Source organism: Hemiscyllium ocellatum, chromosome 26 (assembly GCF_020745735.1).
Source record: "Hemiscyllium ocellatum isolate sHemOce1 chromosome 26, sHemOce1.pat.X.cur, whole genome shotgun sequence".
NCBI classification, from domain to species: Eukaryota; Metazoa; Chordata; class Chondrichthyes; order Orectolobiformes; family Hemiscylliidae; genus Hemiscyllium; species Hemiscyllium ocellatum.
Genome location: NC_083426.1, coordinates 51,490,966 through 51,563,054, shown reverse-complemented (window position 1 = coordinate 51,563,054; position 72,089 = coordinate 51,490,966). Strand labels below are relative to the sequence as shown.

At 43.0% G+C, this 72,089-nt stretch overlaps 1 protein-coding gene across 1 annotated transcript; it reads left to right on the top strand.

Moving 5' to 3' along the window:
* Positions 1 to 15,959: 15,959 nt before the first annotated feature.
* LOC132828470 (ankyrin repeat and BTB/POZ domain-containing protein 3-like) lies at positions 15,960 to 59,574 on the top strand. Its single transcript, XM_060845630.1, has 17 exons — positions 15,960 to 16,936; positions 33,868 to 34,017; positions 38,476 to 38,680; positions 39,828 to 39,980; positions 41,132 to 41,297; positions 42,504 to 42,593; positions 43,216 to 43,317; positions 44,894 to 44,981; positions 48,187 to 48,322; positions 48,767 to 48,987; positions 49,331 to 49,506; positions 50,478 to 50,583; positions 51,661 to 51,763; positions 56,120 to 56,210; positions 56,540 to 56,608; positions 57,132 to 57,245; positions 58,094 to 59,574. Exons 1-17 carry the CDS (start codon positions 16,096 to 16,098, stop codon positions 58,295 to 58,297), a joined length of 3,015 nt encoding a protein of 1,004 aa, XP_060701613.1. The 5' UTR covers positions 15,960 to 16,095; the 3' UTR covers positions 58,298 to 59,574.
* Positions 59,575 to 72,089: the final 12,515 nt, after the last annotated feature.

Here is a 72,089-nt window from a genome sequence, read left to right as displayed (position 1 = left end):
AAGGCAAGTGGTGAAGATGACACAAAGAGTCTGAAGAGGGATATAGACAGTTTAAGCAAATGGGCAAAATCTTGGCAAATGAAATATAATGTAGATTATTGTAAGGTTATGCTCTTTAGCAGTAAAAAAAGAGGATCAGAATATTCTTTAAATGGAGTAAGACCGCAGAAAGCTACAGCACGGAGGGATTTGGGAATCCTTGTGCATAAATCTCAGAAGGAATCATAGAATCCCATCCAATGAAAATAGACCATTTGGCCCACCAAGTCCACACCAACCCTCAAAACAGCATCCCACACAGACCCACGCAACCTATTTCATTTCCAATGGAAAATCTAACTGGCCTCCACATTCCTGGACACTATGATCAATTTAGCATGGCCTGTGGGAGGAAACAGAAGCAGCTGGAAGAAACCCATCTAGACACAGGGAGAACATTCAAATTCTACACAGACATTCGCCTGAGGCTGGAATTGAACCGCGGTCCATGGTGCTGTGAAGCAGTAGTTCTAACAACACAAGCAGGTAATATGGAAGGCAAATGAAATGTTGACTTTTATGTCAAAGGGAATGGAGTGTACTAAAACCACATAAGGCACTAGCAGATCATACTTTTGGGACCCTTATCTAAAGAAAGATATACCAGCATTGGAAGCAGCCTAGAGGAGGTTACGAGGTTCATCCAAGGTATGGATGGACTCTCTTAAATGGCCTTGTACTCATTGGAGTTCAGAAGAATGAGAGGTGACCATTGGGGATTTGACAGGTTATATTTGGATAGGTTGTTTCTGCTCGAGGGAGAGTCTAGGACTAGAGGGCATAATCTCAGAATAAGGGGTCACTTTTTTCATAGAGTCCATAAAGGATGGAAGCAGGCCATTTCACCCATCCAGTCCATACCTCACCTCCAAAACGCATCCTTTCCAGACCCACTCTATACTTGTAACTCTGCATTTCCCACGAAAAATCTTCCTAATCTACATACTATGGGCAATTTAGCATAGTTAATTCACCTAACCTATACATAGTTGGATTGTGGGAAGAAACTGGAACACCCAGAGAAAACCTATGCAGACCCCCCGGGAGATTGTACAAACTCCATGCAGACATTGACCCAAGGCTCGTTTTGAATCTGGGTCCCTGGTGCTGTGAGGGAGCAGTGCTAATCACTGAGCCACTATGTCACCCCAAAGAGATGTGTCTCATCGACTGATATGATGAAACATTATCGTGCACACACAATGTAAATTTTGTAATCACATATTTCTTTGCTTCACTGTGCCATAATTCAATAAACAATCTTTACATTTTTCCAAAGCTGATAATATAAAAGCACAGCTTCAATATATTTGTATATACTCAAAACCACATTTATTGTGTCAATCCAATTTTTAAACAAACTTTTTCCCTCTGTGTTAAATTCAAGTAAAAGGCTGCAACTTTTTTTGAAACATAATGTTTGCATTAATATTCCAACACGCTGGACAGACAAAATACCAGTTTGTGGAATAAGATATGCTTCAATCTCTTTTCACAGATTTGAACAAGATCTTGGAACACAATATCAATTTGATTTTTTCATTTAACAGGCCAGTAAAAAATGTGAGCACTCATTATATAGATTAATGGAGATAAACTGTCAGTTCAAGAATGAAATTCAGTCTGACTCCTTGGGTCACAAAAATAATCTAGTTGTGGCACACTAAGCTTAGAAAGCTAAAACAGAGAAAAGGAGGATTTTTTTCTCTCCTAGTGTAGTGAATTTGGGGAATCCTTAACAGCAGAGGGCTGTTGAAGCTGGGTCATTAAGCATATTCAAGGCTGGGATAGAGAGATTTTAAATCAGCGAGATTAATGATTCTGCAAGGCTTACCCAGCACAATCATGAAAATCATTCCCTTACGTGCAAAAGTAGAGGCAGAAATCAGGAGGCTAGAAAGCGAAGGAATCATCAAACCAGTCCAGTTTGTGGAATGGGCAGCACTGGTCTACTGATTGTGAAACCTGATGGGCTAGTTCCCTCACATAGAGGACTGATTAATACTCACAAGGGTTTAATATACTATACTACCATTTATACTACACTACCGTTTGGGGTATCATCAGCCTATGTCATTTTCCAGCGAACGATGGAGGACATTTTACAAGATGTACCCCAGGTCGCCATTTATTAGGATGGCATACTGACAACAAGGAAGACCAATAAAGAACACTTAGAGAACTTGGACAAAGTCCATAAATGTTTCTCCAAGATGGGTGTACACCTTAGAAAGGAATAATGTGTATTCCAGGTACCCCCAAGTGACCTACTTGGGCTGCAGAATTGACAAGACTGGGTTACACCTGCTGGAAGATGAATTGAGGGCGATGAATGGTTCCCCCAACTCCTATGTCTCTACTGGACCTTAGGTCTTTCCTTGGATTGGTGAATTATTACAGAAAGTTCATTCATAACCAGGCTTCCATCCTGGCACCCTTACAACTGCTTTGAAAAAGGATTAGCCTTGGAAATGGTCTCGTAGCCAAGACGTAGCCTTTAAGGAAGTGAAGAAGTAGCTATCATCATCAAAAATGCTGGCATATCATGATCCCAAGTGAGGTCTGGAGCTGACATGTGATGCCTCCCCATACGGTATCAAGGTAGTGTTGAATGACAGATAGCCCAATGGAGAGGAACACCCAGGAGCATAATATGCCCAAATAAAGAAGGAAGGTTTAGTGGTCATCTTTGGTGTGAGAAAGTTCTACCAATACCTTTACAGATGTAAATTTTTATCAATAATAGACCACAAACCCTTGCTAGGGCTGCTCAAAAAGGACAAGGCTGTGCCACACATAACTTCAGATTGAAGTCAGCACTCATTTTAAGTGTGTACAATTACAAATTGGAACACAGTCCAGGAGGCCAAATAGGAAATGTGGATGCTTGAGCCACCACCCACTGACAGATACACTTCTGGTGATGCCACCACTGGAAGAATCCTTTCTGGTTTTAAACTTTCTGGACAAACTTCCTGTGACTGCTGACATTATCAGACCGTTGATGCAAAATATCACATCCTGGGAAAACTAAAACAGCTGTTGGTGATGGGAAACAAATTTTGGAGACCAGATCACATTAGAGGACAGCATTTTATTTTGGGAAGCAATAATGATTGACCAGAGTAAGGTTCGCCACCAAATACTGGCTGAACTCACCAGGGTCATCTAGGAGTGTCCAAAATGAAGATGTTGACTAGAGTTTATGTCTGGTGGCCAGGACTGGATGCATATAGCCACATTGATGGGACAGGGCCAAGAGTACCAACAAGAACAGAAATTATTGCCAGCAGCTACCCCACTTTCATGGCACTGACTGGGTACACCTTGGCCTCGGTTACGCGTTTATGATGCAGGTCCTTTCATGGGCTCCATGTCTTTAATGACTGCGGATGCCCATTCAAAGTGGCTGGGTGTGCATAGAGATCATTTGTCAATCATGGGGATGACAAAAGAAAAACTGCGAGCATCTTTTGCAACACACAGCCTCCTGGAATTGTTGGTCACAGATGTTGGGCCATCATTTGTCAGAAGAGAAGTTGAGTATTCCCTAAAGTCAAATGAAACTTCGCATATAAGGACTGCTGCATTCTGTCCATCATCTAATGGTCTGGTGGAAAGAGCAGTCCAAACTTTGAAGGCAGGCTCAAAGAAATGGCCTGATACCAACTGCCTTGGTTCCTATTTGCTTATCGGGCCACCCCTCATTCAACTACAGGCATAGCTCCAGCAGAGTTGCCAATGAGGAGAAGACACTACACAGGTTAAATCTGATCTTCCTGGACCTGTGGGTGGAGGGTGAAACGGCATCAGGGACAGACTTATGTAAGCAAGAGAGACAGTTTAGTTCAGGGGATGAAGTTTGGTACCAAAACCACGGAAATGGCCCTGCATGGTCAATGCGAGGTCAAGTAAAGTACAAAGTTGGGTAGGTGAGGCGGTCCTGAATAAGCATGTAGTCCACATGAAAGGTGTAAACTTGCAAACAAAGCAGGAGCAAAACACACCTGGCCCCTCAGAACAGCCAGAAAGGCTTTTGGAACCCATGGGTTCTCCTATTCTATCAAGCGTCCACCTTAAGTTAAGCTCGTCAATAGCCATCTCTTCCCCCAATGGGAGAACAGCCTATTGTTCTTGGGGACTATGACAAATTTCACACATACACATTGAATTTATATCGTGTTGTTAACAACATAAACATTATCAATGTGTGTTATAGAAGCATCATCAGCAAAATCTGTAACTGAGCTACAAAAGGAGATACTTGGGCAGATATCCAAAAGCTTGGCCATGGAGGCTTTTAAGAACATTTCAAAAGTTGTAGAGAGATAGCCATGTTTATGGGATGATTTCAGAACTAAGTGTATAAGGAGCTGATGAAACGGCACCAATGGTGGAGAATTCGAGGTCTGAATTAGAGGACACCTGGGCATCTCAGAAGGACTATTCTGGTGAAGAAAGTGACAGAGATAGAATGGGCTGGGGCCATGAAAGTAAATAGAAATAAGAATTTTAAAATTGGGGTGTTAACAAGTCTGTGATGTAAATTGTTGACCATGGCAATGTGTTTACAGAGGTGAGGCAGAGGTGAGTTTTGACAGCACACATGAGGAACTTCAAGTTATGCTTTTGGTTGATGCCATTAAGGAGTAGCATGCAGATGAGAGGTGAAAGGGGTTCAAGGCATATCTTTGGGTACTCAATAAATAATAGCATGGGAGTGAGAAGAAAGGCAAATGAATTAGGAAGGCAAGCAACATGTTGGCTTGTTACAAAGGCAAATGGCATGTTGACCTTTTTGCAAGTGGACTGGCTTGCAAAAATGAGGAAGCTTTTTACAATTGCTCTGGGATTTGGTGAGACCACAACTGGAAATTGTGGAATTAAATCATGGTCTTCAAATTTGAGAAAATATTACGCTTGCATTAGAGGCAGTAAAGGAAGCTTACCAAATTGGTCCCTGGGTAGAGTGGTTTTTCTTATAGTAAAAGGCTCAGTAAATTGGGCCTATATGCTCTCAGATTTAACAGAATGAGACTTGAACTCATGGAATTATACAAAAATTTGAAGAAAATTGGCAGGGTAGAAATAGAGAAGTTGTTTTCCATAGCTAGGGAATCTAGAACATTGACACAGTCGCAGGCAAAAGACTGATCAATAAGAACTGAGAGGAATAGAAAATTCCTCTCTCATAGGGTTGCGAATTTTTGGAATTTTCAGAGGGCTATGGATGCGACATCATTGAATGAATATTTAAGGCTTAGATATTGCAGGTTTTTGGGATTTCCAGAAAACAATGGATATGGGGAGTGGACTGGAAAGTGAAATTAAAACCCCAAAGATTAGGCAAATTGAATGATGGAGCAAATTTGACAGGCCTTAGTGTCTAATCTAGCTCCTGTTGCTTATATTCTTCTGCCTGTGATTGGCTAGGTAAGAATAGAATCAGGCAAGGCAGTCCAACATAGTCTGCAGAGGAGGAATGGTTTATATGGAAGACGGGTTCCCTCAGTGTGAAATGTTGGAGTTGCGTTGGGAGCAGGGACCTGTAAGAACAAAAATGGGACAATACCTGTTCAAGGAAGGGGTATAACTAGAAAGGGATACAAGGAGATTGGCTTGTTGTTTAAAAGTACGAAAGGCCTACCATTTTTACTGCTGTAGAAATCAGGCCTTGAGGTGTAGCTGTTACCTTGCAACCTTGAACCTATAACCTTGGCACTACTTTAGGAAGCCCTGATTTAGGGTGTAATTTGTGACTTTGTTAAAGGTCATTTTCAACATTGTTGTAGTGGTGGAAACCTGAGTGAAGATTTCAAACATAGAATTGAAAAATATGGATCTGGGAGAAGATTTTGGGAAGCAAAGGGAGGTGGAGAATGAGCCAGTAGTTGTCAAGAATAGAGAGATTTAAAGGGGGAGGTCAGTGACTGAATAAAGAGAATCATTAACAGTATCAGTTAATATCTTTAGGAGGACTCATACAGACAAATAAACTAACTTATGAATTATGAGCAGGAGTAGGCCCACTCTGGCTTAGTGGTCTGGGGAAAGAGGTGGAAGTGACACTGACAACTTAATTGACCTCCTCAATCCTAGCAACAAAGACATTTTACATTTATTGGACAAGGTAGTTCATAAGAAGACTGATTTATAGTAGAGAAGAGAAGCTGGGTATAACCTTTGCAACTTCATATGAACCTGAAACATTGAACCATTTTGGTAGAAGACAGCAAGATCCAATTATACTTTATGTATTTTAAACCAGATTTGACAATCAATAACTAACCAATACTCCTTTGTAAACATTTAAATCTGTGCTCCTTGGACTCATACTACATTGACATATGCAGAGAAATATATATGCATACACTGACTCACACACAGACACAGATTGTCACAGTTGAGGGATACACATTGCAAATACATTGTCAGTTACAGAGATATAGGAATAGGCATAGACACATATTGACACTTGTACAGAAACGTACAAATACTGACATGGATTAACACAATTAAAAACATACATACAGATTTGCACTTACTCTTGTACAGGAGACCTGCAAAGAAACACTGTGAAACAAGTATCGTGAAATACTTACAATACAGACCATTACAGAGACACACGAGCAGAATTTACCAACATACACTGACAAGTTCAAAGAGACATTAACACAACACATATACTAACACAAAAACAGGTATACCTCAGATTGTCTTACACATTTCTTGCATACAAATACACACTAACACAGAGACACACACTTACAGAAGCTGACACAAATACATTCACTGATCCATCCAGAATCTGATGCCTGCCCACATATAGTTTTGTGTAGATGTACACATTAACTTGCAAACATACACTGACACTAGTAGATGCAATGACAGGTGAACTGAGATACATAACTAACAGACATAGAGATATACATACTGGTCTGTATAGATGTGGAAGTGCCAGTGATGGGCTGGGGTGAACAAAGTTAAAAATCACACAACATCAAGTTATAGTCCACTGTAGATAAACCTGCTGGATTGTAATCTGGTGTGTCATTTTACCTTGGTTCATACAGAATCACTCATCCATTGACAGATTTACCTTAACGTAGCCAAATAATGATACTAATTGGACAATAAATGTCAGTACAAAGATATAGTGATGTTCATCTGCAAACACATTAAATTAATGGTATCACTAAAATATAAACAACTTGATACATTCTTAACTAGCAAAATACTTAAAAGTGAACTTGCATGACCTGAAACTGATTCTGAGTTAAACTGTTGGAAAAATATTGAGTCACTTTAAAATATAGACGCTGAATGACGCACATAAACACCTGATGAAACGTTAAGATAGACCTGTCCAGACAAACGCACTTGAAGATATATAGTCATCATCGTCATTGAGAGCGAGCTTTATAACCATGAAGGATGAGACAGACTATGATTTAATAAAACAAATAATTGGTGTTTTATTTTCAGAGTGAGAAGTGATAGTTCACATCCACTTGTTAACAAATAGTACATCCTTGCTATCTGATACTTCCTTAGAATAATATTGTGAGATTGGTTGGTCTTACAAATATTGTTGTTGTGGTCCTGTAACATGAGTGTTTGGGTGAATGCCAAGGCTTTTGGCTCATGTTGGATTGTAAGTATGTGAGGTTTCATCATTTCATACTCAATAAATTGTTAGAATGTAGAATTATCACAAAAAGGTGTGGAGGTGAATTATTTAGATGGATTTAAGAAAAATCAATAAGTACGTGAAATAATAGTATTTGTTCATAGGGTAAGGTGAAGGGAGATGTGAGAAAATAAATTTACTGTAAACTCCACCTGCTCTGCCCTGTGCTCCACTATTGGTCATAAGCATATCAGTCCTCTTGGCTACGTTAGCTAGAACACTCACAAATGTCTACACTCCAGAAACAACTCTATCCATTGTACTATTTTAGTGGGCATGTGCCAGAGCTGCATTGAAACCAGTCAAACGTGTTCATTTGTTCTGAGTCCAACCCAAATGGAACTGGAGAAGACAATGGCTTTTTAAAATTTCTGCTGGGTTGCTTGCAGCAGAAGCCAGGAGCGGTAATCTTTAATTTGACTAAGTCCAGGACAATCCTGGAAGAATTGTCGAGGCCTCTGCCAAAAATGTCCAAGGAATGTGCTAACTCAGCTCTGTGTTTAGACATGGAACTGTTGTCGGAAAATTCAGTAAAACTGATGAATGAAACGTACCCTCTCATCTCATCTTGTATATTTCAAAGTGGAGGTCCAGTCTGACAAGTGCAAACATTAATGATATTTTACTGATTGTTTCCTCGACAGACTGAGAAATCTCAAGTTTTTTTTATTTCTCAAGGCTGCCAACTTCCTCCTGTTCTGTATAGGCAAACACGGACTGGGACACCCTGAATACGTTTCGAACGGGGTTATTTGGTAGGAGTGCTGACGTGGGTAATTGTACTTAAAACCTGAAATAGGAAACAAAAAAAATACTGGAAATACTCATCAGGTCAGGCTGTTTCTGTGCAGAGGAACCAATGAACAGTTTCAACTCAATTACCCTTCATCAGAACTGAAGAACAATTGAAATCTGATGGGTTTTGAGCAAATGAAAAGAGGGAAGGGACAGGAAGATAAAAGTGGAAGACAGAAATCACTGGAGGAACTCGGGTTTGGCAGACTCTGTGGGACGAAAACAGAGTTAACATTTTGAGTCCAGTGACCCCTCACCTGACTGTTAGTAGCTAGGAAAAAGTGATATTTATGCTGAATCTGAAGGGAGTGGGCAGGAGTGGGTGGGAATGGAAGCAGTGAGTGGATTGGTGAAGACAGAACTTTGAGAGAGAAAGATATGAAAGGGATAAGTAAACAAGGAGATAATGGATAGCAGGCCAGGACAGATGAAAAGCTGAATAAATGGTAATAAGATTTCAAGACTAAGGGTTATATGTTTAAGGTGAGAGGAGTGAGATTTTAAAAAAGACATGAGATGCAAAGTTTTTTACACAGGGGGTGGTTCACGAGTGGAATGAACTTCCTGAGGAAGTGGTGGAGGTGGGCATAGTTACAACATTTAAAAGACATAGGTAAGTGCATGAATAGGAATGGTTTGGAGGGATATGGACCAGGAGCAGGCAGTTGGCACTAGTTTAGTTGGGGATTATGTTTGGTATGGACTAGTTGGACAAAGCGTCTGTTTCCGTGCTGTATGACTCTGTGACTCTCGGACTCTATAAGAGCTAATAGTGAGATAATGTAATGTAATAATGAGCTGAGGATTATGTGGGAATGCTAATAGATATAGGTCTCTAGATTATCCCTATAAGTGGAAACAGAGATGTTCAAGAAGGAAAGAGTTGGAGATGGACCTGGTGAAGGTGAGGGCCAGGAGGAAATTGGAAGTAAAATTAATCAGTTTTTCCAATTCTGAACAAGAGAGGGGAGCAGCATTGATGATGTCATCGATGTGCTGGAGAAAGATTTATGGGGAGGGACCCAAGTGGGATTGGAACAAGGAATGTTCTACATACCCCACAAAGTGACTGGAAACTCTTGGACCCTTGTCCACATCTTTAACCTGAGGAAAATGAGATGGGTTAAAGGAGACGCTGCTCAAAGTGAAGACGAGCTTGGTCAGGCGAAGGAGGGTGGTCGTGGATGGGGACGGTTCAGGCCTTCTTTCCCGGAAGAGGGGCCGAGGAGTAGTAGATGGAGTTAAATTAAACGAATATGAATTGCTGCATTTTGGAAGGGCAAATCAGGGCAGGACTTATACTCTTAGTGGTAGGGTCTAGGGAGTGTTGCTGAACAATGAGACTTTGGAGTGCAGGTTCATAGCTCTTTGAAAGTGGAGTCACAGGTAGATAGGATAGTGAAGAAAGTGTTTGTTATGCATTCCTTTATTGTTCAGAGCATTGAGTATAGGAGTTAGGAGGTCATGTTGCGGCTATACAGGACATTGGTTAGGCCACTTTTGGAATATTTAGTGCAATTCTGGTCTCCCTCCTATAGGAGGATGTTGTGAAACTTGAAAAGGTTCAGAAAAGATTTACAAGGATGTTGCCAGGGTTGGAGGATTTGAGCTATAGGGAGAGGCTGAATAGGCTGGGGTTGTTTTCCCTGGAGCGTTGACGCTGAAGGGTGAGGGGTTTATAAAATTATGAGGGTCATAGATGGCGTAAATAGACAAGGTCTTTCTCCTGTGCTGAGTGAATCCAGAACGAGAGGACATAGGTCTAGGTGTGAGGGGAAAGATTTAAAAGGGACCTAAGGGGCAGCTTTTTCATGCAAAGGGTGGTTGCATGTATGGAATGAGCTGCCAGAGGAAGTGGTGGAGGATGGTACAATTACAGCATTTAAAAGGCATCTGGATGGCTATATGTATAGGAAGGGTTTAGAGGGATATGGGCCAAATGTTGGCAAATGGGACTAGATTAGTTTAGGATACCTAGTTGGCATGGACGAGTTGGACTGAAGCATGGACGAGTCTGTTTCTGTGCTGTACATCTCTATGACTCTGTGACTCTAAATGGAGGGCCCTGAGACCAGTCTGATGGGGGATAGATGTGTAAAGGGATTACACATCTGTGTTGATGAGGGAGTGCTACTGTCCATGAACTAGAAACTTCATAACTGATGTAAAGTGTCAGAAGAATTGCAGATGTAAGTGGGGAGGGACTGGACAAGTTGATGTGGAAAGAAATAAGTTCTGTGAGACAGAAATAAATGGTTTGCCTGTGCATTCCTGTTGCGGATCTTGAGGAGAAGGTAAAAGCAAGCTTATGGGGTTGGTGGATATGGCCTGGGAGGCTGTTGTGGGGAGATCCCCAGATGAGATGAGGTTGGTGACAGTCATGGACAAAATGCTAAATTGTGGGCTCATGTTACAGGGCAGGACAGGAGGAGGTGTCTTAAAACTGGCTCTCAGCCTCTACGGTGTCGATGTCAGTACACCAGACAACAAGCAATAGCACCACCCTTGGTGGCAGGTTAATGACAGTCAGCATTGGATCTGGGAATGTGGCGTTCAGAGGGAAATAATTTCTCTGCTGCCCTCACCTATTTGAACCTAAGGAAACTTACGTCATGTCGAAAATTCTCAATGAACAGGTCGAGTGCAGGTTAAAAGCCAGAGGAGGTACCCAGATAGAGTGAGTGTTGGAGGCAGATGAAGAGGTTTATGGGATGGGGAGAGGACTCTCGTCCAAAGAAACAGGCAGGGAGGTGAAGTCAGCAGAAGAAGAATTCAACGTTGTGTTGTACCTTAAATTCATTAAGGTGGTGGTGCAGAAGGATTAAACTGAAAGCTTTGCCGACTATGGAATGTTCAGCATCAGAGAGTGGAAAGTCAGAAGAGATAGTAAATACCCACGAGGTGATGGGATCAGAAGTAACAATGGAGGTAGAGGGTAGGGGAGAGGAGCAATGTTCTGGAGAGGTGTGGGTATCTCTGAGTTGTTGCAGCTTGTATTCCTTAATGCCTGAAAGGAAGAGAAAGAATTTTGTGTTAGAACATCAAACGAGCTGGAGAATAAAACGAACTGGGGAGGCAGAGTAGCTCTGAGCCAGTGTGAGGTGGTGCTGAAGGAGGGAGTGTATGCATATGGCAGTGAATAGCACTGAGTGTGGATCTCAGGATGTGGTGAGAATAGCTGTCCTGAGAGCCACACTCAGTGCTATCCACTGCCACATTTTCCTAACTACTAACAGTCCGATGAAGAGTCACTAGACTTGAAATGTTATCTCTACTTTCTCCCCACTGATGGTGCCACATCATTGTTGAGTTTCTCCAGCAAATTCTGTTTTTGTTTCAGATCTCCAGCATTCACAGTTCTCTGTTTCATAACAAAAAAAGGAGGACCTTGATAGGATGGAGGATGGGAGAAATTAAATGTCAAAAGGTTTCATGGTAGAAAGGCCAAGGGGAGTTGTAACTGATAACAATAGAAACAAAAGATGTGTCTTGATGAGGTGTAAGCAGCTGGATAGCAGCCATCCAAAAATGCAGGTTAATGGAATAAAAAAACCGAGAAGTAAAACTCAAAATAGCAAGCAATTAAACAAAATAAATGGAGAAGTCATGATCTAGAATTGGGGGACACAATGAAGGCTTCTGCAACAAGTCTGCTGTCGACAAAAGAGTAAAAATAAAAGACTATATGTGCTGTGAATATCTTAGAACCCCTGCAGTGTGGAAACAGGTCATTTAGCCCAACAAGTTTACACCAACCTTCTGAAAAGTATCCCACCCAGACCCCTACCTTATTACTTTACATTTCTCCTGACTAATGTACCTAACCCACATATCTCTGAATGCTATGGGCAATTTAGCATGGCTAATTTATCTAATCTAAACATCTTTGGATTGTGGGAGGAAACCAGAGCATCCGTAGGAAATGGGGAGAACGTGCAAACTCTACACAGACATTCACCTGAGGCTGGAATCGAACCTGGGTCCTTGGTACTGTGAGGCAGCAGTGCTAATCACTGAACAACCATGCCAATATGCAGAAACATAGCACATAGATGAGTTGCAATTATGTGTATGCGTATGAATGTGTGTACAGGTGCAGGCATGCATGCAAGTGTACACACCAAGGTGAGGGCTCTTGTGACAAAGTGGCAGTGGCCTCACATCTGGACCAGAAGACCAGGTTCAAGTTCCACTTGCTCCAGAGGTGTTTATAATGTGTCTGCACAGGTTAAATGAATATATCTGTGCACCCCCAAAGTGTTTGCATGTCATAAGTGTGTATGTTTGTCAGCGTGCATGTGTCCACAAGTGATTGTTGTGAGTATATGTTTGTGTTGGAATATGCATGTGTATGTTCCCACGCATATCTATATGTACATATAAGAGCTTTTTTTATGTGTATGTGTTAATAGCTGTTTGTAAGGATGTGGAGTATAAAGTGACTTAAACTATATGATATACATGCTAGAGTCCTGTCCCAAACCCTGCCAGGTATTTACCATCTCCTCCAGACCTCCCCCTCATTGAAGACAAACAGTCAATCCTCAGGAAAGGACTGACCTTCACTCCACTACGCCCACAAATCAATGAATTTCGTACACGTCCAGATGTTGAACACTTTTTCTGCCACCTCCACCCCTGTGCTTACTTCTTTGAACGTGAATCCCATCCACCTTCATAGACCTCTTCATCTCCAGTTGCCATTGCGACATCGACTGCCTGAATCTCTCCACCACTCTCACAGTGCAAACCCACAGAGCGGTTTAGGGAATATCTATGATCTGTTCACTCCAATTAATCTCACCTTCCTGTTACCATCCATTTCAACTCCCTCTCCCCAGTCCCCTGCTGATATGTCCTTGCTGCGTCTCCTCCACCATCAACACAAGGCCACATGCAAACTGGAGGAAGAACACCTCACTACCTGCCATATCTCACCACCCCCCACCTTATCCCAGGTACAGCCCTCCCGGTCCACCCAGTCCCCTTAACCCAACACTACCTGTCCATCTTCCTTCCCATCTATCTGCTCCACCCTTCCCATTGACCAATCATAATCATTTCCTATCTGCATCTACCTATCGCCATCCCACCCACCTTTCCCCCAGCCCCAACCCCCCCCATTTATTTCGCAGCCACCTTCCCCCTCTCACTCCTGATGAAAGGTTCCGACCTGAAACGTGACTCCGCTCTTTCTCTGATGCCGCTCGACTTGCTGTGCTTTTTCCAGCTCCATTCTCTATCCACTCAGACTCTCCAGCATCTGAAATTCTTACTACTTCCATACATGTTGCATCCGACATGCTGTAAACTCAGATTTGGCAGAAAGACAGTCTGATGAATTAAATGATTAATTGCTGAGGAGGTGGATCCAGTTTCCATTGAAGTGTTCTGAGTTATGTAGAAAGTAAACATAACATCTATTATATTTAGACAATATGCCACTTATTATATTTAGACAATACTTGTGTTGTAACACATCCTCTAGCAGTATTAAGTCATGAGATTAAAAAGATGCTTAGTTGTTCATCTATGAGTATATGAGTATAGGTACTCATAGGTAGCTGTAATGACATTACAGATAAATTAAAGGGAAATTTCAAACAGGAACCATTATGATTACTCATAACTGAGTATGAAATTAGACCATAAGATCGTTGAATCACAAAGTTGAGTTTATTTCTTCGTAAGTGTTCTGTTAAGAGATTTTAGCTGTGAGACCGTGTAAAAACCAGAATGTGACTTTAATTCCCAGCTTTGAGATAAATGAAACTTTTTGAGAATCGTATTCTTGATCAGGGTTCCAACACTCCCATAGATTGTTAATGTAAACACTAATCGATTGGAGAAGATGCTGAGTTGGTCCATCTTGGAGACAGGTTCTGTCGATCCAGAATCTCTATTCCAAGGCTCAAACACAGTCCTTCTCTGAATCTTCCACACTCTCTCTATCTTTGATTCTCTCACATTCTGTACATCTCTGATTCCCTGAACATTTTGTCCATCTCTGAGTCTCTAATTTTGTCTGTCCATCTCTGATTCTTTCGCACTCTGCCCATTCCATGTCTCTCACATTCTGTCCATCCCTGATTCTCTCACACTCTGTTTCTGATTTTTGAATATGGAGAATTACTGGAGGATTGAAAAATTGCTAATGTGACACCTCTATTCAAAAATGGAGGGGGCCAAAAAGCAGGTAACTATAAGACCGATTAGCCTAACATCTACTGCTGGAAAAGGTTTGGAATCAACTATTAAGGAAGTAATAGCAGAATATTCAGAAAATCATAATCTGCTAGGCAGAGAGAGCAGAGCTTCATGAAAGGGAAATCATGTTTAACTAATTTGTTTTTCAAGAAAATCCCAACCAGAGTGGACAAAGGGAATGTGTTCAGGAATGATAAAGAGCTTATGCCTGAGATGTCGACTTTCCTGCTCCCCAGATGCTGTCTGACCTGCTGTGCTTTTCCAGCACCATACTTTTTGGCCCAGGATCCTTAAAGGGCTTTTCAGAATAGATGTTGAGAAGATATTTCCCCTCATGGGAGATTCTAGGATCAGAGGACATAGTTTCAAAATGAAGGGGCACCAAATTAAGACTGAGATGAGGAGGAATTTCATCTCTTTGAGAGTTGTGAGTCATTGGAACTTCTTTTGATAGAGAGCTGTGGGGCTAGAGTCATTATATTTATTTAAGGCACAGAAAGGCTCTTGATCATTAGAGGAATCAAGTATTATGGGGAAAGGACAGGAAAGTGAATATGAGGATCAGCCATGATTCTACTGAATGGCTGAGCAGGCTCAAGGGACCAGATGGCCTACTCCTTTTTTCCTATGTTCTTATAGACGGTCCATCTCTGAGTATCTATCCATCTCTGTCCACACTCTGTCCATCTCTGAGTCTCTCACACTCAGTCACACTCTGTCCATCTCTAAGTCTGTCACACTTTGTCCATCTCTGAGTCTCTATCAGTTTGTCCATATCTGAGCATGTCATACTCTGCTCTTCCCTCTGTCTCTTGCATGGTCAATCCCAGACTTTCTCATAATCTGTCCATCCTTACGTCTCTCACACTCTGTCCACCCTTGATTCCCTCACATTCTGTTCACTTCTGTGTCTCACAGTCTGATTTTCCCTATGTCTCTCACACTCTGTCCATCCCTAAGTATCTCACACTCTGTCCATTTCTGAAGGTCTCACGCTTTCCTTGTTTATCTCTGATTCCTTCGTACTTTGTTCATCACAGATTCTCTCGCTCTGTACATCTCCGGCACTCAAAGCTTGTAATGGCTGTTGGTGACTGAAATTCTCTGCTTGCTGTTGGGACGAGGAGGTGTGTCGAGGGAGAGGGGCGGGGAGCGAGAGGGGCGGACCCGGAGTTGCTGGATGATAAAACTGCCAGTTTCGCTCAGTCAGTTAATCATTTGCCAGAGAAGAGAGTACGGGGGAAGCGAAGTCTCAGTCTGTGGTGAGGCTGCAGTGTTATTACTGGAGGGGACTCGCCGCCAGGAAAAACCCAAATTGTGCGGCTGGGTATCTCCCCAAAGTTCGGGGGTCCTGTTTCTTGGTCATGTCCGGATTTTGTAAACCAACAGCCAAGAACTTCGAGAGCTTGACCTTGGACTCTGGCTATGGAGGAACTGGCGGCTCGTGTGGATGGTCCAGTCTGTCGCTGTCTCATTCAGGAGGGACCTGGGGCTCGTTGTCCGGTTCAGCTGGGGAGAGATACATGGACAGTTGTGACAGCCTGGACACTGAGCTGCCTGAGAGCTCAGGATTAGAGCTCCTGGACTGCTGGCCCAAACTGCCCGTTTTGGAGGATGTCCCATGGACCGAGGAAGAGTTGCAGGAGGTTCTGAGAAGGCGCCAGCCTGGGGAGTGCAGGCAGCCTATTCCGGCTGACTTCCTTCAGAAACTCTCCAGGTACCTGAGCAGGGCGTTGGTCCGCATCGCCAGAGAGGCGCAGAGGCTCAGCCTCCTCATCGCCAAATGCAGCAAACACGAAATCCAAACTGCGGCCAAGCTGGTGCTGTCCTGGTCCCTCTCTGAAAGCTGCATGGCTGCGGCGGTCCAGGCGCTGTCCGTGTACAACCTGAACTGCGGCGACCAACTCACCAGCAGCAAGAGTTCCCAGTGCAACCTGGTGTTCTCGGTTGGCCGCTTCTTTCGCTGGATGGTGGACAGCAGACTGTCCAGCCGCATCCATGAGCACGCAGCCATCTATCTGACCGCCTGCATGCAGAATCTCCTGGAGGAGCTGCACATGAAGCTGCCGGACAGCTTCCTATCCCGAGGGAAGGAGTCACCTGAGGCAATGGACAAGGCCCTGGAACAAATGATCAGCAACGACGCAGATTTCTGGGGTTTGTTCCAATCCTGCGAACACCTCATCTGCGGCAGAAATGCTTACGGTAAGCTGGCTGGTAGAGGAAGAACTTACACGTTTCGCCAGAATTTCTCCATCCTTCAGGGCGGGAGTCCAAAAGATCCCACAAAGAGCAACATGATAATCGTCAGAGAATGTTTTAAGTATTGGCTAAAGGATAATTATTAGTCGACCCACCAAATCTCTCGGCAGTCCTACAGTGGAGTGTCAACTTAGATTAAGGCCTTACATTTCCAGAATGGGTTTGAACCTGTAAGTTTCACTCCGAGAATAGCCACAACTGGGAGAACACTGACACCAAACAACTCCCGGCCGTGTATTAGGGCCTGTTTTTGTTCCAAAATCTTTCAATTAAATTGAATGTGTCAGGTCAACATTCAGGGAAAATACTCTGCAATTGTTAACTGATGAAGTTAATAGATCTTTAACTAATTTCATTTACTAGAAAGATTAGGAATAACACTGGCTTTACTGGCATAGCCTTACCTTGAGTCTTAGATACAATGCTATGAGAGAGACATCAGGTTGTGATTAATAAAGCTTGTTACCAGGAAAGGTAATAACTGTTATTCACACGCAGAAAGTCAAAGTGATCTGACAAGCAACTGAAACTCTAAAGTGGCTGTGTTGAAATTTCTCAGACCTGCCCCTGACATTGCCAGTTAAGTGTCATCTTAAGCTGAATTTGGGATGGTTTTGTCCTATTGGAATCTACAACCATGAACAGGTTAAGTATTCAGTTCCCATTAACCCTCTCCAGTCAAAAGAGAGAAAAAGACAGGAGGACAGATATATAGAGACAGACATAAGGAGAGAGAAAAGGAGACAAAAAAATCAGGGACAGACAACAGAGAGAGTTGGAAAAATACAAGGCAGAAAATAGTGATGGAGAATGGAGGGCTCTCTTCCATAATGAGTCCAGAATCAAATCCAGATCCAATCAATTTGGACCGTTTCCACTTTAATTTCAGGTTTTTTTTTCAATATTTTAGTGTTTACATAATTTTGCTTCAGGACAGTTTCTAACTCACTGAACCTGTCTTTGCTTGTTACGCAAATTCAATGACATATTTATGGCTCTCTGCTTTTTCCCACGTTAATCCCTGACACTCCTTATAGGAGAGTCTTGTTAATTTTTAATGGAGGAAGGTAAGTTATGTAGAGGAAGTACCTCCACAGAACTGACTTTGGTTTCTTTAAATTCTGCAATTTTGTGCATTTTATGTTGAACCTTGTACTACATTAGAAGTAGGGGAGAGATGGAGGAGTGTTTAGTTTCAAAAAACAATTTAATTTCTCTTCAACTTCTTTCTCTTTCTGGTTCATATCTTTCACGGGAGTATGGAGTGATTATCCTCAACCTTAAATTCTAGCCCTTCAATTATCTTCAATGATGATTCAGAGTCCTACTGATTCCTATGGTTAAGGGGAGTATTTGATCTGTTCTCACTTCCTGCACAGCGTTAGGATCAGCAGTTCAGGGAAATCCAAATAGTTCTGTTTTGTTTTGGTTAGTTTCACTTTAAATGTATTTATCAGGTGGTTCAAAATGAAATATCAATCAAGTGTCAGCTCATTGCACTATTACTTCTGAGTCAGAAACTTTAATGCATTATCAAGCCTGGCTCTCCAATATAACACTTGAGGAATGTTTCACTGTCAGAGGTACTGCCTTTCATTGAGCCATTAAACCCAAGCCATTTCTGCCATTAAGAAGTTTATGAAAAATTCCATGGTGTGATTTTTGAAGGAGAGCAATGGAGTTCCACCTGGATGCCCTGAAAGTACTTAGCCCTTTATACAACATTCTTAACATAGACTATCTAATCATTATTTCATTGCTGGTTATGGGTGATTGTTGCATATAATACCTATACACATGCAAATATTTCTTTTCAATTTATTATAAATTTTTGACTGTACTTAACCTGGCAACCTGCATTTCCTTGAACTGACTATTCACATCCAATGGGTTGAATGTGTAGTTACTGTTATGCATGCAATCACAATAATTGGCGCGTGCATAGCAAGATACCAAAACTACAAGTAAACAGTTATTTTTGCTTTGCTGGTATTGGCTGTTGCTAGTATCAGGTAGAACATATTTGCTAAACTTTAAAATTAGCTTAGCAATACTATAATTAGAGGAAACTATTATTTTATCTTGGTAAATAAGCTTAGCTCTTTACTTATAACTTCCAATCTCAAATACTTTTTTGAGAAGGAAATTAAATAATATTTTTCATACAGAATGTGGGGTTAATTATTTCTTTATCCTTCATATCCTACTCCTTATCCAAGGCAGTTAACATAGTTTAGGATATTTCTAGAATGGAGCTGGTACAGATATGGGCTAAATGGCTTCCATTTATGCTGTAAAACCATGGATCTCAATTAATATTATTTTGAATGTGTTTGCACGTAACCTCAGTTTAACATATCACTGGAATCATAGATCCTCTGACAATGCTGCACTCTCAGTGCTTAAATGTTAGTCTGAGTTGTTTTCATTATTGTTTTGGTTGTTCAGGACTTGAAGTATGTCCATTTTCAATAAATAATTATTCAGTCCATGTTAGACATACATAATTTAAAACTGCAATAGCGTGTTCACTGCACCCTTACTCCAAACCAGCTGAGTTTGAAAGGTGCAAGCTACTTCTAGACAATTGTGGGTTATTTAAAAATGGAAAGAATGATGGATGCTGTAACTCAGAAACAAAACTAGAAACTGTTGGGGAAGTTCAGCAGATGTGGCAGTATCTGTGCTGCCAGGCCTGCTGAGCTTTTCCAGAAACTTCTATTTTTGTTGTAGATTATTTATATTGTTCAGAAAACTGAGGGTACATGCATGACATGAACTAATTGCATATAAGGATATTGGATGATCCAGTGTTAGCTTTTCAAAAGTCAGAAGAAAGTTCTTTGTACTGGGTTCTCAGCTGTGAAATTGACTTTGAGAATTTATATTCAATGCAGAAACTTTCAACATTTAAGACTTCGATTGGATAAGACTCTGAAAAGAAAGATAAATGGGACAGACGGGTTAGGTATGATTAGGACTTTTGCTGTTGTGAAGATAAATGTTGACAGGCACTATTTAGATTGAATGGTCTTTTTATCAATGCAGTTTTGATCATTTCTTTATAAACCATTTACTTCTAAATCCCTTGTGCTTGCATGCTGCAACTTACTTGTGACACTTTTGATTCAGGCTACATGCTTATACTGCATGTTTTGCATGAATAGGTCTCACAAAATTGTTTGTCTCTGCATGGGCTTCTGCTCTGGCTTCAGAGTGATCCAGCAGCCAGGCACTGAGTTCACCTTGATCCACCTTCTTTTTCACCCAATTTTCCAGGAAGCTGATGATTTCATTGCTCCTGCTGGAATGCTGCAAATATTGTGAGAAAAATCAAACTTCCCTTCTCCAACTGGAACATGTTACCACACCACAAAGTTCTGAGAAATGTAGCATTGTTGCTGATTTGAAAGATTTTATAATAGCAGTTTCTCTGATTGTTCCCCATTTGCCTTGTTGTATCTTTGTGCTACTCCAGGTTAATTATTGCATTGAAGTCACGTTAGTGGAACTTGTTTAATAGGCATAGGAATGAAGTACTTTGGCCAATAGTCTGTTTTGCCATTTAGTATAATTTATATCTGAACACCATTTACTCACATTTGCTCGATATATTCTGATGCTCTTATACTGTGAATCGTGTTTAATTAACTGAACTTTTTGATGAGATGGCAGAGACGGTTGATATGGTATATATGAACCCCCAAAACATATTTAGTAAAGAACTGTCTACAGGCCTCTTAGCAAAGTTCAAGCCTGTAGAATAAAATAAGTGGCAGCATGGATATGATTTTGATTGGGTGGCAGGAAACACTGTAGTAGTGCACAGTTGTTCTTTTTGATTGGAAGATAGTATATATTTGGGTTTGTCAGGAGTGGCATAAGGACCACAGCTTTTCTTGATCTATATGAATGACCTAGGATTGGGTGCATGGGACACAATTCCAAATTTACAGATGACACTAAACTAAAAAAATATTGCTAACAGTGAAGAGTATAGTCGTAGATTTAAACAAGATATAAACAGATGGAATAACAGTATTGGGAAGACGAAATTTAATATTGAGAAGTGTAAAGTAATACATTTTGGTGAGAAGAACGAGACAGTATAAAATGAAGGATGCAATTCTGAATGAGTGCAGCAACCGGGAGATCCAAGAGTTTATGTGCACAAATCTTGAAGGTGACATGTAGGGTTGAAAAAGCAGCTAATAAAGCACAAGGAGTACGGGATTTATAAATAATCATGTGCCAAATGTTTTTCTAATGAGGCAGTTGTTCAAGTTGAAAACTTTCCTGACCTGGCAGCCTTGCCTCAGTTTACAGGATCTCGTTTTCACTCAGGAGTAGGTGGTGTTAGATTGAGTCAGGTTTGAAGACCCCTGAGGGCCTCAAGAGTAGGGAGCTAAGACTGGGTGGTTAGAATTTCATAGAATCCCTGTAGTGTGGGAACAGGCCATTCAGCCCAACAGGCCCACACCAGTTCTCCAAAGAGCATCCACTCAGACTCACCCTCCACCCTATCCCTGCATTGCCCATGTCTAATCCACCTAATTTACACATCCCTCAACACTATGGGAAATTTATTATTGCTAATCCACTTAACCTTAACATCTTTGGATTGTGGGAAGAAACTGGAGCACCTGGAGGAAACCCACGCACATGGGAAGTAGGAGCAAACTCCACACAGTCACCCGAGGCTGGATTGGAACCCACATGTCTGGCGCTGCGAGGCAGCAGTGCTAACCACTGAGCCTCCGTGCCATCCCAAGAAATACCTTGGCTCCCTGAGGCTTCATCCCATTTGTTTAGCCACTAGTTCTCAGTTTCACACCAGCATATGCCCGTAGTACCTCCCATTCTTCGAAGTCAACCCATGCACTCCCACCCCCGCCACATAGTGCCAGATACATTCATGTTATCTCCATGGCCACTCATCCAGTATTCACCACTTGCACACCTCAGGAACCACTTGAGAATGGACTTCGAAAAAGTTCTCCAATTTTTCACAGTTCTCAGTCTTACATTTGGTACTGAAAAGAAATTCATTAAAACGCACACAAAAATGTTTACATTTCCTATTGTTAAATCTTTTTGCTGCAAAAAAAAGCTTATATTTGGTGCCACATCAAAGACATTTAATCCTTTCATTGCCTCTTTCTAAACAATAAGTCTTTGAAACTCGGCTGAGCATTCATAATGACATAATAATAATCTTTGAGGGAAATGTCAACAAAGTCCTCCATTGAAACTGCATGTTCGGCTGGTAGTTTTTATTCATTACCTATACCAAATGGAACACGTGATTTTAAAAAGCTTCAGATTATGGCACTTGGATTGACCGTGTCCATCCTTCAATAATCTTCAGATCTACTCTATCAATTCGTGACTCCCAAACTGCAGATTAAGTTCTTGGCAACAGACAATATTCAGTCTATTTGAACTCGGCAGTAAGTTCAAATGTTTCTAAGTTCAGGTTTATATTTTTTTATTAATCACATGCTGAAAAAAAATCAGGTATCTTGGATATGGAGGCAGAAATTTCACATCCGGATTCTGTCTAACCTTTTTCAAGGTCTATAGATTCTCACCTGTCCTGCAAAAATCTGAATCAAGAGGATTGATATAAACTACTTTGTAATATAAGCAACAGTGACAGGAAAATCTTTTTTTGTATAATGAGTGGTTAAGGTCTGAAATGCACTGCCTGAGAGTATTGAGGGTTCAGTTGAGGGTTTCAAAAGAGAATCAAATAATTAGCTGAAGACAAATGTTATAAAGTTATAGGGAAAACACAGTTAGTAGCTGGTAGTATTTGCAATACTTTTACAGAGAACTGAAGGCTGAATGACCTCTTTCTTTGCTATCACTATTCCAAGATTCTATGATACTTCGTATATAAACAAGTGTTCCCAATTTCCCTGCTGAATGGCCCAGCTCTAGTTTTAAGATATTTTATCATTGACTTGTTCAAACATTGTTTGTACACACCTCTAGAGAATGTGGGACTTGAATCCAGGTATCTTGGCTCAGAGGTAGGGACACTACCACTGCACCACAAGAGCCCTCAGGTCTTGTTTTGAAGTTTTGCCCCAGGACTGGAATCTCCTGTTTGTCTCTATCTGCCTTATTAAACTCATTTATTACCTCAATTAGATCATCAACAGTGACAAATTATATTTTTATAGCATCATTTATGTATTAAGAATGTAATAAGGTATTTCAAAAGCATTGTCTGTCAAAACTTGTCATCAAGCCACATTTAAGAGATAGTAGGATCATTCATTAACCTTCTCAGAGGAATGGAAGATAAACCTTTGCAATGCATCTTTTATAAATTAATCTTTAACCCCTGGTGAATCACTTTCCAAGGTCAATATATAATCCTACATTGTAGTGTTCCAGGGGAGAATTAAGTTATCCTTAAATCTGCAACTGAAAAGAGGGAGGTGAAGGGTGTGCCTCGTTTTAGTTGTGATTAGTAGACTTGTTTTGATCAGTGAGATTAAAGGGTTGTGATTTTATTGAAACCTGTTTAACAAACCTTTTCCATTATATCTGAACTGTGTGGGAATGCATTATACAGGAGTGACATCATTATAGCAAAAAAAAACTGGGCTTGTTCCCCCTTCCTGCAATGAAAAAATATTACACAATTTTTTTAACAGAAGTGCCACTTTTAATAAAATATTTCCCGTGCGAGACATTCTCCAACCATGTGTGTAAAGCTGTCAGCAATAAAGAGATTAAGCCTCTGTGAATGCTTCTGCTTAATACCAGAGTAACTCAGCTTCCTGCTCCCTATCTGACCTACAATTTGCTAAATATGATTCTTCAAAAATTGTCAACAATTGATTAATTAAAATCTGACTGAACACAGAGGGAGAGAGAATATGCACAGGCAGCTGGGAGATTATTCACTGTCAAGTTTCAACATATCTGCAAATATCAAAGTAATACATTGCTACTAAAGCACAGCATGAACTTCACCTATTTGGTCCTGTACAGGATACAGTGTGACAGTGATATCTGTCCTGAGTTTCAGTGATTAGTAGCCACACTGCACAATATGCATTGGCAGTTATACTGGATATCAGAATCAGGATAAAAGCTGTACTGAGACTGGTTGTGACGGTGGTGGAATAGCCATTGCTATGACATTAAGGTGCTGAACAGTTGCTGATGTCAATGGAGTATTTCATTTTGTATATGATACAGTGGGAAATGATAACTTACTGTAAGAGATTGTTGAAAGCAAATTGTACTGAGTTATAGTAACATTGAAAGCCAAGTTGCTGTGCTGGATACTATTCTGGGTAAGGCTGGAGTAGTCTAGACTTGCAGACACTTGCATTACAAAAACAAGTAATTCTTCAACATCAAATAGATTTGCAAGTTATTTTGCAAGTGAAACAAGCAACTGCATGTATTGCTGCAAATAAGGATTCTGCTAGCTTTGGCATGTAATTGCTAAGCCTCACTGCTCTTCTTGAGTAAATAGCCCTGAGTAGATTCTCCATTGAACTGAGACCAGTAAGGTTTGGCCCTTCTGAATTCTGTTTCTGTCCAAGGGGTTATAGTTCAGAATGTGAACTTACTTAATAATGCAGCTCAAGGATCTGCAAATGAAGCTCATGAAAGGTGGTATTGGAGAGCACAGAACTGCATTCTGCTGACTCCACATGTTTCATTGAATATGTAGTGTGTAGACATATCAGTAGGCTCTCATCCAGCATTATTTAGAACAGGTCTGATGGGCTGAATGGTTGACTTTTATTCTGATGTTGCTAGGACTGTTTGGCTGTGTGCAAAAGAAAACATCCCAACATTGTGAGTTGAATGTCTTGGTTTTGTATTGTACTTCTGTGTTTGTATGGTTGCTGTGATTACACCTATTTGTGAAGCACAACACTGAGGGGGTACGAAAGCATGGATGTGGGTCACCAGCAACTTTTATTCAACTAGTTTCTAGCAAATGAGAACTATGCTTGCACTTGCCTCCAATTCTGCTGATGGTGTGATTGCGTACTAAATTCACATGTAATTTCCACAGTAAACAAATTAATCAGCACTATGGAAAAGGTGGGGATTCCTGACTATCTAAACTTTACATCGTGACCTAGTCTCCATCACAATCTTGACCATGAGAAACTAATACTGGCACCTTATTTTCCCACCTCACATGATTTAACAACAAATTTTGCAGTTATTTGAAAAGTTTAATAATTGGAAATAGCGACAACTTTTGGGTCTATGCATTTTCCCCCCACTGTTTCTAATACATTCCTCCGCTGGGAGGAAGTTCTGAGAGACCCAGGCACTTATTACTAGTGTGACAATGGCCTAGACTGTGCTGGAAACAACGACAAGTTTAATGATGTTTGCTGTTAATAGTGTATAAATAGTCCATCAACTTGTAGTGAAGATGAGACCCCCTGTGAGTAGCTACAAGTTGAAGAACAATTTAGGCTATTTTACCATTTGCCTGTTGAAGTCAGCTATTTGTCCTCAACTTGCGTGTGAACTTTGTGAAATTGCTGCACTGTCCCATCAAACTCATTGCAGACAGTTAGGGGTCATTCTTAGTACCACAGAAATCCTCTTAAGGAGGAGATTCAGGTTTCTGCAATGCTATTGAACTATTTTGACCCACTATTGGAACAAATTAATTTGTTATGATGCAGAAGGAGGCCATTCAGCTCATCGCTCCTGCATTGGCTCTTCAAATAAACATCATTATCTGGTGTCAATATCTTGCTTTATCCCTATACCCTTACATACTGTTTTTATCCAAATAAACATCCAATTCCCTGTTGAAATGCTGCAAATTAATTTGCCTCCACCATATTTCCAGTCATTCTACACCCTAACTACTTGTAGTGTGATAATTGTTTTTCCTTACGTCAGCCAATGCCCTCTAGTTTTGGACTCCTCTACCCTGGGAAAAGACCTTGTCTATTTATTCTATTCATGCCCCTCATGATTTTATAACCCTCTATAAGGTCACCCCCTCAGCCTCTGACATTTCAGGAAAAACAGCCCCAGCTTATTCAGCCTCACCCAATAGCTCAAACTCTCCAACCCTGGCAACATCCTTGTAAATCTTTTCTGAACTATCCAGGAAACTCTGAATTTGTTTGTCCTACTTTTCCCATTTAAGTGAATATACCCTGACTATACCCAAACCATCTGCTCTTTGAAGGTAGCCCATTGTTTAGTTACTGTTTTACCTGTCAACATCTTGTTCCAATCAGTCCTGCACATCTCTGTTTTTGCTCCATTGAAGTCAGCTTTCCACCAATTGTTTTTTCTTCGTCTAGACTGTTGCATATCATTCTCCATGACCATCCTGAATTTTATGATGCAATGATCTTTGTCTCCTAAGTATTTCCCAACTCACATTTGATCCACTTGGTGGACAAATTGGATTTAGAGGATCTGCCTCTGTGTTGTATGACTCGACTACTTTATCTCACTTTCAAGAACTAAGTCCACAACCACCTGATGAAGGAGCGTCGCTCCGAAAGCTAGTGTGCTTCCAATTAAACCTGTTGGACAATAACCTGGTGTTGTGTGATTTTTAACTTTGTACACCCGAGTCCAACACCGACATCTCCAAATCATAGGTCCAACAGTGTATCCTTTTTTGTTTGACTGGGCATGTGCTGCTCGTAGGAATCTGCTATGAACTCAGTCTAGGAATGCTTATTCCTTGCTATCCATTACACTACTGGAATCCCTGGTCTGTTTTTGGGTAATTGAAATCACCCATTATACCATTCTATGTTGTTGGTATTTCTCTGTAATTTCCCTGTAGATTTTAGCTTTTCCGATAGTTTTCACAATAAAAAAAGAGTATAATTACATTGTCCGATGTCTATAGATTACACCAAGCAATGTAATTGTACCCTTTTCTATTCCTTAGCTCTAGTCAAATTGACTCTGTCCTTGAGTCCCCTGAGACATCTCCTCCTTCACCACTGCAATGTTTTTCTTAGTCAATAATCTACCCCTTCTCTTTTTTAATCCTTTCTATCTTTCCTGAGCAACTTATACCCAAGAATATTTATCACCCAATAATGCCTTTTCCTTGAGAGAGTTCTGTTATACCACAACAGCATGTTTCTACATGGCAATCTGTAACTCCCAAACTTTATTTACTATATAGTACTTTGTGCTTTCACATGCATACATGTTAACTCAGTTTTGGACTTCATTTCTTTTTTCCCTTACTCTGACTTCACTTGTGGACTTTCTATTGCTAGTGCAAACTGTATCCCTAAGTATTTTGTCAACCCTGGTATTCACCTCCCACTACTTTATCTTGGTTCCCAATTTAGTTTAAAGCCTTACCAACAGTTCTATCAAAACCACCATAAAGACTTCAGTCCTGGCTCTGTTCAGGTCTTATACAGATGCCATCTTCCCCTGACCCAATCCAGTGCCTCCAGGAATCAAAAGCCCTCTCTCCTGCACCATCTTTGCAGCCAAGCATTCATCTGCCTTTCTGTGCTCACTTGCTCATGGTACTAGGAGTAATCTGGAGATTGCTAGATTTGAGGATCTGTTTGCTAAATTCCTACCTAGCTTTCTTAATTCTGATTGTAGGATCACATTCCCCATCCTACCTAAGACATTGGTGTCAATGTGGACCATGACTTCTGTTTGATCACCATCCCCTAGAAGAACAACCTAAAGCTGCTGTGTGTCATTGTTGGTTCTGGTAGCATGAAGGCAACTTAATCCTGGAGTCTCATTGACAGTTGTAGAAACACTTGTCTGTTTGGATATCTTAGGCAGATTGACCATGCTAAATTGCTAATAGTATCTACGGATGTGCAGGCTAGGGGGATTAGCCATGGGAAATGCAGAGTTGTGGGTCTGGGTGTGATGCTCTTTGGAGAATCAGTTTGGAGTCAATGGGCTGAATGGCCTGCTTCTATGATTCATAAAGATAAAGCTATTCATAAATCCCCTATTACCATCCCACCTTCTTTCTCCTTCTTCCCCTCCTGTACAGTCAAGCTGGTTTCAGAAGTTTGGTTTTGACTTCATTCTCTTGAGTAACCAATACTCTCGTCAGCTTCCATTATGGATAGGCAATTTGAGTTGTTCTCCAGGAATCTCCTGCATTACCTGCCATATTAACAAAATGTGATACACCAAGTGACAGTTTTCTCTGTCAAAAAGAGCTCAAAGATCTAGACACTTCCCATTAATGCTGTCATTTTATTGGTGTAACCACAGCAAATTGTGCTGCAACAAATTTGGCTAATTTTCCGCAGTAAAGTTTTGTCACTGTCAGTTTCATGTTCAGCAGACTTCCGTCATTTGGCCCACTGCTGGGGAACTAAACGGCTAGATTTGCCCAGACATATCAACGTCTTCTCACCGCATTGCGTAGGTTAGCAGCACTGCAGGATGTAGATTACAATTTCAGCACAATCAGTTATAAATAACTGTAGACCAGTAACCGTAAGCACAGAATTACAAGTTGCAGCTTGGTGACAGTGTAAGCAGAACTTTGTTTTCTAAGACATCATAAGGAACACACAAGACACACTGTAGAAATAAAAAGGTACATACGTATGTGTGGGCTAACAGTGCAACTGATGTGCTGTCAATCTAAGGTCATGGCTTATTGGAAACAACACCCTTTCTTGTGAAATATTGTCCCACTGGGTTTTGGGACAGAAGTCAGTCTGGTATAATATGCATCCAGTGAGTTATTGGGACAGCAATCTGTCTCGCTTAATGCAGAGCCACTGGCTTACTGGGGACAGTAGTGTGGGCTGATATAATATGGTCACACTGGGTTATTGGGAACAGCAGTCTGTCTGACCATAATTCAGTCCCACTGGGTTAGTGGGAACAGCAGTCTATGACCATAATTCAGTACCACTGTGTTTCTTGGGATAGCAGTCTGTCTGAGCTGAAAGTGTGTTGCTGGAAAAGCACAGCAGGTCAAGCAGCATCCAAGGAGCAGGAGAATCGATGTTTCGGGCATGAGCCCTTCTTCAGGAATCAGCAGTCTGTCTGACCATAATTCAGTCCCACTGGACTATTGGGAACAGCAGTCTGTTTGACCATAATTCAGTTCCACTGAGTTACTGGGGACAGCAGTCTGTCTGACCATAATTCAGTTCCACTGGGTTACTGGGGACAGCAGTCTATCTGACCATAATTCAGTCCCACTGGGTTACTGGGGACAGCAGTCTGTCTGACCATAATTCAGTTCCACTGGGTTAGTGGGAACAGCAGTCTATCTGACCATAATTCAGTTCCACTGGGTTAGTGGGAACAGCAGTCTATCTGACCATAATTCAGTCCCACTGGGTTAGTGGAAACAGCAGTTTGTCTGGCCATAATTCAGTCCCACTGGGTTATTGGGAACAGCAGTCTATCTGACCATAATTCAGTTCTACTGGGTTATTGGGAACAGCAGTCTGTCTGACCATAATTCAGTTCTACTGGGTTATTGGGAACAGCAGTCTGTCTGACCATAATTCAGTTCCACTGGGTTACTGGGACAGCAGTCTGTCTGGTGTAGTATGATTACTCTGGGGACTTTTGTTGCAGGTCCATAGACAGGACTAATTAATGTCTATTGGACAGACTAAAGTAACAGATAGGATTGACTGCACTATTTTAACTAATACAGCCGCGTGCAAAAATTGCGGATGTGATCATTGCAGTTAATTTTGTAGTGTTCAATGCACTGAATAGCTGGAAAGTTCTGTACAGCAGGTGAATCAGTGATTTCTTTGTGAAGTTGGCAATCCTCATTCATAATTTCCATTCTCGTCGCTTTAAATTTACTAATTGTTTAGAATTCTGATTTTACATATAGTCTTAGAGTCAATGATCAATATTGAGTGCAATGGATTGGACAAATGGGGGACAGAGAGATTCAGTCATTTTAGGCATTTCTGTGATGTATTATTGGATACATGATCCAAGTTTAAATGAAAAGCGTGGAAACTTGATTCAAGTGACCTGAGGTGTAAATGTAACATGCTTGAATTGAGTTCCACAGCCCTCTACTGTAATCCTATGTGAAAAGTTCTGCTGAGTGATTAGCAAGCAGTCATCATTATATAATCGAGACTCTTCAACTGCTGAAAATATTGTATTTCCATCTACCATCCTCCATGGTTTCCTCATTTTAAGAAGTTTTTAATATACAATCTGTGGTGTTTTAACAACAGGGAACCAATTTTTGAAAGTTTTCTATCAGTGTTGCCTGATTCAAAATGACGTCTATTCTGCAATATAAAAAGCCTGCATCCAATTCTTACAGTGTGTAGGTCAATGAGTGCAACCATTGAGGTAGGCCCTGTCCCAGTGGTGGTTAGCTTGACTATATTGCATCTCATTCTGACTGAGATGGAATTGCTTTAGTGGGCTCAGGTTTAAACAGGTAGCAAATAAAAGTCTTTGGCATCCATTGAACCAGAAAGCAATTGTTCGCATCAGTACAGATTGAAATAGCAAACTGAAGCCCAGGCATCTGTCTTTTCAGAAAATAATCATCTGTGAATGGCAGGGTGGATGGCAGGGTGGATGTAGGGGTGGATGGTGGGGTGGGTGTAGGGGTGGGTGGCAGGGTGGGTGGCAGGGTGGGTGTAGGGGTAGTTGCATGTAATAAAAGAGAAAACTTGAATTTAATGGTGTCTTTGATAACTTGAAATTGCCCCCAAAGCACTGTAAATTCAGTCTTGTGTTTGAAGTGTAATCGCTGTTGTAACGTAGGAGATCTTGCAATGAGATAATCAGCTTCATTTGTGTTAGTTGAAAGAAGGTTATTGGTCTTGGTACCAGAGAAAAAGCTCTGTTTCTTTGACATGGCTTTATAGGATCTTACACCATCCGAGAGATCAAATGTGCCTTGCTGTTGCACCTTCAACAACAGTATCTCTTGACAGTTCAGCAAAGCAGTGGATATTCAACCTGCTCAGTTCTTTGGAAAGAGGATTAAGCTGTGAACTGATTTTGAAGTGGGAGTTCTATGAGCTGAGCCATGCTGATACTTTTGCAGATTGATGTTCAGGACACTTCCTCACTGGAGTGGAGGTACGTTTATTAATCAATTTCTGGGTATCTGAACTACCAGTCCAAAGAGTGACATCTGATTAGGCAAGTTGTCATGTTCAACATCAGGAAGATATTCAGCAGTCATTTTCTCTCCTTTGGTATTATCAGTAGTGCTTGTACTCCCACTCTGCCGAGGACATGGAGGTCCTGGGCCTCCTTCACTGCCGCTCCCACACCACCAGACACCTGGAGGAAGAACGCTTCAGCTGCTGCCTCGGAACACTTCAACCCCAGGGCATCAATGTGGACTTCAACAGCTTCCTCATTTCCCCTTCCCCCACCTCATCCTAGTTTCAAACTTCCAGCTCAGCACTGTCCCCATGACTTGTCCGGACTTGTCCGACCTGCCTAGCTCCTTTTCCACCGATTCACTCCACCCTCTCCTCCCTGACCTATCACCCTCATCTCCTCCCCCACTCACCCATTGTACTCTATGCTACTCTCTCCCCACCCCCACCCTTCCCTAGCTTATCTCTGCATGCTTCCGGCTCACTGCCTTTATTCCTGATGAAGGGCTTTTGCCAGAAACGTCGATTTCGCTGTTCGTTGGATGCTGCCTGAACTGCTGTGCTCTTCCAGCACCACTGATCCAGAATCTGGTTTCCAGCATCTGCAGTCATTGTTTTTACCCTGAGAAAGAAAGGTCATTTCAGTGATAATAAACCTCGAAAGAATGGTGTTCATTTTATAAAGAACCATCAGTGGAGTGTGTAGCCAGACTTTTTTGCTCAGGTATGTCATTTGATTGTCAGGCAACAGGTCCCCAGAAGACTGTTGCACCTGAGGCCAAACAGGAAGTTTTTGATCTGAGACTCCATCAATCCCTTGAAAATTTCATTCCAAAATGACATGGGATCAGCCATTGTTCATTTGATTAACACTCTTGCATCTGAATCAGAAGGTTATAGGTTCAAGACTCACTCCAGAAATTTGAGCACATTGTCAAAGTTGACACTCCAGTAAAATACTTTTGAGAGTGCTGTATTGTCAGAGTTAGGTTTTATTGTTATGTGTACTCAATTACAGGATTACAATGAAAAATTCATAATGTTGCCATTCCCAGCTCTACCTTGGGAACAAAGGTATACAAGATTAGAAAAATAAAGAAAAAAGTTAAAATTTTAACACTACAGTTTTTCTTAGTATAAAGTAGAAAAATAAACAAATAATGATACAAGTTAAATATTGAAGTCTTTTTGTAAGCCACGGGCCTGCAAACACTCCATGCTGAGCTTTCGCCAGTGCTAGGCTACGTCCCACCTGGGTTCACGAGCCGCTTCACGGCTGACCACCATCCCAGCTCACCAGGCTTCACTGACCGCTGCTTCACTGCTGACCACCATCAGAGCTCACCAGGCTTCACTGACCGCTGCTTCACTGCTGACCACCATCAGAGCTCACCAGGCTTCACTGACCGCTGCTTCACTGCTGACCACCATCCCAGCTCACCAGGCTTCACTGACCGCTGCTTCACTGCTGACCACCATTCCAGCTCACCAGGCTTCACTGACCACTGCTTCACTGCTGACCACCATCAGGGCTCACCAGACTTCACCGACCGCTGCTTCACTGCTGACCACCATCAGGGCTCACCGGGCTTCACTGACCGCTGCTTCACTGCTGACCACCATCAGGGCTCACCAGGCTTCACTGACCGCTGCTTCACTGCTGACCACCATCAGGGCTCACCGGGCTTCACTGACCGCTGCTTCACTGCTGACCACCATCAGGGCTCACCGGGCTTCACTGACCGCTGCTTCACTGCTGACCACCATCAGGGCTCACCGGGCTTCACTGACCGCTGCTTCACTGCTGACCACCAACAGGGCTCACCGGGCTTCACTGACCGCTGCTTCACTGCTGACCACCATCCCAGTTCACCAGGCTTCACTGACCGCTGCTTCACTGCTGACCACCATCAGGGCTCACCGGGCTTCACTGACCGCTGCTTCACTGCTGACCACCATCCCAGTTCACCAGGCTTCACTGACTGCTGCTTCACTGCTGACCACCATCAGGGCTCACCGGGCTTCACTGACCGCTGCTTCACTGCTGACCACCATCAGAGCTCACCAGGCTTCACTGACTGCTGCTTCACTGCTGACCACTATCCCAGCTCACCAGGCTTCACTGACTGCTGCTTCACTGCTGACCACCATCAGGGCTCACCGGGCTTCACTGACTGCTGCTTCACTGCTGACCACCATCAGGGCTCACCGGGCTTCACTGACTGCTGCTTCACTGCTGACCACTATCCCAGCTCACCAGGCTTCACTGACTGCTGCTTCACTGCTGACCACCATCAGGGCTCACCAGGCTTCACTGACTGCTGCTTCACTGCTGACCACCATCAGGGCTCACCGGGCTTCACTGACCGCTGCTTCACTGCTGACCACCATCCCAGCTCACCAGGCTTCACTGACCGCTGCTTCACTGCTGACCACCATCAGGGCTCACCGGGCTTCACTGACTGCTGCTTCACTGCTGACCACTATCCCAGCTCACCAGGCTTCACTGACCGCTGCTTCACTGCTGACCACCATCAGGGCTCACCAGGCTTCACTGACCGCTGCTTCACTGCTGACCACCATCAGCGCCCATCAGGCTTCACTGAATGCTGCTTCACATGGAATCCCCTATGTATAGTGTTTGTTGGAACAGGTGGAGAGCGGTCTCTGTGCCTTATATGCATGCTATTTTAGATTTTGCCTTTCCATTGCCGAATGTGTTTTCTTTGTTCACCATTTATCAAATAATGGTTGTATTTCCTGTGGTCTCAGGTATGCCTTGCATTCCGATCTACCTCAGCCTGTACACGGAACGCTTTCAAAGTGGAAGATCGATCCAAAGGCAGCTGTACAATCACTTGGACCTCAAGAATCTGGAGCAGATTATGCTGGCAACCTTTGTGGGCACTATCGCTGAACTCAGTCAGTAAAACATTATGCTTATCCCTTCCCATAGCACTGTATTAATTATAATGCCTAAAAAATATGAAATCATAAATAATGAGTTTTGATTCAGTTATAAAAGGCTTATCATTGTGCAATACTTTACAGTTTCAAATGATTATTTTGGCTTAAAAACATCATTCTGCTCTCAATAAACCTGTTCTGGTGATATACCATGGTTACAGATGTTGGTTTTGATTTGATGAGCAAAGTTTTAGGTTGTGGCCATAATTATTTATGAAAAAGCTGGGAAAATAAATAAATCTGAATATGCTCTTTGAAGCTTGTTTTAAATCAATAAGAATTAATAATTGAAAATTCTCATAATTCTATAAATCTTAGGTTAAACTTTCTTTTAAAGTTTATTTCACTATGAAAATTCTACTTAAAAGTCCCAAATATTCAGGTTTAAGACTATTTTAAACTCCTTTGTAAAATAAAAGGAGCTGCTAACCTCTAGTCAATCACATACATGCTCTGGGTTGTATGTGGATGTTTTGAGGTGTATATATCGCTTCCTGGCATCAACACATCTATAGAACAGAGGAAATTACAAGATGAAATTACAGGGATGTTTAAAATTCTCAAGGGATGAGACAGAGTCAGTAGTAAAAGACTTCTCCCGTGATAGGGGAATCTAAAGCAATGGGCAGAGATATCAGATTAATCTTTGAGAGATTTAGAATATAGAGGGAGAAGTTTGTTTCAGGCAAGGAGTTATGGGTTGTGGATTTGTACTGTAATATTTAGATAAGTCTTTTGCCTATTTAATCATGAGAATGTAACAGGGCAAATTATTTCTGGATAATTATTTGTTGGTTATCTCTCGATTGAACATTTAACCCAATTATTGCTCTGTTGTGCACTGGTGACTTTGATTACAGAACTGTCTGTGTGTCCTTGAGCAACACTATTGATCCAAATTGTAGCTAATGCTTCAAACTTGTCTGTAGCCTGATGAAGTGTTTTTTTTCCTTCATTTGTACATTTGGGGGCGATTGCTGACAAGGCCAACATTTACTGTTCATTCTCAATTGTCCTTGAGAAAGTGGTGCTGAGCCACCTTCCTGAACTGCTGTAGTCAATGAGATGAAGGGATTGCTGTGACGGAGGGAGTTCCTGGATTTTTGACCCGGCAACAGTGAAGGAAAGCAGTATAGTTCTAAGTTGGGATAGTACATGATGTTGAGGGAAACATGGTGATGAAGTTCCTGTGGAGCTGCAGCCATCATCCTTCCAAGTTGTAGAAGCCACAATTTAGAAAATACTGTTGAAGGAGGCTTGGTGAGAAACAGCAGTGTATCTTGGAACATAGAACATTACAGGCCCTTTGGCCCTTGATGTTGTGCCGAACTGTAAAACCAATATGAAATCCATCTGACCTATGGTACTCCATTTTCATCCATATGTCGATCCAATGACCACTTAAATGCTCTTAAAGTTGGTGAGTCTACTACTGTTGTAGGCAGGCCATTCCACTCTCCGATTACTCTCTTGAGTAAAGAAACTACCTCTGACATTTGTCATATATCTAGCACCCTTCAATTTACAGCTATGTCCCCTCGTGCTAGCCATCACCATCTGAGGAAAAAGGCTCTCACTGTCCAACCTGTCTAACCCTCTGATTATCTTATGTTTCAATAATATCACCTCTCAACCTTCTTCTCTCTAACAAAAACAGTCTCAAGCCCCTCAGCCTTTCCTCATAAGCCCTTCCCTCCATACTAGGCAACATCCTAGTAAATCTCCTCTGAAACCTTTCCAAAACTTCCACATCCTTCCTATAAAGAGGTGACCAGAACTGTACACAATACTCCAAGTGCAGCCGCACCAGAGTTTTGCACCAGAAGCATGAACTCTGAAACTTAATCCCTCTACTAATAAAAGTGAACACACCATATGCCTTCTTAACAGCCCCATCAACCTGGGTGGCAACTTTCAGGGATACATGTCCATGAACACTGAGATCTCTCTGTTCATCTGCACTACCAAGAATCCTACCATTAGCCCCAGGACTCTGTATTCCTGTTACTCCTTCCAAAGTGAATCACCTCATACTTTTCCACATTAAACTCCATTTGCCACCTCTCAGCCCAGCTCTGCAGCTTATCTATGTCCCTCTGTAACCTATAACATCCTTCAGCATGATTCACAACTCTATCGACCTTATTGTCATCTGCAAATTTACTAATCCATCCTTCTACACCCTCATCCAGGTCATTTATAAAAATGACAAACAGTGGCCCTAAAACAGATCCTTGCGGTAACTAAACTCCGGGATGAACATTTCCCATCAACCACCACCCTCTGTCTTCTTTCAACTCGCCAATTTCTGATCCAAACTGCTAAATAACCCTCAATCCCATGCCTCTGTATTTTCTGCAATAGCCTACTGTGGTAAACCTTATCAAACGCCTTACTAAAATCCATATACACCACATCAACCACTTTAACCTCCTCTACCTGTTTGGTCACCTTCTTAAAGAACTCAATAAGGTTTGTGAGGCATGATCTACTCTTCACAAAACTATGCTGACTATACCTCATCAACTTATTTCTCTCTAGGTGATCATAAATCCTATCTTTTATCATCTTTTCCAGCACTTTATCCACAGAACTAAGAGTCACTGGTCTATAATTACCAAAGTTGTCTGTACTCCCCTTTTTGAACAAGGGGACAACATTTGCTATCCTCCAGTCTTCTGGCACTATTCCTGTAGACAATGATGACATAAAGATCCAAGTCAAAGGCTTTGCAATGTCCTCTCTAGCTTCCCTGAGAATCCTAGGATAAATCCCATCCGGCCTAGGGGACTTATCCATTTTCACACTTTCTAGAATTGCTAACACCTCCTCCTTGTGAACCTCAATCCCATCTAGTCTAGTAGCCTGATTCACAATATTCTCCTTGACAATGTTGTCTTTTTCCTGTGTGAATACTGACAAGAAATATTCATTTAGTGCTTCCCCTATCTCCTGTGATTCCATGCACAACTTCCCACTATTATCCTTGATTGGCCCTAATCTTACTCTCATAATTCTTTTATTCCTGATATACCTATAGAAAGCCTTAGGGTTTTCCTTGATCTATCCCCCAATGACTTCTCATGTCCCCTCCTGGCTCTTCTTAGCTCTCTCTTTAGGTCATTCTGTCTAACTTATAACTCTCAAGCACCCTGAGCCTTCACATCTCATCCTAACATAAACCTTGTTCTTCCTCTTGACAAGAGATTCAATTTCTTTAGTAAACCACTTCCTCCCTGTCTTGACAGGTACATATGCATCAAGGACACGTAGTAGCTGTTCCTTGAATAAGCTGCACATTTCAATTGTGCCCATCGCCTGCAGTTTCCTTCCGCAATCTATGGATCCTAAATCTTGCCTAATCACATCATAATTGCTTTTCTCCTAGCTATAACTCTTGCCCTGCGGTATATACCTATCCCTTTCCATCACTGAAGTAAACATAACCAAGTTGTGGTTACTATCACCAAAGTGCTCCCCTATCTCCATATCTAACACCCAGCCTTGTTCATTGCCTACTACCAAATCCAATATGGCCTCACCCCGGTTGGCCTGTCTACATACTGTGTAAAAGTGAGGACTGCAGATGTTGGAGATCAGAGTCAAGATTACAGTAGTGCTGGAAAAACACAGAAGGTCAGGTAGCATCCAAGGAGCAGGAAAATCGAAGTTTTGGGCAGGAACCTGATGAAGGGTTTCTGCAGAAAAGTCGACTTTCCTGCTCCTCGGATGCTGCCTGACCTGGTTTTCCAGCACCACTCTGATGTCTTCATATTGTGTCATACTGTCTACATCCTGTAGTGATGAGATTGCAATTATGTAAGCTTTTTTGTCTTTCTGTATCCTGGATTCATTCAGAGTTGGAGCTATACTTATCTCAGGGATATGGTGTATAATCCTTCACGCTACTGAACGGTGTCTTGGAGATGATTGGAATATACCCAGTCTCCGATCTGTATTGGCAGCAAGATCCTTAGACAGTATCTTCCAAACCCACAGCCACTTCCATCTCGAAGGACAAGGGCAGCAGATATGTGGAACACCACCACCTGCAGGTTCCCTGCAAGCTGTTCACCATTCTGACTTGGAACTGCATCACTGTTCTGCAGTGTTGCTGGATCAAAATCCTGCAATTCCCTCTCTAACAGCATTGTGGCTGTACCTACAGCACATGGACTACAACTCAAAAATGCAGCTCACCACTACCTTCTCAAGGGCAACTAGGGATGGGTGATAAATGGTGGCCTAATCAATGACACCCATGTCCTATGAGAGAATAGAAAGCCACAGCCTTGATATAGCTGGTGCAGTATAGTTTCTGCTTGGTGACAAGATTCCATTACCCCTCTCCCCAGTGTTGTTGCACTAATGTCATGTGGAATTGGCTCTGACTATTCTGCTTCTATTCCATAGGTGACCTGGTCTCACAAGCAATGTATTACTTCCATCAATTTGGTGCAAAATACCATGGGAAGGGATTTCAGCTCCATTTCAAAAAGGGACCATACTCCTGGGAGCCGGAGGCGCTTCATGGGCTCTTTTACTATATGCACTGCCCTCATCTGGAATGGGAGAATCCCAACACTGAGCCACCACACATAAAACTGGGCAGTGAGAGGTGAGACAGTTAAAATTGGGACTTTTCAAAAATGCCCAAACTGATTAATTCTACAATTTGCTGAGCTGAGTCACTCTGGGAAAACACCATATTTTCCACAGGGCTTTTAGTTATTTGAACATTTCTAGTTTTGCATGTTTTAGGGAATCTGAACCACGCCAAGAAATTAGAGAATTGTAAAATCTGCTGCTCCCTCTCCTCAAAGTCCTGAAAGCATGAAACAGAGATGCAAACTCAACCACAATATAAATCTAAGTCTGACTCAAGCCAGATCTCTGCTGTTAGCTTTAGCCCCCTTCACAGCTCAAAGACTGAAACAAATACCAATAAACTAAGATTGACTTTCAGCAGCTCACTGCTTCTCTAAGTTACTTTATTGTTGTTTTGATAACAATGAGCTGTGAAAGGGAAATGATGTTTGGTTTGCACATTTATTAAATGCTCCTGAGATTAAACAGTATCATTGAACTCGATCTTTTATAGTTAAAACACCATTCAGAGATATGATAAACAATTTACATAACTGTTGAGTTCTTATTGAATGATGATTGCTGCTAGAAGTGAAAAATCTTTGAAGTTGAGTAGGATGCAAGATATGGTAACCACTGACCCTGCATGTGAAGAGAGGTGATGATCATTATCTTAGTTCATGCAGCTTAAATCACGGATGTTCAAACTGTATACTCAGCTTATAAAATTTCCCAACCGAGACGGGAAATTCCCCCCTCTTTCTATGAGAGTGGTAATAGGGTTTGGTGAGAAACCAAAAAGACAGATTTTGACAATTGATTTCATTGGCCCCAAAGGTTTTGAGAAGTGCTACACCAAGGGACATTATCAATATAGGAAGAGGTTAGCTGAACATGCTGTCTCCATCTCGTGGCTTGCACAGTTTGAAATAACTTGGGCAGAATTATTCTCTAAGATCTTCACTGTTCTCCATCTGAATGTATTGTGCAGACCTGGAGCCAGTGCAAAGAAACATACACAACATGCATGTTTGAAGGTTCGCTTTGCCATACTACCATTAGAAGGTGCTAGTCGAATGTCCATTTAATAGCTTCTGAAGAGAGGCGGAGTCCAGGTCAAATGCATATCCATGTTCTCACGGCTTGTGTTGTCTTTGTGTGCATTTCTTTCCCTTCAGACCATATGAGATTCTCCCACCGGTGGTCGAGTGGATCAGGGTATGTATTGCTCAGGCGGATCACAGATGCAGTCTCACAGTGGATGTTGGTGACCTTCGGCAGGCGGCCAGGCTTCTACTTCCAGGTGTAGACTGTGAACCCCGACAACTCCGGTGAGCAAAGCTTCATTAACTCAAACTTTGCATATAAACGGGTGAAGATAAAGATAAGCTGATCGCTATTTGAATAAAGTTTTGAGAGGTTGAATGACCCATTGCTGTTTTTATGTTAAACGCACAGAGAGAGTGGAGAACCCCACTGATACTGATCCTTGATGTAATGGAGGTACATTTGATTAAACATAATCCTATTCTCTTTGTTCCCAACTCACCAGTTGGAACAACACTCTTGATGTTGTTTAATGATTACCCAATTATCATGAAGACCTAAATTGTATCTTAAATTTCTGAAAGACATGGACATGTTAAAGTATTCTTCCCATGAGATATTTCTGGTGTGCCAGTGTTGGAAATGTGAAAGCCAATGTTGTGCAGAAAAAAGTCCCATTACTACAATGAGATAAATGATCAGGAACCACTTTTAATGATATGAATGAAAGATAAATATTGCCCAGCCACTGGGGAGAACTTGCTGCCTTTCTTCAAAAGCATCTTGCCTTCCACCTGAGAAGGAAGACGGGCTTAATTTAATGTCAGTTCTGAAAGTTGCAGCTTCTGTTGGTGTAGCATTTTGTCTGCATGGAATTGGAGTGTCTGCTTGGATTGTGTGCTCAGATCTCTGAACTGCTGCGCTGAGTGTGTTGTCAACTGAGCCACTATTGATTTGTGAAGTATTTCGGATGGGACATTGGAATAGTAATGTTACACAGATCCTGTAGAAATTCAGCCCAGTTAATGTTCAACGTTGGAGCCAAAAGGAATATATGCAGTTGACAAGAAATCTTTTCTTGTAGGAGCAGGTGTAAGCCGTTCAGCCCCATAAATCTGCTGTGCCATTCTAAATCATAGTTAATCATCTAGCTCAGTGCCGTAATTCCCATGCTATCCCCTTATCCTTTAGTGTCTTTGGCAAATAGAAATCTCAATCTCTGTCTTGAACTTAATGATTGAACTTCCACAGCCATCTGATGTTGAGAATTCCAAAGATTCACAGCTCTCTAAGTAAGAGGTTCTGACTAATCTCAGTCCTAAGTGGCCTGTGTTCCCTGATTTTGGACCTTAGAGCCAAGGAAAACAGAATTTAATCTATGTTAGAAGTTAATACATCAAAATGAATCTCACTTATTTTTGTTTGATTCTGACAGGATTAACAGCATTTTATATCCATCCCGTGGACTGGACACTAAGGAGGCAGAACTGAAACTGAGACAGAACCTGGGTTTCCAGATGTTGAACTCCGGTCGCACTGATTTGGTGAAAGCAGCTGCTGCATTGCTGGGACCAGAGGGACTCAATACTCTTAGTGAGCAGGTAGGGAAGAGGCCAGGCAGTAATATATTCCTTAGAGCAGAGGAGATTGAGAGGGAACATGATTGACGTGTAAAATTATGATGGGTATAGATAAGATAAACAAGAAGAAACTTGTCCCCTTGGTGGAAGGATTACTTAACAAGGGTCATAGATGTAAGGTAAGGGGCAGGAGGTTTACTTGAGATGTGAGGAAAATGGTTTCACCTAGAGATGGGAATCTGGAACTCACTGCCTTACTATTTTCTTAACCGAAGTGTCTGAAAACTCAGTTAGAGGCAACATTACTAGATGTCAACAAGAGTGCATCAGTTTCTAAAACAGGCAATAATTAAACAGTTGCCCGCATACTCATGATTGAAACATTTGGAAGGGATTAGATTAGCTTCCCTACAATGTGAAGAAGTATTTAAATGTGCACTCACAATGTCAAGGCATACCAGGCTATGGGCCGAATGCTAGGAAATGGGATTAAAATAGGTAGGGGTTGCTTTTGACCAGTACAGACACATTGGGTAAAAGGGCCTTGTTCTGTGCTGTAAATTTCTGATTATATGACTCTATATATAATTTTACATTGTCTGTAATATGCACCAAAGACAGATAAGCTGTTGTTAATTTATGGTTAAAACATATTAGTAGGTTGAATTGGTTTAAACTGGGACCTGCAAATACAATACTAGCTTTGATCAGCAGTGCCACTCCTTTCTGAGTAATTCAGGAAAAGTGAAGATAGGAGGCAAAGTTTGGTGAGAAAACATTGGAAAAGCATATTACTAGGAGTGGGGCCTTCATGATTATTTGATAACATAAAGACCTAAAGCAAGAAACTCAATCACTTAATTGAATTGTAAAATCTGACTAACTATGTACGGGTAACGAAATTACTATAAAATGGGGAACAAAGCTCTTGTTTAATTTTTCAGTTTTGGAGAACAGGAAATAGCAGCTAATCTGGCACTGTGGCTCAGTGGTTAGCACTGCTGCCTTATAAACTTGCATTTGATAAATTGCATATGTTTCATGGGAGCAAGAATTGAGTTAATCAACTTAGTACGGTAATGTGTTACTTAGTCTCTGCTTCTCCCTTTGTGTGAAAGTGATCTCTAAAATTTGCCTTTGAGCATGAGCCCCGTGAACTCAGAGGACAGCTTAACCTCAGAATTGGTTATTTATCGGGGATGATCAAATGCTGTTTCTTCTGTTCAGGGATTGACTCCACTGATGTATGCAGCGAGCAGTGGGGATGAGGCCATGGTTCAGGTCCTGCTAACCTCTGGAGCAGACATTGATATTCAGGTAAGATATTAGATTACTTACATTGTGGAAACAGGCCCTTCAGCCCAACAAGTCCACACCGACCCGCCGAAGCGCAACCCACCCAGACCCATTCCCGTAACACTACACGCAATTTACCATGGCCAATTCACCTAACATAGGCATTTTTGGACTGTGGGAGGAAACCGGAGCACCCAGAGGAAACCCACACAGACACGGGGAGAATGTGCAAACTCCACAATCAATCACCTGAGGCGGGAATTGAACCAGGATCTCTGGCACTGTGAGGCAGTAGTGCTAACCACTGTGCCACCGTGGTAATTGACACATTGCCTTCATATGAAAGTGTATCCAAAGAAGTCATTGCATTCACAAGAGTAATCTATGGGGTGAACGTATAACAAATCAACCCTAGTCCAAATGTGGGATATTCCTGTTAAACCTGGACCCTGACACAGTGTCACAGCAAATTATGTTTGACTATTTATACCTGATCTCCTGATGTTTAATGAAATGTGTCAGCTTTAATTTGGATGCCTCTATATAAACAATGATCCAGTGTTCAAACAGACTAAATATTGATTATTTCTACACTGACTTGCTAAGCTTGAGAAATTCCTAAACTGTCATGCTTGATTTTCAGGTGCCAGGTTATTCTCAGCAGTGCCCATCTGTCCATACAGAGACTAGACACTGGACTGCTCTCACTTTTGCAGTTGCATTTGGTCATCTGTCAATCACACAGGTACAAGAGTGTGTCAATTTTGTAGATTTAGTTGAGTAAATATTGAGTACTTCCAACTTTCCATGGATTAATGAAGGGTGATTTCAGATGTTGGAAATTGTGCCATTGTTTGAGAAATTTTGATTTACCTCAGGGGCAGGGTTTTTAGAAGGAGTTCAAGGATGTTAGGCACATCAAATTTGTTGCTCTCTTTGGGGCTAACCCATCTCCCCAGATCATTATAATTACTCTCCATTTCTCCATGTTGTCAACTATGTCTCAGTGAATCACACTGTTCTCTGAGTCTGATGTTTGTCTCTGTAAACCCCATCTTAGATACTTGATCTCATAAATTAAATTCACACTCCTGTTCAGTACTGAGGGAGTGCCATACAATTGTCAGTGATGCTTTTTGCGTAAGAATTTAAACCAAAGCTCTGATTGCCCTTTCAGGTGAATGCAAAGCATTCCGTGGCACTGTTTTGAAAAAGAGTAGTGAAGCTATGCCTATTTTTGACCTAATCTTCTTCAACTGCTCCACCAAAGACCTTCCCTCCTTCCATAAGGTCAGAAGTGAGGATGTTCACAAATTTCACTGTGCTCAGCATCATTAATGACTCCTCAGATACTGAAGCAGTCTGTCTATGTATATGTAACAAGACCTGATCTACGTTCAGGCTTGGGGTCATAGTGGGATAATTCACGATACACAATTGTCAGGCAATTACCAGCTTCAGCAAGAGAGATCTAACCAACATCCCATGACATTCAACAGCACCATTATAACAATAAACATTCTGCAACTTATCATTGACCATAAATTGAACTGGACCATTCTTCCCTTTGAGCTCGTTCTGTTATTCAGTTAGATTATAAAATCCATTTATCAGCCTTAGCTTTGTAATTTCTAGATTGATTGAACAAAATCAATCAGTTGAAAATTCAATTTGAAGCCCAGCACTCTCAACATTTGGAAGTTTCTGTTTTCCACAACCTGTGTATTTCACTTCTGAACAGCCCAACTCTAGTCTTCCTGTTATCTTAACCATTCTCACACCCTTACTGGAGAAGCACTTCACTGTCTCCATCCAATCAATCACCTTACTTTTATAAAATACCTCAACTGGACCATGCTGCATACTTGATGGAGAAGGACATAAATGGTGGGCACAGGGTGAAATCTGATGGATAGGGATATTATAGAACTAAAAAAAAGGGACTGCAGAAGAATGAGTTTCACATGGAGTAGATAAGAATGGAGGGGGCAGACTGTGAATGGAGGGAGACAGGGGCAATTTGTGATTGGAAGGATACGTAGGCAGGGTAGGAATGGAGCGATATAGAGGGCAGAGGGAACTAGAAGTTACATCATGCAGGGAGGAACCGAGGGACACGGGGACTTGATGGGACTAGAAGTAATTAAAGTGGAGAACTCTCAGGTGAGCTAAAGGCAGACAGAGAGGGTGGAATGGCCTATCTGTTTTTGCCTGTAAATATTATTTCTCTGTATGTAATTGAGTGTAATTCTATGTAAGTGATTAAGTCTACACTTGCAATATTGTCCTCTGTGTGACATTCTCTCTGTGTGCCTGTGCAGTTGCTGTTGGATGCTGAGGCCCATGTCGATGGCTGTGTTAGTGAAGGAAGTTGGTCTGAAACACCTCTACAGCTGGCAGCCGCAGCAGGTACACAATAGCTAAGGGAAGGGTCAGTGTTGGGAAGGGAATAGAGAGAGTGGATCTGACCCTTTCAGCAAGATCTGTTGCAGTGATGACAGAAGCCTTTCATTCGGTTGCCTCTGTACCTTTTACATTTGTGCTGTAGTCAGTGTATATATATTAAAGCAAGTGCCCTAATAATAGATCACAGTTTGGTAATGTGGAAAAGGTTATCTGAATTTTTACCTAAATTATAAATACATTTGATGTAAATTGGAATTGAACATCTCATCTCGGGTCATGTCAAAAAGGCTGCATCATAAAAAGGTTGCATCCTGTTATTTAGATTACTTTCTTAAGCACAATCCCTTCCTTAGATTTGTACTGACCGAGCTGGTTGAGTCCTGAAGGATGTAGCTGCAAGCCTAGATCTGAAGCAAGTGGTGAGAGGACCAATACAAGGGAATGAAACTTGCTTGACCTAGTCCTCATCAGCCTATCTATTGCAAATAGATCTGTCCACGACAGCAGTGATATAAGTGACCACCATACAGTCCACGTGCATACAAAACTCCCATCTTCAAACTGAGGGCATGTTTTGTATTTTGTGCAGGGCTACCAGTATGCTAAATAAGAAAGATTTAGAACAGATCTGACAACATAAAACTGGACATCCATGAGTCAGCTGAAACAATCTATAACCATGTGACTTGGCATATTCCCCCACCCTCCCACTGGCATCAAGCTGGACAATTGGTGGAATTTCAATGACAAGGGCAGGAGAGTATACCACCCACTATACCTAAAAACGAGATGGCAACATTTTACTCTTTTATGAAATGTGGTAACACTGGCTGGGTGAGAGGTTATTGTCCATCCCTGGTGAAACTACAATGCAAGATAACACAAACATGAAGCCATACAGTCGAAGTAGCATGTGATCGACATAGCACAGCAATTCCTCAAATAACAGATTATTTCTACGCTGTCCAGTTCAGTCACAAACAGTTGTAAATGGTAGTGAACCAGAGAAGAAGGTACACCATTATCTCCAACCTCAATGTTGGGGGAGTTCAGCACATCAGTGCAAAAGAATTGGGTGAAGCATTTGCAACAATCTTCAGCCAGAAATGCTGAGTAGATGATCCAACTCAGCATATTTGAAGTCCCAGCTTGGTGTCAGTCTTCAGTTGATTCAACTCGCTCCATGTGATATCAAGAAATGGCAGAAGACACGGGATACTGTCTTGGTCCAAACATGAATGATGAAGCAGGTTTGCAGAGGCAAAGTGAAAGCAATTGTCTTTGATGTTAAGGTTGGTTATCAAGAAGCTGCAGAAAAACTAGAGTCAATGGGAATCGAGGAAAGCTCTCCACTGGTGGTTTGGTGGTTTCAGCTTCAGTAAGATGATTTGGTGGTTTCAGCTTCAGGACAGCTCTGCAATAGTTCATCAAGCTTATCTCATAGGTCAACCAGTTTCAGCTGCTTCATTAATTATCTTCCCTGAATAATAAGGTTAGAAGTGGCAGTGTTTACTGCTGATTGCACTGCATTCAATATTATTTTCTAGTTCCTTAAATATTGAAGCAATTCATGACCATATGCAGAAAGACTCAGACAGCATTAAGGCTTCAACATTAGGCTGAACACCACAAGAGTGCTAGGCAATGTTTAAATCCAACAAGAGAGAAGCTAACCATCTGTCTGACAATTAATGGTATTATCATCACTGATATCCACACTCATCAACATTCTAGGGGTTACTATTGGTCAGAAGCCACCAATGTAAATACAGCAGCTACAAAAGCAGGTCATAGGCTGGGAATTCTACAGTGTATAACTCATCATCTGATTTCCCAAAGTTTGCCCACCATCCAAAAGGCACAAGTTAGGAGTGTGATGGAATATTCTCCACTTACCAAGAAGGGTGCAGCTCCCACAACACTCAAGGAGCGTAACATAATTAGGACAAAGCACCTCGCTTGATTGGCTCTCCATTCACCACCTTCAAATTCCCTACTTCCACCACTGATGCACAGTGGCAGCAGTGTGTATCATCTACAAAATGTACTGCAACAGCTCACCGAGGCTCCTTTGACAATACTTTCCAAAACTGTCAAAGGACAAGGGCAACATATGCATGGGAACACTATTATCTTCAAATTTCTTCCTAGTCACACATCATTATTTGGGATTGGAACCATTTTGCTGTTCCTTCAGTGGTGCTCCTCCCTAATACTGTTGGTGTCTCTACATCATATGGAATGCAGCTGTTTGAGAAGCGGACTCATTACCACCTTCTCAAGATCAACTAGGGATGAACAATAAATTCTACCCTTATCGATGATTCTCATCACATGAATGATTTTTTTAAAAAATGAGCAAACATCACATGCCCTTGTCTAGATCTCAGTGTTTAACATGCCTATACTACATACTTTGTATAAGAAGCCATTTCCAACAAAATTGTACAGGATATCTTCCCTGTATATCCCATGTTATAAGATGACCTTCCCTGTAATAGAGAGAGGCAATGGCCTAGTAGTATTATCACTGAACTGTTAATCCAGAGGCCAGGTAATAATCTGGGGATCCATGCACAAATTCCACCATGATAAAAAACAAAATCTGGAATTAAAAGTTGATGGCCACAAATCCATTGCTGATTGTTGGAAAAACCAATCTGGTTTACTAATGTCCTTTAGGGAAAGGAACTGCCATCCTTACCTGGTCTGGCCTACATGTAACTCCAGCTCCATGGCAATACAGTTGACTCTTACTCTCTAGGTAGTTAGGAGTGGGCAATAAATATTGTAGGAGAAAGTGAGGACTGCAGATGCTGGAGATCAGAGCTGAAAATGTGTTGCTGGAAAAGCGCAGCAGGTCAGGCAGCATCCAAGGAGCAGGAGAATTGACGTTTCAATTCTTGAAAAAGGGTTCATGCCTGAAACGTCGATTCTCCTGCTCTTTGGATGCTGCCTGACCTGCTGCGCTTTTCCTGCAACATATTTTCGGCAATAAATATTGGCCTGGCCAGTGATGCCATTGACCTGTGAATGAGTATTTTAATATAAACTAAGGTATGAAATGCCATTTTCTCTATTAAACATAGATTCTAAACTATCTCTTCACCATACCTATAGATAATATCCTCCTTTGCTGAGGAATGCCCCCCTCTCTTGTACTCCTCTATCTACTGTGCCCTTCTTATTCTCACTCTGTTGTTTACAGGTCACCTAGATCTGGTCAGTTTGCTATTGGCGAAAGGAGCTGATCTCCTGGCTGGATCCACTGGTAAAAATGGAGTTACTGCATCTCTGCAAGGGATTACTAACCCCTTCAGTCAGGCTGCAGCCCATGGACGCAGGTGAGATATGAGAATAGGCTCATTTCTTCTACTAGGTGAGAGTAACATAAGCTGTTGTATTAGAGAACCTGTATTTGGGGTGTGGTAGTTTATAGAATTTTCCTTAGCCTGTGATTGCTGCAGGGTAGGGTGGGTGTTGCAGTTAAGAACAATATACTATGATCAGAATGAGAAGGACAGTGCCATAACTGAGTGTTTTATAGTGAGGGTGTGGTGTGATAAAGAGAGATATAGCTATAGCTGGGAAACCTTTTAATGAGGGACTGGAAGTACTTGTGAGTAGTTTGCCCTGGGTGCTGATCATTTCCAGTCAAAGATACATTGTCTTTCACTGATTAAAGTGCAGTGTTGTATTTAGTTATATGGAATCATAGAATCATACAACATGGAAATATATATTTTGTACTTTTCTGCTAACACACTCTGTTCTACATTGTTGCTCAGGAATGTGTTACAGAAGCTTCTGTCACAGCCAGACACCCAAAAAAGTGACATTATGTCCTTGGAGGACATCCTTGCTGAAGGGGCAGAGATCAGCAACCAGCAGGCTCTGAAATCTGGGGTAAATCGCAGCAGTAAAGCTCAGAGGAAAGCTCTGCGTGATGCCCTGAATCAGAGTGCTGAACATAATTACCTTGACATCACCATTGAGTTACACAACCATGGTGAGTACAGTACTTCATCACATGCTAACACAGTAAACTCTCTTTAAACTCTCACAACAGATCTCTTCTTATCGTGCACTCTCTCTTTAGCTGCTTTGGAAACTCTGGCCTGTCAGGTACCATAGTGAATTGAATAATTCTCAACCCTCGCTCATCTTTTTATAGATTACAGACTTGATCCAATTACCTGTGCTGTAGTTATGTAAAATATGTACATGTCAGGTATGCTTGTGCCTCAGGTAAAGATCTGTAGCTTTTTCATTGGAGGTGGTGGAGATGGTGGGGATGAGGAGTGGAGAAAAAGCCTTCTCTTTTCTTAAGAGTTTGTTCTTCACACCCCAAGGTGTTCTGTGGACTCTACATTCCTGGCTGAAGTCCCTGGAAACCTCACTGATCAAGCGACAGTGGACCATAACTCTGAACTTGCTCAAGGACTTTGATTCTGTGAAGGATGTATACAGTCAAGAAATGATCACCCAAGGACTCACCCTCATGTTTGACATATTCCGCCTGAGCAAGGTACAATTTTGTTCTCATTCAACCCAACAATATTATCCAGACAAAAGTGAGGACTGCAATGCTGGAAATCTGAGTCTAGATTAGAGTGGTGCTAGAAAAGCATAGCAGGTCAGGCAACATCTGAGGAGCAGGAAAATTTACATTTGGGGCAAAAGCCCTTCATCAGGAATGAAGGCAGGGAGCCTTCAGGGTGGAGAGATAAATGGGAGGGGGGTGAGGCTGTGGAGAAGGTAGCCAGGATAGGTGGATGGAGGTGGGGATGAAGGTGATAGATCAGAGAGGAGGGTGGAGTGGACAACAATATTATTTGCCTGTCTCTGCTATTAAAAATCTCAATCTAACAGTTTTGGCTACAGGTATTAATTTAGCAGACTCTGTCAACAAAATATGAATTTCTTAATCTCCTCTACCATAGTGTGACAGTACAGATTGCACTCTCTCATTTATAAAGTTATAACACATTTTGATATTATAAATCTCCTTGTAACCAACTCCTCTGCAGACCCATAAGGTTGTAAGTAGGTACAGGAGTAGGAGCAGCCCCTTAAACTGCTGTCACATTCAGTAAGCTCACAGTTGATCTGATTATGGCCTTACTTTCCTGCCATAATTCTTGACTCACTTGTATCAAAAAAATGTGTCAAACTCATCTTTTGAATATATTCAATGATACAGCTTATACTAAAAGAATTAAAAGCATTAATATATTGCTTCAAAATAAGTGCTTAATTGTGATGGCTGAAAAGCATTACAAAACTCATTGAGGATATTACAGTCTCCATAAATGTGTGATAGTGAGCTTGGACAGTGCTTGGTCTACAATGTAGAATGTGAAGTTTTTAATTGTTTGACTGAACTGAGCATAAGGATTCTGAGTGTGTTGAGAGCTGAGTGTCTCTGCCAAGTATTGAATGAGCTGGGTACAGACCAACTGATTAATATGATGCAGTGTCTTTGTGTTACATTTTCAGAACAATGCTATTATACGGCAGCTGGCGGCCATCTTTAGCCATTGCTATGGGCCTTATCCTATCCCCGTGATTCAGGAGAGTGGTGAGAAGATCAAGGCTGCACCTGGTGAGTATTGTATAGTCTACTCAACAAGTGGAACAAAATGATATCCTGATCTTCAGTATTATATCGACATTGCAATCCTTGCACCACTAATGTTGTAGCATGGAGCCAGCTCATAGCTCCATTAGGAGATACATTGCTATCCTACAATGAGTTTCTGAACAGAATATACTCCTCACTATCCGGAAAGTGCAAGGGCCGACACAGGCAACAAAAGGGCAAGGTTGAAGCTTGTGCTTTAAATTGGGTGGAGAATGCAGCTGTGGCCAGATTCAATGTTTTGTCTCTGAGGAAAGGACCAAGGCCAGCACTGTTGACCAGGGAATTGCATGACCCTGATTTCTAACGATTCTAATCTGGTAGTACCACCTGTATTAGGAATTTTTGAGAAGATTTGTAGCTCAGGTGGATGATAAGTAAGTATGTTAGCTTGCTAAGCTAATGTGCTGTATGTAATGTTCTGCTGTTGTATGAGATGTTGTAGGTTGTCACATTTGCAGGAGTTGGATCTACTCCTAGATGTCTCACTTTAGTTATTAGTTTCTACATTAGATTACCTTTTTCCCTCGCTGTCACAGAATGTGTCAATCCTCTTGGATAGGCTGGGGTGGCTGTTGCAGCTACTGCTCATTTGGAACTCTACTTGTGCCTCTGTGTTGGTAGGTTTGGGGTTCCAGTCCTATTCCTGACCTGTGCACAAAAATCCAGGCAGACATTCTGTAGCAGTATTGAGGGAGTGGTACACTCCCAGAAGTGCTGTGTTTCAGATGAGATATTTAAATTGAGGCATCATCTGCCTCTTAGCCAGATGTAATCACTGGATTCCTCAACTGGTGTCACTAAACAGATCGTCTGCTCATTATCACTTTGCTATTTACAGTGTGCATAGTGCTGTGCATAAATTGGCGACTTGTTCATTATAGCAGAGATATACTTCATTGACTGTAAAGTACTTTGAAAGGTCGAGCGATTGTGTAAAGCACTAAAGAAATGTATGTCGTTTTCTGGGGAGACACTCGACTGAGATGCGGTAGGGTCAGATGGTTATAGATTTAACTCCTTGATGCTTCCTTCTTGCAGATTCCACTTTACTGAATCACCGAGAACAGTCAGATATCACATTTCTGGTGGAAGGGAAACCATTCTATGGTCATCGGGCAGTGCTGTCAGCTGCCTCATCCCGGTAAGACTCTGTGCTTTGCCATATTCTGAACCAAACAGTTTGGTACTGAGTGCTGAGGTTGGAAAAGCATATTGTGTAAACTAAAATTATGATCATTATGAACTGATTCACAGTACCAAGAATGTGAGATTCTTTTGTTTTTGCAGCAACTGCAGGGTGAAGTTGCCCAATAAGTTAGTGCCAGAAACTGCTATCTGTATATTCTTGGCACAAACAATAACCTCTAAATAAAAGGGACAGTAACTGCATTAGTATGGAATTGGCTGAGTGACAGGAAGCTGAGGTTAGTTCATACTGGACATATTTGAAGTCAGAGGAAGTCTAGTAGTCAGTAATCTAGTTTCCTCAGGTTTATTGTTGGGTCATTGCTCTTCCTCATATATATTAGTGACCTAGACTTGTGTGTACACGGCACAATTTCAAAATTTATAATGAAGTATAACTTGGAATGGTGATGAATCCTGATGAAGGGCTTGTGCTCGAAACGTCGAATTCTCTATTCCTGAGATGCTGCCTGGCCTGCTGTGCTTTGACCAGCAACACATTTTCAGCAGATATTTAACTTACTAGCTGAGATAGTCAAACAAGCCATTTGATTATGTCCAACTCTTAAAAGCTCTCAAAGATTAGAAGCAAATAGACCATCAACTTAGATACCTAGAAAACACCAATTACTCCTGCCCATCAACTAGGGGCTAGTGCCAAATTGGCAAAACAAACTCACTTACTCTTACCTATCTGACAATGTTCCTCACTCCATCCTGTCCCTCTGGCAGAACAGGCAAAAGTGATGGCGTAGTGGTATACAATCAGGAGGGAGTTCCCCTGGAAGTCATCAACATCGAATCCAGAATCAATGAAGTGTCTTGGCATCAAGTCAAACATTGGCAAGGAAGCCCCCTTCAGATTACCATGAACAGACCATCTTCCTCCCAGCTGATGAATAAGTAATCATCCACATGGAACACCACTTAGAATATGCAGGGACGCAGAATGTACTCTGTGTGGGCAGTTTCATTATTCATCACTGAAAGTAGGGCTCTGAACCACCGCTGAAATAGCCAAGTCTTAATGAACAAACACACAGAATTCTGGAGAAACACAGAAGATATGGCAGCATTTTCAGTTCTGAAGAAGAGTAAAATGGGCACAAAGTATTAACTTTGTTTTCTCTACATATTTGCTGCCAAACCTTTTGAGTTTCCCTCTTTGTTTCAGATTTCTAACATCTACTGTATTTTGTTTTTATTTGCATCCTAAAGAACATGGCTGCTGGATTGATTTTGTGGAAAACATATTGGTCTTCACCTCAGCTTCTATCTTCCCATTATACCCACTGGGATAATGCACTGGAAATCAAGCCTTGCTATTCTAAGAGTTATTACAAAAGTTAAGCATTTTATAAGTAGATAAAATTCCCCAATTTATCTGTCATTACACTCAGGCTGACCGAAAGCACAGACCAGGTTTCTGTGCTTAACAAGATTGAATATTTATTAAAAATAAATAGATTCTAACTGCAGATAAACAATTATAAACTGTTGACATATAATGCTACAGTTAAAACTCTAACCCCTTTTTAAACTCACCCTCTCTACACATATACAGATTGATCTCTAAAAATGAATATGGGTCTAGTGGGCAGAGGGAAAGACTGGGAAGGCAGTTCAGTGCTCCCTGCCTATAGAGGTTACTGAGATGGTCCTTTTGCTTCTAGATTTTCCTTCTTCTGGAAAATACCCCCATCTTCAAAATTGTGTGAGCCAACATATCAGTACAAAAGATAAGGCAGAAGCACTTGCAATAATCTTCACCTAGAAGTGCCAAATCGATGATCCATCTTGGTCTTGTCCATTGGTCTCCAACATTACAAAAATACTAGTTTCAGCCAATTCGATTCACTCTATGAAATATTTAAAAACAGCTGGAGGTACTGGATACTGCAAAGGCTATGGGCCCTGACAACATTCTGATTATAGTACTGAAGACCTGTGCTTCAGAACCTGCTGTCCCGCTAACCAAACTCCTCCAGTTTGGTTGAACACTGGCATTTCCAAACAATGTGGAAATTGTCAAAGCATGTCCTGTGCATACAAAGCAGAACAAATTAAACCTAGCCATTTACTACTCTATCAGTCTATTCTCAGTCATAAGTAGTGATGGAAGGACTTGTTTACAATGTTCCCTCTAAGCTGGGTGTTTACACAGTCGTTTAAAGATTCTGTGCAGACGAGATGGCATGCTGATGCCATTCTCTGGTATGGTTTTAGACTTATAATTTTTGCACCCACTGCTATTTCAGAGGTGTATGTAGGAGATAAAATAATTAGAGGGAACAATGGTCATCAACAATGCTCTGAAGAAGGAATAATCTGCTCATTGACACCCAGTTTGGCTACCACCAGGATCCCTCAACTCATGACTTCCTGACTGGGCCAGTCATCGACAAAAGAGCTGCCCAGAGGTGAGGGTGACTGCCTTGGAGATCAAGATAGCATCTGATTGGGTGTGGGATCAAGGATCCCTGGCAAAATTGGACATAGTCAAAATCGGGGGAAACTCTCCTCTGGCTGGGTCATACTGAGCACAAAGGAGTATTATTGTAGTTGTTGGAGATTAATCCTCTCAGCCCCAGGATCTCACTACCTGACTTCCTCAGAGTCCTCTTAACCCAACAATCCTTAGCTGCTTCACTAATCACCAATCTCTCCATCATGAGGTCAGAAGTGGAAATGTTCACTAATGCTGCAACATTCAGGATCATCCATTACTCCTTAGATACTGAAGTAATCCATGATAAATACAACAAGACATGGACAATGTTTAGGCTTGGACTAATAAGTGACAAGTAACATTCAAGCTACACCAATGCTGGACAATGAATATCTCCAGCAAGAGAGAATTGAACCATCACCATTCACATTCAGTTAATATATTTAGATGTTTACAAACCCAATTAGGGGCATCCTAGATATTGCTATTGACCAGAAATTGAATTAGACAAGCCATGTTAACAATGTGGCTATGTGGCAAGGTCAAAGGCTATGAGTATTGCAGCGAAGAACTTACCTCCTGATTCCCCAAAGTTTAGCATCATCTTTCAGGCACATGCTAGGGGTATGATTAAATATTTCCAAATTGCTTGGAAGATTGACACCACCTAGGACAAAGTAATCCACTTGATTGGCACCACATCTGCAAGCATTCACTCCATTCGCTACCGACGGCATGTGCCATCTACAAGATGCTGTGTGGAGCTACAGGTCATTCTGCTATAACAGCTTTCGTTAACACAAATTCTTTGTAATGTGATTGACAAATTGGGGACACTGTTTTCTAAAACTGTTTTCTGTCATGTGATTACATTGCCAGCACTTTAAGTGCTGTTTCTAAAGCACAATTTTTCTACACTGTGAGGTTGCTCAAGAACACAACTATCGCATTGTAGAAGAATCCCTGTACATCAAAGCTGCTGAGGCAGCACCTTTCACACCCATGACCATTGTTATTATGAAGGACAAGAGGGGTTGAGACATGTGAACACCACCACCTGCAAATTCCCCTCCAAGCGAGTCAATATCCTGACTTGCAAATACATTGCTGTTCCTTCATTGTTGCTGGATGGAAATTTGGAGTTCCCTCCTTTGCAGCGCTGTGGATGCACCTATACTAAATGGACTGCAGCAGTTCAAGAAGCAACTCATCACAACCTTCTTAAAGGCAGTTAGGGCTGGGCAATAAATACTAGGTCAGCTAGTGACACCCACATCCCCTGAATGGATTGTAAAAAAAAATGCATTGGAGAGAGTGCAGAAGAGATTTACAAGGGTTTCCAGGAATGAGGAACTTGAATAATGAGGATAGATTGGAGAAGTTAGACCTGTTTTTCCTTTGAGAAAAGATGATGAGAGCTGATGTAATGGAGGTTTTCAAATTATGAAAAAGCTGGACAGAGGAGATGAGTAGAAAAAGTTGTGAAAGTTTTTTATGGTCTCGTGTGCCCTGCCTGATTGTCTTGAATGAATCTGTCCTCTGCACATTCAAAAGGAAATTAGACTGTTATTTGGAAAGGAGCAATATGCAGGATTACAGGCAGAGCGCAGGACAATGGCAGTAAGTAAAATGCTGATTTCAAGAGCTAGTACAGATACAATGGGGCTGAATGGCCTTCTCCACTGTAATCATCCTGTAATTCCTGAGTAACATTGAATCACTGGACAGGATTTCCCTGGGGAGTGTCACTGTGAATCACACTCATGACCCTTACACTTGGTCCAATGTTTTAGTTGCAATAATGAATGACTTATCTACCCAGGATACTTCCTACAGTCATGGATGTTTTTTCTCACACTTCAGGTTCAAAAAGCTTATTGCAGCCTGCCCTCTTGCTGATGCTAAGACCTGTAACCCCATTGAGATTAAGGATGTCCAGTACAATACATTCAAGGTAACTATCAATGGAACAACAAATTTTATATCGAACCAGGTAATGTGATGTTGGTAGCTAACTTAAGGTATCATGCGAGATCTCAATAAGAAGCAGACATTCTGAATTAAATGGTGCTTCATCGTACTGCTGGTTTGTGGGACATTGCAAAGCGCCATTTGCTTGCCAAACAATGGTGGTTATTTCAAAAGCACTTGATTGACTATAAAACACTTGGGATAGCCTGAAAGCAACTGTAGAAAGACACTTTTTTTTATTTGTTATGTTTTTTTTCAAGGTAGAGCTTTGTGCATAGTCTCATTTTGATTCTGTATCTTTTTCCTTGGCAGTGCATGGTGCAGTATATTTATGATGGAGGGACAGAGAGACTTAACATCAGTAAAAATCAAGCCCTAGAGGTAAGCTATCTTTTTCTGTGTGATAGTTCTCTGTACTCCACAGCTTTATATCAAAAGGATGTGCACTCAGACTGGCAATACATTCCCTTTCCCCGTGAATCAGATGTTAATGGCACATTAACAGGGTGATGTGTACAAGTAACTTCACAGCCGCTGGGAAATCCAGCTAAGGATTATAGTCTGCAGCACTTGCCATGGTGGGTGGATGGTTGTGGGGACTCTGCCTACAACAGTGTGTGTAGATTTAATGCTGATTTTCTGGCAATCCTTGATGAAGATTTGGAGTAGGTTACATTAAACGCTAAATGTATGGTGGAGAATCAATGATAACATACAGTGTGTATGGGTTGTGGAAGGGGATTCAATGGTTGGGTGATTTATAAATGAAATTTCGGAAAAGATTCAATGACCAGGTAGAGACTATGATAGGGTAGAGTGGAATGGTCAGGATGATATGGAGAGATGTGACTGGTTTTCAGGCCTGAATTGTTTGACTGAGTGCTTATGATTTGGTCTTTTGCAGATTCTTGCAGCCTCCAGCAATTTCAAACTAAACCTTCTGGCACGCCACTGTGAGGTCATCTGTTCAAGAAACTTGACACTTGCTAACAGCCCACATATATACCAACAGGCCAAGGTAAGATGAGATCAGCTATTCTATTGGATATTGCCGGAATTCCTTGCAATTTGATACAGTGTTCTAAATAAACACTGAGCAGAGCATAAATTCACTTAAACAAATAGGAACATGATACATTTTAAATGTTAAGAGTGAACATCGGTCAGGTTCTATAACATGTGGATAATTAACTATATGGATCAAATATCTGAAACAGTGACAAGGAGGTAGAGAATCTGCCAGATATGTGTTAGCTGGTGCAATAAAAAGGACATGTCTGCTCTCTATGGTTCATGGAAAAGACTCTTTTAAAAAGAGATAAAGGGAGTTGCCACTGGTGTCATGATCTATATTTACCCTTTGACCAACCGTCACTAAAAGCAGATTATTTAATTGCTATGCTGTTAACGATCTTGCAATGCACTAAATTGGTGACCACCGTTTTTTACAGACTTGAACCCTGAGCTGAAAGTAACTAAACAGCTCATGTCCTCCTTATTCCCACTTCCTGAAAATGAATTCCATGCTTTTCTGGATTTTCTGACCTCCTGCACGGAAGAGTTTTGATGAACTAGGTAGGGAGAAACTCTCTCCAGTGGCAGGAGGACATACTGGGCAGCAGTGCGAATAGTTGTATTCATGTAGCAAAGCATTGTCATCTGGGATGCTTTCCATGAGAAGCAATCTCAATTGTACACTTCAAGGTAGTGGTGGGGTTTGATAAATACATTAAAAGCCAAAATAGGATAATGGGGCAAGTTGGATTGCTTTCTTAAAGGACATTCTCAGTCATAATGAGCCACATGGCTTGTTCCTATTTTGTACGATGACTCTTTCTTCTGAAGATTTGATTCTATGTTGTACAGGTTCTCAAGGCCAATGAGCTGATCGCCTACTGCAATGGATACTTCCTTAAGAACATGTTGCCTTTATTGGAACAGGACTCCTTTCAGCAACTGTTGCAGAGCCAGGCAGGGACAAATCACAGTCTTCACACAGACCTACAGCAAACACTCGCATTCAGGATGCAGGCTGTGTACCAGCCTGCTGGCAAGGAAACAACAGTGTGATTTTTAAACTTAAAATGCGAGCTCAGGCTTTAAAGACATTGCACTTTTTTTTCTAAATTAGTGGAGTGCTGTGAAAGAGATTATGGTGTGTTTGAGAAGTTGAATCAGAGTGAGTGTCCAACATATTTTAATAAGCTAGTGTATGAGTGGCTTGTTACTGAAATAAAAGAACCTGTGAGTGCTTCCTCAAAAACAAAATCTCTCTCTATATCCATATTTGTCTAAATTACAGTCTATCAACACTCTTCTTCATACATCAGATCAGGGAATAATTTGTCAACACTTAACAAGTACCTAGCCCATATGCAGACTAAAGGAGTTCAGAGCCCATCATACTACCTATAATGAGCTCTAGTTTTCCTATCTCATCTTTGAGATTCATCATGTCATTATTAGACAATAAAGATTCATTCATTTACCTCTTTGCAAGACCCACCCCCATGGTTACCACTTCCCTACCATCTGTCATTTGGTCTTATTTTCAGGGTGATTTATGTCTACATCAAGGCCAATTCTCCAGCTACATGTCACCTACGGAAAGCTGTCTTCATAAGTCAGTATGCCCATGGCCTGTGGGTATCTAGTGAGTGAGGCTTCAGATTGTAGAACACCTTCTGAGAATTGTCCCTCTCATGAAATGAGGTATCTCCATCATTCATGGTCCATGACAGACACCTCAGCCGATGACATCAGAAATTCAAGTACTTAGGGCAGCAGAATAAAAAAAACACTTGCTTGAATTGGTCAACGTTTTAAATTTAGCACCAATAATTTAGCAGCATTTTAAAATTGAACTTGCATACAATGAACTGATGTTAGAGACTGGTTCAAAATATCTCATGGCCTCAGTAAAGTTATTTAGACACTGAATATATCACTCAGCAAAGGTTTCTGTGGTATTGGGACTCCCCACTTGCTTACAACAATTAACTAAAGACTTAGTTTATAAAGCACCTTTGACTTGCTTGGCTAATTACTAAAGGAAGAGGAAGCAAAATGCCTATTTATTATTTATGTGCAATACTGAGTGTAAATTATTGTATTCAAATGTTTCTTTTTGCTTAATTTAATATTCGGTGGATTTTCAATTTTGTAAAAATGACTGACTGTGTTAACCTGGAAAAGATTAAGTTGTCAAGAATGGTAGAAATATATATTTTTAGTAGGAATGAAGATTGAATGAAGGATTCAAAAACTGTGAATGTATTTACAATGCTGAATGCATTGACATCTTTTTACACTGTGTGCCTTTTATAATTAAACACAGCTTGATTCCATCCTATTTTGAGGTGTGATTTTGTATTTTCAATGAGCTTGGGAGGGAATGTCTGATTTCTTTACAACTTAGCTCACAAGTGACAAGAGAATTATTCTTCTGAGAAGAGTTCACTGGATCTGAAATGTCAACTCTGATTTCTTCCACAGATGCTGTCAGTTGTGCTGAGCTTTTTCCAGTAATTTCTGTTTCTATTATTCTTCTGAGATCCTTGTTCCTGGATGACAGTGTCATATCTAGATGGTGTAAAGAAAGACTTTTTAAAAATACTATGTTGTCTTACTTAAATTGCTCCTTTTTATATGAACTCTTTCTGGATTTTGAATGGCGACTGAATACATAATGGGCAAGTTGGCTGTTTCTGTAATTTCCAGTAGTTACCAGAAGAAAAGCTGCATTATCATCTGAGATATCGCACCTATTTGTATCAATATTCCAGTCAGGACAATTCAGAAGCACCCCAGCCAATGTTTCTCCAGAGCTGAAAATGTGTTGCTGGTTAAAGCACAGCAGGTCAGGCAGCATCCAAGGAACAGGAAATTCGACGTTTCGGGCCAGAGCCCTTCATCACCAGGTTTGGTTTCAAAACAAAGCCATTGACAACCGCTATGCTTGGCTTAATGCTAACTGTCCCTCAATTATCTTCAACAATACAATGGGTTTGGATGCCATTGTGTAAAGTGACTCAACCTGAAGATATAGTGACTGGGTGAGGCTGCCAGCCGAATTCATAGAATCCCCACAGAATGGAAGCAGGCTATTTGGTCCATACAAATCTTCTGACGAGTATTCTCCCAGACCCTCCCCCCTGTCCAATCCCTGTAACCCTGCATTTCCTATGGCTAATCCATCTAGTCTGCACATCTTTGGACTGTGGGAGGAAATCCATGCAGATACTGAGAGAAAACGCAAACTCCACGCGGCTAGTCGCCCGTGGGTGGAATTAAACCTGGGCCCCTGATGCTAAGAGGCAGCAGTGCTAACTGCTGAGCCACCATGCCATCTAAATGTGCAATGGGGGCTCTTCCGGAATGAATCGTGGTGTGAACTGTTTTTAATTAAATAGATTTTGACTTCCATCAATTCTCTTACAACACCAGAAGAAAAAGAAAACTATGAAATTAGGTCTGGACCAGCTAATGTCTGCCTCTTGTCAAATGCTGATTTCCAGAAAGAATCCTTTATTTTGCTGCAAAATGAACCAATTCTCAATTTACAACTGCTACACCTCAACTGAACCTGTGCTGAGATAGAGACACTGTGCACCTTCCACATTAAGACCTTTACTGGACATTGACTTATTGAAGCTGAAAATGTGTTGCTGGAAAAGCGCAGCAGGTCAGGCAGCATCCAAAGAGCAGGAGAATCGACGTTTCGGGCATGAGCCCTTCTTCAGGAATCTCATTGACTTATTGAACTCTACCTCACATGAACTACTGCCAACTTTTTAATCTTAGATACTTTTAATTTATAACTTTCCTTTTTCTTTATTTCTTATGTACGTGCGCGCATGCATATGTGTGTGTTTGTGTTAATGAATTGGAAAAAAAACATTGCTCCATATTTCAAAGGCATCATGTTGTTGTTTTTATTTATTCAGGGGACAAGGGTGTCATGTATTGCAACTCTCTAATTGCCCAGTGAGCAGTTAAGAGTCAGCCACTTTGATATAGGCCTGGAGTCATATGTAGGCCAGACTAGTTAAGGTTTGCAGTTTCCTTTCCTGAAGAACACCACTGAACCAGATGACTTTTTCTGACAATTGTAATGGATTCCTGGAAACAAATAGATTTATAAGAAACAAATTAAAACAAAGCGCACCTCTCTTCAAACAAAAACAGAACAGTAAAGGAAATAATTCAATTTGCCTCTCCCTCTTGTCCTTGACGCCAGACAATTTGGTTCAGTTGGTAAGCAGCAAAACATGCTTTACACAACAAAGACTATATACTCTAATAATATTCCAACAGTAATACTGAAGATTTTTGCATAGATGTGAGACATTCTCCTTGCCAATCCATTTATCAGCTCAGAGAAGTCTGAGCTTCTAGTCTTTAACATCAAATCAACCTTCAACTGAATATTTTACAAAGTTAATAGATTCATACAATCAGGTTTTATAGCACAGAATGAGCCCCTTCAGCCCATTGTGTCTATGCTGGTCAACAAACATTTATTCTAATCCAGTTTACTATCTCGAGTCCCATAGCATTGTATGCTAGGGCATTTCAAGTGTTCATCTAAATAGCTCTTAAATGTCTTGAGGGTTCCTATCTCAACAACACTTTCAGGCAATGAGTTCCAGATACCTCCAGCCATCTGGTTTAAAAACATTTCTCAAATCGCCTGATAGAAGCACCCAGAGGTGGCAGAACAATCGTACACAGTTGGGCGGGAGATGCACTCAGAGTCCTCAATGTTGACTTGAACATTATGATATTTCATGGCATCAGGACAATCATGGTCAAGGAAGCCTTCTGCTGATTACCACTAACTAAAACCCCCAATTTCATTTGATGAATCAGTGTTCCCTCCATGTCTATTGTCAGTGTTTTCAGTTCTGGGAAATTACTGCAGGAATTCCTCAGGGTTGTGTCTTAATCCAATCATCTTCAGTTGCTTCCTCAATAACCTGCCCTCCATTGTAAGGTCACATTGGGATGTTTGCTGATGATTGCATAAATGTTCAGCATCATTCATGACTCCTTAGATTGTGTTATTTATGAGTATGTGTGTTGTAAGCACCACACACTTCATGATGTCACATGGACTCAGTGGGAAGCTTCGGTTCTTGAAGAAGTAAGATGTGACATTTGGGTCTTACTCATTATGTTTGTAACCATGTTTATCATATTAAGGTAACTTGTATATAGTTGATATCATGCAGTGTTCTTCATCTTGTTTAAGACTAGAGCCTCTTCTCATTTCCAGTAATTAGGCAGGGGCTCAACCGTTCCATTGACTTTTCTTTTTGTTTCTTTTTATTTTTTTCTCTCTTTTCTCATTTTGTTCTCTTTCATTTTATTTTGCCTGTTCTTCGTAAAGAACTCAGTCACAGTTTCGGCATTGGTGGATGCAGGATGACCCAGCAGCACGGACCCAAGTGGGCCCAGCAGCGCAGACTCGAGTGGGCCCTGCAGCACAGACCCAAGTAGGCCCAGCAGCGCAGACTCGAGTGGGCCCAGCAGCGCAGACTCGAGTGGGCCCTGCAGCGCAGACTCAAGTGGGCCCTGCAGCACAGACCCAGGTAGGCCTAGCAGCACAGACCCAAGTGGGCCCAGCAGCGCAGACTCGAGTGGGCCCAGCAGCACAGACTCGAGTGGGCCCAGCAGCGCAGACTCGAGTGGGCCCAGCAGCGCAGACACGAATGGGCCCTGCAGCACAGACCCAGGTAGGCCTAGCAGCACAGACCCAAGTGGGCCCAGCAGCGCAGACTCAAGTGGGCCCTGCAGCACAGACCCAAGTGGGCCCTGCAGCGCAGACCCAAGTGGGCCCAGCAGCGCAGACTCAAGTGGGCCCAGCAGCACAGACCCAAGTGGGCCCAGCAGCGCAGACTCGAGTGGGCCCAGCAGCACAGACTCGAGTGGGCCCAGCAGCGCAGACTCGAGTGGACCCAGCAGCATAGACTCGAGTGGGCCCTGCAGCACAGACCCAAGTGGGTCCAGCAGTGCAGACTCGAGTGGACCCAGCAGCGCAGACTCGAGTGGACCCAGCAGCGCAGACATGAATGGGCCCTGCAGCACAGACCCAGGTAGGTCCAGCAGCGCAGACCCGAGTGGGCCCAGTAGAACAGACACAAGTGGGCCCAGCAGCACAGACATGAGTGGGCCCAGCAGCGCAGACACGAATGGGCCCTGCAGCACAGACCCAGGTAGGCCTAGCAGCACAGACCCAAGTGGGCCCTGCAGCGCAGACTCGAGTGGGCCCAGCAGCGCAGACTCGAGTGGGCTCTGCAGCGCAGACTCGAGTGGGCCCAGCAGCGCAGACTCGAGTGGGCCCTGCAGCGCAGACTCAAGTGGGCCCTGCAGCACAGACCCAGGTAGGCCTAGCAGCACAGACCCAAGTGGGCCCAGCAGCGCAGACTCGAGTGGGCCCAGCAGCACAGACTCGAGTGGGCCCAGCAGCGCAGACTCGAGTGGGCCCAGCAGCGCAGACACGAATGGGCCCTGCAGCACAGACCCAGGTAGGCCTAGCAGCACAGACTCAAGTGGGCCCAGCAGCGCAGACTCGAGTGGGCCCAGCAGCACAGACTCGAGTGGGCCCAGCAGCGCAGACTCGAGTGGACCCAGCAGCGCAGACACGAATGGGCCCTGCAGCACAGACCCAGGTAGGCCCAGCAGCGCAGACTCGAGTGGACCCAGCAGCGCAGACACGAATGGGCCCTGCAGCACAGACCCAAGTGGGCCCTGCAGCACAGACTCGAGTGGACCCAGCAGCACGGACTCGAGTAGACACAGCAACACAGACTCAAGTGGGCCCATCAGCATGAACTTGAGTGGGCCTAGCAGTGTGGACTCGAGTGGGCTCAGCAGCATGGACTCAAGTGGGCTCAGCAGCATGGACTCTAGTGGGCCCAGCAACATGGACTCGAATGGGCCCTGCAGCACAAACTCGAATGGGCCCAGCAGCGTGGACTCAAGTGGGCCCAGCAGCATGGAGTCAAGTGGGCTCAGCAGCATGGAGTCAAGTGGGCTCAGCAGCACGGACTTGAGTGGGCCCAGCAGCATGGACTCTAGTGGGCCCAGCAACATGGACTCGAATGGGCCCAGCAGCACAAACTCGAATGGGCCCAGCAGCGTGGACTCAAGTGGGCCCAGCAGCATGGAGTCAAGTGGGCCCAGCAGCATGGAGTCAAGTGGGCTCAGCAGCACGGACTTGAGTGGGCCCAGCAGCGTGGACTCAAGTGGGCCCAGCAGCGTGGACTTGAGTGGGCCCAGCAGCGTGGACTCAAGTGGGCCCAGCAGCGTGGACTCAAGTGGGCCCAGCAGCATGGAGTCAAGTGGGTCCAGTAGCATAGACTCGAGTGAGCCCAGCAGCATGGACTTGAGTGGGCCCAGCAGTTTGGACTCGGGTAGACCCAGCAGCATAGACTTGGGTGGGCCCAGTAGCCTAGATTCGAGTGAGCCCAGCAACACAGACTCAAGTAGACCCTGCAACATAGACTCAAGTGGGCCCAGCAGCATGGACCCAAGTGTGTCCAGCAGCACAGACTCAAGTGGGCCCAGCAGCACAGACTCAAGTGGGCCCTGCAGCACAGACTCAAGTGGGCCCTGCAGCACAGACTCAAGTGGGCCCTGCAGCACAGACTCAAGTGGGCCCAGCAGCATGGACTTGAGTGGGCCCAGCAGTACGGACTTGAGTGGGCCCAGCAACGTGGACATTAGTGGGCCCAGCAGCATGGACTCAAGTGGGCCCTGCAGCACAGACTCAAGTGGGCCCTGCAGCACAGACTCAAGTGGGCCCAGCAGTACAGACTCAAGTGGGCCCAGCAGTACGGACTCAAGTGGGCCCAGCAGTACGGACTCAAGTGGGCCCTGCAGCACAGACTCAAGTGGGCCCAGCAGTACGGACTCAAGTGGGCCCTGCAGCACAGACTCAAGTGGGCCCAGCAGCGCAGACTCGAGTGGGCTCTGCAGCGCAGACTCGAGTGGGCCCAGCAGCGCAGACTCGAGTGGACCCAGCAGCGCAGACACGAATGGGCCCTGCAGCACAGACCCAAGTGGGCCCAGCAGCGCAGACTCGAGTGGACCCAGCAGCGCAGACACGAATGGGCCCTGCAGCACAGACCCAAGTGGGCCCTGCAGCACAGACTCGAGTGGACCCAGCAGCACGGACTCGAGTAGACACAGCAACACAGACTCAAGTGGGCCCATCAGCATGAACTTGAGTGGGCCTAGCAGTGTGGACTCGAGTGGGCCCAGCAGCATGGACTCAAGTGGGCTCAGCAGCATGGACTCTAGTGGGCCCAGCAACATGGACTCGAATGGGCCCAGCAGCACAAACTCGAATGGGCCCAGCAGCGTGGACTCAAGTGGGCCCAGCAGCATGGAGTCAAGTGGGCCCAGCAGCATGGAGTCAAGTGGGCTCAGCAGCACGGACTTGAGTGGGCCCAGCAGCGTGGACTCAAGTGGGCCCAGCAGCGTGGACTTGAGTGGGCCCAGCAGCATGGAGTCAAGTGGGTCCAGTAGCATAGACTCGAGTGAGCCCAGCAGCATGGACTTGAGTGGGCCCAGCAGTTTGGACTCGGGTAGACCCAGCAGCATAGACTTGGGTGGGCCCAGTAGCATAGATTCGAGTGAGCCCAGCAACACAGACTCAAGTAGACCCTGCAACATAGACTCAAGTGGGCCCAGCAGCATGGACCCAAGTGTGTCCAGCAGCATGGACCCAAGTGTGTCCAGCAGCACAGACTCAAGTGGGCCCAGCAGCACAGACTCAAGTGGGCCCTGCAGCACAGACTCAAGTGGGCCCTGCAGCACAGACTCAAGTGGGCCCTGCAGCACAGACTCAAGTGGGCCCAGCAGCATGGACTTGAGTGGGCCCAGCAGTACGGACTTGAGTGGGCCCAGCAACGTGGACATTAGTGGGCCCAGCAGCATGGACTCAAGTGGGCCCAGCAGCACAGACTCAAGTGGGCCCTGCAGCACAGACTCAAGTGGGCCCAGCAGTACAGACTCAAGTGGGCCCAGCAGTACGGACTCAAGTGGGCCCTGCAGCACAGACTCAAGTGGGCCCAGCAGTACGGACTCAAGTGGGCCCTGCAGCACAGACTCAAGTGGGCCCAGCAGCACAGACTCAAGTGGGCCCTGCAGCACAGACTCAAGTGGGCCCAGCAGTACGGACTCAAGTGGGCCCTGCAGCACAGACTCAAGTGGGCCCAGCAGTACGGACTTGAGTGGGCCCACAGTACAGACTCAAGTGGGCCCAGCAGTACGGATTCAAGTGGGCCCAGCAGTACGGACTTGAGTGGGCCCAGCAGTATGGACTTGAGTGGGCCCAGCAGTACGGACTTGAGTGGGCCCAGCAGTACGGACTCAAGTGGGTCCTGCAGCACAGACTCAAGTGGGCCCAGCAGTACGGACTCAAGTGGGCCCTGCAGCACAGACTCAAGTGGGCCCAGCAGTACGGACTTGAGTGGGCCCACAGTACAGACTCAAGTGGGCCCAGCAGTACGGATTCAAGTGGGCCCAGCAGTACGGACTTGAGTGGGCCCAGCAGTACGGATTCAAGTGGGCCCTGCAGTATGGACTTGAGTGGGCCCAGCAGTTTGGACTCGGGTAGACCCAGCAGCATAGACTTGGGTGGGCCCAGTAGCATAGATTCGAGTGGGCCCAGCAACACAGACTCAAGTAGACCCGCAACATAGACTCAAGTGGGCCCAGCAGCATGGACCCAAGTGTGTCCAGCAGCACAGACTCAAGTGGGCCCAGCAGCATGGACTGGAGTGGGCCCAGCAGTACGGACTTGAGTGGGCCCAGCAACGTGGACGTTAGTGGGCCCAGCAGCATGGACTCAAGTGGGCCCTGCAGCACAGACTCAAGTGGGCCCAGCAGTACGGACTCAAGTGGGCCCAGCAGCACAGACTCAAGTGGGCCCAGCAGTACGGACTCAAGTGGACCCAGCAGTACGGACTTGAGTGGGCCCACAGTACAGACTCAAGTGGGCCCAGCAGCATGGAGTCAAGTGGGTCCAGTAGCATAGACTAGAGTGGGCCCAGCAGCATGGACTCAAGTGGGCCCAGCAGCACAGACTCAAGTGGGCCCAGCAGTACGGACTCAAGTGGGCCCAGCAGTACGGACTTGAGTGGGCCCAGCAGCACAGACTCAAGTGGGCCCAGCAGTACGGACTTGAGTGGGCCCACAGTACAGACTCAAGTGGGCCCAGCAGTACGGACTTGAGTGGGCCCAGCAGCATGGACTTGAGTAGGCCCAGCAGTATGGACTTGAGTGGGCCCAGCAGCATAGACTTGAGTGGGCCCAGCAGCATGGACTTGAGTGGGCCCACAGTACAGACTCAAGTGGGCCCAGCAGTACGGACTTGAGTGGGCCCAGCAGCATGGACTTGAGTAGGCCCAGCAGTATGGACTTGAGTGGGCCCAGCAGCATAGACTTGAGTGGGCCCAGCAGCATAGACTTGAGTGGGCCCAGCAGTACGGACTTGAGTGGGCCCAGCAACATGGACATTAGTGGGCCCAGCAGTACGGACTCAAGTGGGTCCTGCAGCACAGACTCAAGTGGGCCCAGCAGTACGGATTCAAGTGGGCCCAACAGTATGGACATGAGTGGGCCCAGCAGTACGGACTTGAGTGGGCCCAGCAGTACGGACTTGAGTGGGCCCAGCAGCATGGACTTGAGTGGGCCCAGCAGTACGGACTTGAGTGGGCCCAGCAGTACGGACTCAAGTGGGCCCAGTCTGGACTTGAGCAGGCCCAGCAACATGGACCCGAGTGGGCCCAGTGTGGACTCATGGTGGTAGTATCGGAGGGGAGTTTAGGTTCCTGGTGGCTGCTGTGGAGGTGTGTTTGGGTTCCCAATGGTGCCAGCATCCAGCACAGGATCATGGAGGCAGTGGCGGAGGCGGGTTTGGTCCATTACGAGATGCAGCAGCATCAGCAGCTGTTACATTAGTGGTACTCATGACATGAGCAGAGTCAAGTTTGGGCTTGTTAATTACCTGGCAGCATCGGTGGCATCTGCATTGGTGAGGTCCAGTGAGCATTCAGAATGGCGAGAACATTGGTGGCAGCGACTTTTGTTCCATTGGCTATCGATATATTCTATGTTTTGGTTTATTTTTGTTTAAAGATGGAGCTAGAGGCTGGAAACACTATCCAACACCGTTCACTGTATTTTGTAACAAGGTGCACATGACAATAAGTAAATCAAATCAAATCAAATCATTGAACCTCCAAGTGGTTTTCTAGTATGACCTCCCTATGATCAAGCAGGTCATAGATCTCTACCAGAAAAGAAGATGGTAGCAGCACACCCACCAGTTAGCTCAGATAACATGGTGAACAGTGGTGAGGTATCTCTTTAACAACATGGTGAGTAGCAATGTATTGTATTAGCTGCTCACAATATGGTCTCCTTTCATAGGGGACCCAGAATACAGACTAGATGACCACTTTGTGAAACACATCCGTTCTGTCCACAAAAATGCCCCTGAGCTTCCAGATGCCTGCCACCTCAGCACATCACAACATACCCTGCCCTACATTTCTGTCTCAGGCTTGCTACAGTGGTCCAGCAAAGTTCAGCGCAAGCTGATAAAAAATAGCACCTCATTTTCTGCTTCGGGGCCCTGCAGCTTTCAGGATTCGATATCGAGTTCAGGAACTTCGGAGCCTGAGCACCTGCTCCCACAGCTTTATCCCAATTCTCACACATCAGGCCTTGTCATACCATGTGCTGCTTTCATCACAACTCATTCATTTTCAAACACTAATGTCCCTCATTAGTAACTCTTTGTCTCATTTCTTTGATTGCCCGTCTGCTGTTCTCTCTCAACTACAAGCTAAACAGAAGTTGCTGGAAAATCTCAGCAGGTCTGGCAGCATCTGTGGAGAGAATTCAGTGTTATATTTCAGGTCAAGTGACCTTTCCTCTGATGTCTCTCCACGGATGCTGCTAGACCTGCTGAGCTTTCCCAGCAAGTTCTGTTTTTGTTTCTGATTTATAGGAGCAGCAGTGTTTGCTTCCAGTTTTTACTGCTGTCCTCTCTCTCTAGGCTCCATTTCCACCCATTGTTTACTGCCCCCCACCATCTCTCACAACCCCTCAGCCTTCAGCCACTTCGCCCCACCCTCAGAGTATGTATCAACCTTTTCCTCATCCAGTCAACTCTAAGGAAGGGTCACTCAACCCAAAATGCTGATGCTACCTTTTGTCCACAGATGCTGTCAGAGCTACTGAGTTTCTCCAGCAATGTCTGTTTTTGTATCAGTTTTAGGATCTTTGCTTTTCCTGATTGCTATTAATGATCTGTGATAGAGTGAGTTTCCAAGTTTGATACACAGTTTGGAAACATTCTAAACTGTGTTGAACTTCAAAAGGACATTGACAGATTGATGGAGGGTCAAAAGAAGGTAGACAGAGTTGAATGTGGAAAATTGTGAGATGATATACTTTGGTAACATAGAGACATGGTATAAAATAAGAATTGGCCATGCTAAATTGCCCGTAGTGTTAGGTAAGGAGTAAATGTAGGGGTATGGGTGGGTTGCGCTTCGGTGGGTCGGTGTGGACTTGTTGAGCCGAAGGGCCTGTTTCCACACTGCAAGTAATCTAATCTAAATGGTGCAACCCTAATGGTCTGTAACAGCAGGGAGATCAGGGTACAAAGCAGGGTTGGACAGACAAAGAGAGCAATTAATAGAGCCCAAAGTATTCTCAACTCATTTAATAGTGGCATAGAGCACAAGAACAGGGTGGCTTTGTTTGAACCTGTATGTGACACTAGTTCAACCTGATCTGGAGTGCTGCACACGGGACAGGGTGCCAGACGTTAGCAGGGGGTTGAATGTTTTGGAGAGAGTTCAAAGATGTGTTATGAGAATGGTTCCAGGGTTGAGAAACCTCAGTTATAGAAAGTTGGGACTGTTTTATAAGGAAAGGAGATGGCTAAGAGGAGATTTGATAAAATTTTACAAAATCATGAGAGACGTGGACAGAGTAGGCAGGGAGAAACTTCTAAATGGATTAAGAACAAGAGGACAGATTTATATTGATTTGCAAGGTAAGTAAATATGATCTGGATAAAAACCTTTTCCAATAGTGAGTGTTTTGTGTAAAGTACTATCTGGAAGTATGGTGAAAGCAGGTTTAAATTCAGGGATTTAAGAGGGAAGTATTTGATTATTTAAACGGAAATAATTTGCAGAAACAGGGGAAAAGCAAGTCAGGATACTCGTTCAGAGAGCTGGTGCAGAAACACTCAGCTAATGGCCTTCTGTGCCATTCCAACGTTATAATTTTGTGAAACACTGTCTATAGCTGATTGTAGTGCAAATACCTGTCCAGGAGGCAGAGCATTTAATATTAAAGGAGCTATGCAACACAAGGGTATCAGATAGTAGAGAACTTATACATACTGCACAATCAAGAATTCTTACGCTTGGGCACAAATCATATTTTGACCTGAATCTTTCTGTAATAGTGGAAAGACTGAAATTGCTTAAAATTAAGAAGCCATTGATCAAGAAACAGTCAGTCATGGGACAAGCAGTTGGAGATTTCATTGAGGGGCTTCCTAGACTCATAGCAGAACGCAAACACAAGAGGGACCAGATTGACATTAGTTATGTTGGCACAAGACATTTGTTTGGACCTGCATGCAAAATGGAAACCCACCGCTATACTGGATTGGTGGAAAACATTTTGAACATTTACCCAATACTGTAGAGTCCAGACTGCATGAATCAGCAAGATTTGTGAGAGAAAGGTGAAGAATGATATAGTCAATGAGCAATATATCCAACTCGTACGAATTGACTAATTGAGGTAACTCAGAGGACAACACAGCTTGGTGAACAAATTGAGTTAAGTCTGATTTCAGATGCTAAGTGATTCAAAAGATGCAGGTTCAAACAAGAATTTTATTTCCTTAACTTCGCAGGATGGATCCTTTGCATTAATGGGAGAGATCATGCTAACCCAAAAGCTGACCTCAAATAGTACAACTGAGAAAGTGGGCATGTTGGTTCAGTAAAACTACAATCTCATCAACAAGTTGAAATAAAAAAATAATACATTTTAGCAGTAATTTACAGGCAGATTAAGAATAAAAATCTCCTGACACAGTTTGATACAACTCTTGACATGTTTAATGATTACCATCACTGAGATGAGGTGCATAATATTCACAAATCACAACGCAGTCAAGAAAATAAATTGCCTGGTTAAGTGGTTTAGGATATTGTCAAAGAAAACTGCCTGATCCAGAGATATAGGAACTTACAAAAATGAAAGTAACTGTTTCAACAGGTTAGCACCATTCTGTGAAGGAGACTTGTGCAATTCCCTCCAGCCGTTACGATAGAGCAATAGACTGCTTTAAGTGAACTGGATTAGTGGTGCTGGAAGAGCACAGCAGGTCAAGCAGCATCCAAGGAGCAGTAAAATCGACGTTTTGGGCAAAAGCCCTTCATCAGGAATAAAGGCAGAGAGCCTGAAGGGTGGAGAGATAAGCTAGAGAAAGGTGGGGGTGGGGAGAAAGTAGCGTTCCCTCCGTGACTACCTGGTCAGGTCCATGACCCCCTACGACCCACCCTCCCATCCTGGCGCTTTCCCCTGCCACCGCAGGAACTGTAAAACCTGAGCCCACACTTCCTCCCTCACCTCCATCCAAGGCCCTAAAGGAGCCTTCCACATTCATCAAAGTTTTACCTGCACATCCACCAATATCATTTATTCTATCCGTTGCTCTTGATATGGTCTCCTCTACATTGGGGAGATGGGACACCTCCTAGCAGAGCACTTTATGGAACATCTCTGGGACACCCGCACCAATCAACCA

Bases quoted from the DNA above. Each gene is read 5' to 3' on its own strand.
- LOC132828470 (XM_060845630.1), top strand. From the start codon at position 16,096: ATGTCCGGATTTTGTAAACCAACAGCCAAGAACTTCGAGAGCTTGACC. The intron at 49,507-50,477 runs GTACAATTTTGT...TTACATTTTCAG, and splicing joins ACATATTCCGCCTGAGCAAG to AACAATGCTATTATACGGCA. The intron at 50,584-51,660 runs GTGAGTATTGTA...TCCTTCTTGCAG, and splicing joins GAAGATCAAGGCTGCACCTG to ATTCCACTTTACTGAATCAC.